We start from the raw sequence: 72089 nt of genomic DNA, 5'->3' as shown, positions 1-72089 counted from the left end.
CGACTGGAAAGCACGCCTGCAGGAGGTCTCAGCCCTCTTGTCCATAGGATTATTTAAAGCCACTACTTCCCCTATTGGAATAGTCGTCTTTTTTAGAAAGCTGAGCCATCTGGATATCCACTTTAAGCAATTCCATCCATTTAGCATCATCCGTAATCTTGAACATTTCTTTAAAATGCCGGGAGATAAAGGCTTGCTTTTATGGGTGTTTCCCATTCCCTGTAAATAAAGTTAACCAGGGCTTGAGGTACAGGGAATTCTTTCTTACCCTTAGCAGTATCTGCCTGCAACAAACTGATTCACTTCCTTAGTTCATCAGGTGGGAACCCAGACTCCACACAAGATGATGAACTAGAAACCTCTGAGTCATCAGTAGACAAACATTCGCCTGAAGATGTCAGAATTAGAAGAAGACCTTCTTTTCCTGCCTCTAAGGACCACCTCAGGCACTGCAGCAGAAACCTTATGACTCTTTAAAAGAATCCAAAGTCTGAGTCAGGTTATCCTGAAACCAGGACAGGAACGATTGCATATCCATTTGGATTTTTCCAAAGACATTGCCGCACACCGATTACACCCTTTAGTCCAAGTGCCATCCAGTAGGGGGGTGGAACAATCCTTTCAAACTAAATGCTTGGCTTTGGATGAGGCATTCCTAGGTGCAGGAATAGGCATGTCTTTATCCATTTGCTGGGGGCTAGACATATCTGAAACATAACAGAAATATAACTAAGACCCTAAACCCTTTAAAAAACCCTAAACCCTCTGAGCCGTGTGGGCAGGGATGTATCTACCGTGAGGCAAGGCATTTGTCTTGGGCGGCTCTTTCCAGTGCAGTGATGCCAGGAGCCGGAATATATATATATATATATATATATCAAAAGGTAGTAAAGGGAGCACACTAGGTCTTGAAAATTGTGCAAAAAGTATTTATTGCATTCAAAAGGAATACAACGCTGTGGTACAGCAAATCAACGTTTCGACCCTGCTGGGTCTTTATCAAGATCACAGTGCAAACATAAAATACTGACAATTTATACATAAACATATGTGGAGCTTACCAATTAGGATGATCGGACAGCCTGTAGACTGAAACCCGGAAGTGAGGAACCACCACGTGATAGTGTGCGTATGACGTGTTGCGTATTGCGTGGATAGCGTAGTTGCTAGGTACTTACGTCAAAAGAGTGAAAATTGTGTTACATGTTACGTAAATGGCGTGGTCACCGAGTACCTATGTCCAAAAGTTAAAAACAAATGCCCGGACAGGGCAAATTGAAAATACAGAGGCTACATCAGCCTGCCAGCTTATATACATGAAGCCTCTATTGCTATATCTGTATTAGGTTTATACATTACAGTATTCAGTACGTCAAAAATTATCGCTGCAACCTTATAGTACAGTGCCCACTTGATAAACAAGTGATATTACCCACTCCCCATTGGATGGAACTACCTATTAGTCTATAAAGAAAAGATCCCACCCAATTTTTTTCTTACCATAAACACCTTAATTAGTAGAACTTGATTCTCATTAGTTATATATATATATATAAATGGAGTCTAATGTGTATTGGCAATACAGCCCCTAACGCAGAGGGCCAGTTTAGATAGTTAGGGAGAGGATCAGATATAAATTTATTTATTAATTAATTAATTTTTTTATATACCAATTTCTTTATTGATCAATTTTTTATGTAGATATATCTTTATCCGTTTATGTATACGATAAGACTAATATCTAGGTAGCCATCTTTTCCCCAGCTCAATACCTGCAGTTTGCCATAGCAACTAAGATTAATCCGTATACCCCCTTAGGGGCAGTTAGTACAAAGTCCATATACCTCATAGGGGTAGATGATACAATAGTACTTACTACTTTATTGTTTACTTTATTGTTTGCTATATGGTCCAGCCCCGCTCCCAACCTCTTGTGTGAGTATATGTACACGGTTGACGCACTGTAAGCTTTTCTATGTATTTTTTTCACTTATTCACGGCACTTTACTTTAATACACACATAGATGCACATAAGGGGATTTTCATGAAAGGGGCTTAAGGGCTTCATGTATATAAGCTGGCAGGCTGATGTAGCCTCTGTATTTTCAATTTGCCCTGTCCGGGCATTTGTTTTTAACTTTTGGACATAGGTACTCGGTGACCACGCCATTTACGTAACATGTAACACAATTTTCACTCTTTTGACGTAAGTACCTAGCAACTACGCTATCCACGCAATACGCAACACGTCATACGCACACTATCACGTGGTGGTTCCTCACTTCCGGGTTTCAGTCTACAGGCTGTCCGATCATCCTAATTGGTAAGCTCCACATATGTTTATGTATAAATTGTCAGTATTTTATGTTTTGCACTGTGATCTTGATAAAGACCCAGCAGGGTCGAAACGTTGATTTGCTGTACCACAGCGTTGTATTCCTTTTGAATGCAATAAATACTTTTTGCACAATTTTCAAGACCTAGTGTGCTCCCTTTACTACCTTTTGATATATATAACGCGGGATTGCACCTAGGCTCAGAATACCTAAACTACAAACACGGAGGAGTGCCTGGCTTTGGTATTTTGTTTATATATATATATATATATATATATATATATACATATATATATATATATATATATATATATATATATATATATATATATAGAGTCCGGCTCCCGGCATCACTCTGCGGCGCGCAAGGGAGATCATAGCTCCCTCCCTGATAGTGTGGCCACCCGCCAGTTTGCCTGCACATCAGCCCACCTTCCTACCTTCCCGGCCAGCAGCTCCACTGGACCCCAGGTAAAATTCCACCCAGCTCTCCCAAAAGTAGGGAGGCTGGGTGGATTTAAATTTAAAAAAAAAAAAAAAAATAATTGAGAGTGTTTGGGGAAAATGAGTGTGCGTGTATGAATGATTGTATGTGTCTGTAAGATTGTTTCAAATCAGTGAGTGTATGTGTATGAGAGTGTGTGCTGGTCCGTGAGTATGTGTTAATTAACAGGAGGAGGTGTGGCTTGGCAGGAAGGGGAGGGTAAATTTAAATTAGGGGGTGCCCGAGATCTGTCATGCCTAGGGCAGCACCATTTCAAAATACACCACTGCGTATGGGGGGGGGCTGGTGAGACAGAATCCTCCGGAAGAGGAGCAAAGCCAGTGAATCATTCATTGACAGCAGTTTCATTAATGCAACTCATCAGCATGAGGTTGGTTACTAGCTTGCGATGGAGGCTTGGCAAACCCCTTCAACCTGAAGTAAGTGGATAGTTATAAACAAAACAGCTGTCCATGAGTGGTTCACTGGCTTTGCTCCTCTTCCCGAGTTGGTCACAATGGCATCTTGAATCCTGCCTTCAATTCCAAATGACATCAGTGATTTGCGACAAATCAAAGATATAACAAGATGCTTGTGTGTCAATAATTGCGATAACAGAAATTTTTACTTACCGTAAATTATTTTTTTCTTAATATGGTGGCAGTCACTTATGGGTTTTGCTCCTCCCTGTGGACAAGACCTTTAACAAGCTACCGCAAAAGACCGCAAAACCTACCCCAGTACGTAACAAGTAAAGAAACCAGACCAAGCAAACATCCAATGCAAAAAATTCTTTAATAAAAAGGGAGGGTAATAATACTGCCACCATATTAAGAAAAAAAGAATTTACGGTAAGTAAAAATCTCTGTTTTTTCTGTCATATGGTGGCAGTCACTTATGGGATATAGCAAGAATCCCTCTGGGCGGGACCTATGCCACGACGGCTTGTAACACCTTACGCCCAAAAGCAGCTTCAGAGGCAGAGAATATGTCTAGCCGGTAGTGCTTGATAAAGGTGTTGAAAGATGACCAGCATGCCGCCTTGCAAATGACTTCTGGAGTTGCAAGTGCTCTTTCTGCCCACGAGGTAGCCATGGCTCGAGTAGAATGGGCCTTGATTGTAGCAGGAGACTGAAGACCTGAGGAAGAATATGCCAAATCGATAGCCTGAATAAGCCAACGAGATAAGGTACCACGGGAAGCTACCTTACCCTTTAGGTGACCCTGAAAATTAACAAACAGGTGATCCGAAACTCTGAACTCCTTTGTTCTGTGTAAATATATACGTAACGCTCTTCTGACGTCCAACTTTTGCCATCTGTGTTCTTGAAGGGATGAGGGCACACTAAAAAAGGAAGGTAAAATAATAGGTTGATTCACAATCTTTGAAGATAAAACTTTAGGAAGAAATGATGGTCTCGGGTAAAGAACCACCTTGTCCTCATGAAAAATTGTGAATTCGTCTGAGGAGGATAGGGCGTGAAGTTCTCCCACTCTTTTGGCTGAGGTGATGGCTACCAAAAACAATACCTTAAGAGATAAAATTTTTAAAGGAACTTCCTCCAAAGGTTCAAACGGGTTAGTACTAAGGGCCTGAAGGACTAGGACCAAGTCCCATGATGGAAACACTGATCGTTTAGGAGGTCTCTTGAGGCTGATGGACCTAAAAAATCTTCTGACGAAAACATTGGCTGCCAAATCGTTAAGAAGAAAAAAAATTCAAAGTTGATATTTGAACCTTGAGAGTTGAGACACCCAGGTCAGCGTCAAAGCCTTCTTGCAAAAACTGGAGAATGTTATCAATTGATGGTTGTAATATCGGGAACCGGTGATCCCTACACCAGTGAAGAAACTTGGACCAAATTCTAAAGTATATCCTAGAAGTTGATCTTCTAGTGGCGCGGAGTAAGACTTATTCTCTCATCTTGCAATCCCTTGTTTCGAAGGATCAGCCTTGCAGCAGCCAAGCCGTCAACCTGAACATCTCTAGTATTTTCAAGGGTAGGTTCCTGTTCACAATGAGATGAACTGAAATGGGAAGCTCCCAATAGTTGATAGTCATCTTTTTTAGGGCCGCAAACCAGACTCTGTTTGGCCAATAAGGGATTATCGCCAATATCCTCGCCTTGTCCGTTCGTATCTTGAGGAGGACCTTTGGGATCAGGGGCAGAGGTGGGAAGATGTAAGCCAGCTGAAAATCCCACCTTATTGATAGAGCGTCTATCCAACTGGGTTGATCCGTTCTGAATAGGGAGGCGAAGTGGTAAACCTTCTTGTTTGATTCTCTTGCCATCAAATCTACTTCTGGTACTCCGAATTTCCCAGTCAAGATTCTGAATACGTCTGGGTTTAGAGACCATTCCTTTTGGTCCCACTTTCCCCTGCTCAAATCGTCGGCTATTACATTGTCGCTGCCTCTTATGTAAACCGCCGCGATGTCTTCCAGATTTCTCTGCGCCCATTCCATAACTTCTGTACAAAGACTGTAAAGCCTTCTCGCTCTGGTTCCTCCCTGTCGATTGATATAAGAGACTACCGTGCGATTGTCTGACTGTATCTTGACCGCTCTTTGAAGTAACCAAGGTCTGAGGTGATGAAGAGCATACAGAACAGCCAACAATTCTTTGAAATTTGTAGATTCCTCTGCTTCCCTGGAAGACCATTTTCCTTGGAACATGGTGGAGCCTAAGTGGGCTCCCCAACCTGAGTTTGAAGCGTCTGTGGTGACTATCAGCCAGACCTTTGGTAGAAAGGATAAACCTTTTAAAAGGCACTCTGAGGTTTTCCACCAATCTAGCTGCGTTTTCACCTGAGGGGACAGCAGGAATCTTTCGTCTAGATCTTCCTCCTTTTTTGACCAGGAAGTCAGGATGTTCCACTGCAAAGGTCTGACCTTTGATCTTGCCCATTTGACTGCCGGGAAGGTGGCCGTAAGAAGCCCTAACACACTCATGGCCTCTCTGAAGGAACAACTTTTCATCCTTTGGAGGTTGGAAATCGATTTTCGGATCTTTTTCCTCTTCCGTTTGGGAAGAAATATTGACATGGAGGCTGAATTGATCTCGAAACCGAGAAACTCTATTACTCTTGTTGGAACGTAAACTGATTTTTTTTAGATTCAAGATCCAACCATGGTCCTGAAGAAACTTTATAGTGACCCGCAGATCCTCGTGCAGTTGACCTTCGGTATGTGCCACTAGAAGCCAGTCGTCTAAATATGGGATAATTGAAATACCCCTTTCCCTTAAATGAGCAGTTAGAGGAGACAGGATTTTTGTAAAGATCCTTGGAGCGGACGACAGACCGAATGGCAGGGCCCTGAACTGGAAATGAACGGTGTGACTTCTTCTTCTTATTGCAAATCTTAGATATTTCCTTGAAGCGGTGGCTATCGGAACATGTAGATACGCATCCTTTAAGTCTATCTTTACCATAACGTCGCCTTTTTGTAATAGGAGGAAAAAATCGATGCGATTGATTCCATACGGAATCTGTGATAGGGGATAAACTGATTTATCTTCTTCAAATCCAGAATGGACCGAAACGAGTGGTCCGGTTTTGGAACCAGAAAGTCTTGAATAGACCCCCCGAAATTCCTGTTTTTGTGGAACTCTTTCTATAACCCCTTTGTGTAGAAGCAGCCTGGTCTGATAATCTAGAGCTCGAGATTTCTTTGTGGACTGGTAAGATTATAGTAGAAACCTTGATCTTGGTTTTTCCAGAAAAACAATCTTGTGTCCCTTTTGGATAATCTTTAGAACCCAAGGATCCTTTGTGGTCTGTTCCCACACCGGAAAAAAATATTGGAGCCGTCCTCACACACCTCTGGCGTCAAAAACGTCTCCCTTTGTCTCTGAAGGTTCTTTTGACCTCATTACTTTGTTCAAATTTCCGGTTTTTATCCTTTCTTTGAAAAAAATGTGGTCTCTCCTGAAAGGATCTCCACCCTTGGATTGATAATTCCTGTACCCTGGTCTCCAGGAGAATTTCTATCTTGAGGAAGTGCCTTCTTGGTTTCTGACATCTGTCGTATGATTTCCTCTAAGGGAGCGCCGAATAATTCAGATTTTTCCAGAGGAAGTTCACAAAGGACTGCCTTAGACGCTGTATCTGCCGACCAAGACCTCAACCATAGGGCACGTCTTGCCACCGAAGACAAACCCATGATCCTGGAGGCCAATTTCATCACTTCTACTGACATATCCAGAAGGAATTCATTCGCCAAATGCATGTTCTGAAACATGTGACTAAGATCATCAACATGGCCAGACGATAAATTTTCCTGTACTAAATTTAGCCAAACTTCATTTGCTCTGGCTACTGCTGCCCCTGCCAGTAAGGCTTTGCATTGGAAACCGGCTGTCTGATAAGCCCACCTACACAAGGTTTCGGCTCTCTTATCCATGGGATTTTTTAATGCTGCAGTTTCCCCTATAGGGATAGTGGTTCTCTTGGCAATCTGTGCCACCTGAACATCAACTTTTGGGAGATCTTCCCACATAACGTCGCTAGCCAGCCTGAAGATATCCTTGAAGTGTCTGGAAATAAAGGCACACTTTTCCGGGTTATTCCATTCCCTAAATATAAAATCAACTAGGCTCTGTTGCACAGAAAAACCTCTCTTAGGATTTTCTGATCCCTGAGGTAGGATTGTCAGATTTACTTCTTTAATAAATTTACGGATTGCCTCTGAGGGAAACCCCACTGGTTCACTCGACGAGGAACCTGAATCCTCTGATTCGACAGAAGAAGAACATTCTCTGAAGATGATCCAGATGAAGAAATTATTTTTCTTTTATTGATCTTTTGTTGAATGGGGGCTTCTACCCTTTTAGATTCCTTAATCGTGTCCAAGGTCTGGGACAAACTCTCCTGGAACCAGGATAGGAAAGATTGCATATCCTTTTGCTCATCTCTTTCCAACGAGTTTGCAGTACACTGACTGCATATTTTCTTCCTAGACCCGTCTGGGAGAGGAGTTGCACATTCGCTGCAAACAATATGTTTGGACTTCACCGTAGCCTTTCTAGGCGTGGGGGTTAGTTTCTCCTTATCCATCTCAGGTGGACTAGACATATCTGTAAAAATAAACGGAGGCTCTTTAGAATATAGATTCTTCTTCAGAAAGTATTTCAAAGTAAGATCTTTTTCTATAAATCTTACCTCAAAATACCTCTGAGCCGTGTGGGGGGGCAGGTGACACGGCGTACCTCTTCTGAGCTGCATCCATGCTGTCAGTGGGTACCAGCACAGCTTTTAAATTCAAATTTCCGCGGGCTTTTTTTTGTGTGTGTATTTCTTTAAGCTTCCGTTTGCGCATGCGTCTTTGCGCACCCGGAAGCTTAGGTGGAACGCAAACACCACCCGGGCGTGCGTTCCACCGCTGTGCGCTTGCTCAGAGCGAGCTCCGCCTCTCGGAAGTATTTTGCCGGAAACCTTCTCGGCATAAATTACACAGACCTCTGCTTACTCCGTAACGCCTGAAAAACCGGAGCATGGGCCACTCAGCTTACCACCCGGGCAGCTCTCGGACCGGATCCCCCAGACAACATCCCGTGTGCCTCACCAGACGACGAAAGTCCTGTCCATCCCTATCGGGACAAGAAAGAAGACTGGGGTAGGTTTTGCGGTCTTAGCATTTATACCTAAAGGGGGGAGGATCCTTTTTAAAATAGCTTGTTAAAGGTCTTGTCCACAGGGAGGAGCAAAACCCATAAGTGACTGCCACCATATGACAGAAAAATTTTGGTTGACCTTCTATTCTTTAGTTTCATCCCCATGGCTCAATGTTGCCCTCTTTCCACTATAGGCACCCAGACCACTTCAGCTAATTGAAGTGATCTGGGTATAATGTCCCTATTGCCTTTAGTGCTGCAAGGGACGAGTAGGAGGAGCCATGATGAGGGACATCGGCGCTGGGGTAAGTAAATAAAGGGTATTTAATCCCTTTACTTCTATAAAGAGAGATCAATGGCTCTATTGTTTAAATAACTTATTTTTTCTCCCCCCATCTGTAACCACTGTTTGAGCTTCTGCTGTGTGTCTCTATGTCCACCCCCAGACCCTCCTGTGTGTGTATATATATATATATGTTCACCCACCCCAAGCCCATCTGGATGTCACTATGTACCTATATATTTAGCGTGACTGAGCAGACTGCAAGTAAAGGATTCTCTGTTTCTTCTGCCCAGTATGATTGGGTAGAGGACACAGAAGATCCTCTACCTGTGGTCCGCTCAGCCATGCTACATGCAGTGACAGGCATGAGGGGAGCGCACCCACCATACCATATGATTCCCCCCTCCCCCATTCATAAAACACACACATTGACGCATTTACACATATACACTCACAGGTAGGGACAGTGCAAGACTTTTTTGCCATCCTAGGCAAAAGGTATATTGTACTGCCCATTGCGGACACCGTCGTACACATACATTTATACCTGCTTCACACCACCGCCTCTGCCCCTTTCCACAGCACTAGATATTGCACCCAATAGCACTACACTTCCATGTCTCCCACACGGATGGATAGCACCTTTCCATGCTGTTTTACCCATCATGGCAGGTGGGCTTCTAGATGTCCATTGCGCTGCCAGGCTGAGCGATGGGTAGTCATTTGGCACTCAGCACTCTAACGCAGAGCTCGAGAGAGAGGTGCTTCCTGTTGATTTAGTGAATGTGGTTCCCCAATGGAGTTGCACGCTACCTGCATACAACCTCCTCAGTGCCAGCCTACCACAAGTCATCAATTAGGAGGTGGGGGAGCGGGGCGAGAAACAACCCTCAGTGCTGCCCAATAACAATACATCACCAAGCACCTTTCAATTAGGAGCAACACTTAGGGCTCTCTGCATTTTTGCCACAACTACATTGCGGCTGGGCACGGTGCACCTGTCCAGGATTGTCCTGCCCTCATCTTTTGTATAAACACAGATTAACAACAAAGAATAAAAATGAATTATTGGTATTAGTCATTGGTTAATGACCTCATACATGTACCATACACATATATTGGGAAATATACACACACACACACGTATGTATGTTTATTTTTATTTAATAAAACATTGCAGTTTTACGGGTTGTTAAACTAATACCATCTAGGTCACTCTTACCTCCCACCTCCTCATAAAATAATGAACTCTCTTGGGGATTATGCCAATGATGTTGATGCTCTGTGGCTTCGTTGGCCATGTGTTAGCATCTGAACAGTAATGTCTACACTTAATTCATTTACTCCTCTAGCAACAAGTGTGACTTGCTCACTACTGTAATAAATCCCAGCAACTACAAAGCAGGTCATTCTATTCTCAGCATGTATGCTGTATCTATGCTAGACTGAGCTTGTAAAAACAAACTCAGGAATAGAATACAAATAATAAATGCATCTGTCTTACCCCAAAATATTTTAAGATTCCGTGAGGAATGCACCCACACCCCAGCTGTGGCCATATTAGCTGTAATCATTTTCAGCTAGGACTATGCTGCCTAATTAGCATTCAAGACGTTTTTCACCTGGATACCAAAGTAATATGTAGAAAAGAAAAAAATAAATTATATCTAATAAAAATAAAATATTAATACAGTATAGGACTAGTATGAATGTAATTTATTACATAAAGTAACACGATTTTCACACTGGTGATATTGAACCATGTGATAATATTTCCAGCAGTGCCCCCATATATATATTTTTTTAAATGACAACAATTTGCTCTCTTAATATCCTAGAAGAATGAATGCAATGTTAAAAAAATAAATAAACTAGGATTCACATAATAGGACACTAATTACTGATGGTCTTCTATATATGAGCTATGTATAGAAGAAGATCTGTCAGAATGCATCCTTTCCAATACATTATTATTATTAAATCAGTCCAGTGAGTTTGTGTGTCATTAGATAAAAGCAGAACATTACAGAAAAGACATTTAAATTTTAAAAGACTGGATTAATTGGCCAGCCCAAAACTAACGATTCCACCTTAGTAATTCACACGCTAGGAGGAAAATAAACTACTTCCAATTAACCTTATAATCGCCAAACGTAAAACAGTTAATTTACCATAGACTCCATTATCACACTGATAACAAGCATTATTAATCCATTGTATGTAGAAAGTCACCTTATTAGAGCAGTGGGCGATAAGGAATTGGCGTACTCCCGTGCACTCTGCATCCTGACTGTTGTGACGATGCCGCTGCCTCATCCGCCCGATAATAACACAGCTGATGCAAATAGAGGAGGAGACAGCCTTCACCTTTCCCCTACTTCCATGGATGCAGTCCCACAGTAATACTCCTCCCCCTGCCCACCATGCAAGTCTGCTCCTCCATCACCGCCTGTGCCTGCCTGCACAATCTGCATGCATCGAATGGCAGGAAAGCGCGCCACATATGTGATCACAGTGTGTTCATTCTTTCTATATTCCAATAAGAACCCTACTGTCACTACGTCATAGCGCAGTAACCAGGGCAACAACTCTGACGCAAATCGCTGGTTACTGATTTAGTAGCAGAGTAGGATCACAATCACATTTGTAATAGACGAACACAAATATGCCGGAGAGTCTATGGTGCAGTGAATTGAGGTGAGTTTAAAATTTATTCTGATACAATTAGGCTAAAATAACATGAAGGATAAATTCTCAGCTAGCATAATCACAACCTGCTTGTTGTGTCTCAAATTCAGTTTAAAAAAATAATAATTTTATACCCATTGTACAGCGCTACGGAATCTGATGGCGCTATAATAATTACAAAGTTATTCAGTAAAGCGGGAATTGAATTCCAAGTGAAAGCAACATTAAAGACCACAATAGACCAACTGGGAAAATTCAGCTTTGTTTTCAGATGAGCTATTTTTGCCTAACATTTGAAATGTTCATTAAAAACAGCTGACTTGGAGAATGACTTGTCCAATTCTGTAATATTGACCTAAAAAATTAATAATCCTGTCAAATCATTTTGTAGAGCTCAGGGCTCTACAGAGGATAAATAATAGAGGTACTTAACAACATTCGCTATTCTTTAAATTTACCAAACACCATGTGGGTCCCAAAAGGATTCCCAAATAATCCCTAAACTATTTCAACTGAGCTATTTATGAAATAAAACAAGTGCTGTTATGTTCCCTCCTAATCCATTAAAGGAACACTATAGGCACCCAAACCACTTCATCTCATTGAAGTGGTCTGGGTGCACTGTCCCAATCCCATTAACCCTGCAATTGTAATTATAGCAGTTACTGATAAACTGCAATAATTACCTTGCAGGGTTATAGCCACCTAGTAGCTGTCTACTTATGGGTCCTTAGCTGACTTTTTTTTTTGCTAGTTGATACTGGATGTCCTCAGGCTCTGCATGAGGACATCTAGCATCCTCTAAAACCTCATATGAAAGCATTGAGCAATGCTTTCCTATGGGGTAGATCTGATTGCCACTGCGGCGCTCACTGTGCATGCAATTAGTCCACCTCTGGCAGAGTCGAAGCCTGACCCAGCCCCGAGGGACATCGGTGCTGGAATCAGTTAACCCCTTAAGGACCGGACTGTTTTTGTGATGTTGTACATTTGCGACCGACCAGGCCTCTTTTTACACTTTTGTGGTGTTTGTGTTTAGCTGTAATTTTCCGCTCTCTCATTTACTGTTCCCATACAAATTATATATTGTTTTTTTTTTTTCAGGACAAAAAGGGCTTTCTTTACATACCATTATTTATATAATCTCATGTAATTTAATTTAAAAAAAATTATGAAACATTTAAAAAATATTTTTTTTTTACTTTTACTTGAAAAATCTTTTCCTGGCTAATCATGGCAGCATCACTTATGGGTAGCTCCGCCCCAATCAGGAACAGGACAGGACAAAATCAATTAATCAGACCAGGCTGGGTATAAAAGGTCCCTCCTCCTTCTATCCCACAGTCTTTTTTCCTGTCCTTTCAGGACACACAGGATATTTTATTTTGGGCCACCTTCCCATGTGTACCATGGGCCTCCAGATGAAGTTCAGCCTCTCTTCATCTGAAGAACTCAGTAAACAGCCTGCACGGGCAGGACTAACTGAGTTTAGTACAGATTAGTATCTGTACTATATGGGAGAAATCAATATTAGAGATTATGATGTGGGGTCGGCTGTTGCCTTAAAAATTTCCCCTTATGGCATCCACCCCCCACCCCTGATCTGAGGTCAGTGTTTTGGAGAAGCCAGGGTAAGTTTTTTTACTTGTATATTGCTTTCTTATATTCTTATGGACTGGGAGAACAAGATCTGTCTTGCTCTAAAATCGGATCATCTATCTGTTTCCTCGGTCAGTTTGTCCTTACCTTCATGCTTCATCCTGGGTATAGACTGACTGGCAGGGACTGTGTCTTCTCCGATCCTGCTCTTCTGTGTTTGGATGGCCGGCGCATGCGCAAAGCGGCCGCCGGACGCCGACGGTACTGCGCATGCGCGGGATAGTTGCGCGCTTAAAGGTATATCGCGCCAAAAAAACGAAAATTCTGAAATCACTCAAAATTGATCCTTGATTCTTCCCTGATCATCTGGTAACAAGGAAAGCTGCCCTTTTTCTCCAGAATCTGGTTTTTAAGGTAAAAATCCTACTTTATTTTTATCTTTAATTTTCTCAGTTTATTTTAAATTGGTTCTGCAATAAGTGTATTATTTTCTAGATGGCTTCTCCCTCTGCCTCAAGATCTCGCTCTAGAAGACATAGGTGAGCCGCATATATTCTTTTATAATAAGGGGGGAAAAGAGTGCCACTACAGGCCTATAATATGTTTCATATTGGCCTCTATTTCAGCCCAGAAAAATCTCAAGAATTATCTCCCAGAAAATATCGAGAAAAATCTAACCGATGTACAAACTGCAACCAAGTGGCTCCTCCAGGGAATAATTTGTGCAGATCTTGCCTGACGGAAGCAGCGAAAGACAGTTCCCCACAGACGGACTTAAAGAAATGGATATCGGAAGCTATTGCTGAAGGATTTAAAGCCTCTAATAAGATGTCTATCTCTAAACGTCCCAGAGTAGAAAACTATGTGGAATCTGAAGAAGAGTCTGATATGATGGAATACTATTCCGAGGAAGAGGAGGATGAATAGGACTCAAAATCGCTGGATTCAAGGTCTGTAGATAAATTGGTTTGTCTTATCAGAGACACGTTGAGAATCCCTGAAGAGAGCAAGGAGAAGAAGGAGTCCGACAGATACTTTGAAGATCTGAAGCCTAACAGACCCTCTTTTCCAGTGCATTCGGCCATCAAGGAAGTCATTGCTGAAGAATGGAATAGACCTGAAAGGAAGGTAACTCTAAAGAACAAAATTCCTAGACTATACCCGTATGCTCCTGAGGATTGCAAACCTTGGATGTCGGTTCCGAAAATTGATGCAGCGGTCATTCACATGGCAAAAAGAACGACTCTTCCTATAGACTCAATGGCATATTTAAGGGAGCCAATGGAAAAGCGATTAGACGCCGACCTGATTAAGGCATACCTGGCAGAAAAGCTCAGAGAATTGGGATCAGAAGATTCATTCTCTCCCGAGGATTTCGAAAGAACTACACTGGTGGACAAGAGAAGAACACCTTCTTCATGGGTTTCCCCTGGAAGAGCCGGTCTGGATGACCATAACTACAGATGCCAGCCTCCTGGGATGGGGAGCACACTTGAACGACTCTTGGATTCAAGGAGCTTGGTCATGGAAGGAGTCAAAACTTCACTCAAACTTGAGAGAAATGAGAGCTGTTCTCAAGGCATTAATAGGGTTCCGTCCTCTTATAAGGCATGCCTGGGTAAGGATACATACAGACAACAGAGCTGTGGCATCCTACATAAATCATCAGGGAGGCACTCGAAGCTATTCTCTACTGACGGAATTATCCCCGATAATGAGGTTTGCCCAACTACGTTTACAAGGCCTAAAAGCGGTATATCTTCCAGGACCAGAGAATCTTTTGGCGGATTACCTCAGCAGAACAAGGATTCTCCAAGGAGAATGGAAACTGCACCCGGATTTGTTTCACTTAATCACCCTGAGGTGGGGTGTACCCCAGATCGACCTGATGGCTTCATACCGGAATACTCGGGTGAGGAGGTATTACTCCCTTCATGCAGATCACCGAGCTGTAGGACAGGATGCCCTGTCCCTTCCATGGGAATTCGATCTGGGGTACGCGTTCCCTCCCCTACCTATGATTTACCGGCTACTGAGGAAAGTATGGAAGGAAGGCCTCAAGGTCATTGCCATTATCCCTATCTGGCCTCGCAGACCTTGGTTTCCCCTTCTAAACAAGATGAGCCTGGAACCTCCTTGGCCTCTCCCTCTCAGCCCAAACATCCTGACTCAGGGACCGGCAGTTCATCCCAACCCCAGCCAGCTGAAATTGGGGGCATGGCTCTTGAAAAGGAGAGACTTCTAGCTCAAGGGATCTCAGAAGCTGTGGCGTCTACGCTCCTTAAATCCAGAAAGGTATCAACCTCTTCCTGCTACCATAGGATATTGGAAGTATTCCGTTCCTGGTCTCAAGTTAATAGTGTGGATTTTCTTCAACCGTCTAACATCGATATTCTACACTTTCTTCATACAGGTCTGGATAAGGGACTGAGTCTTAGCACTCTTAAAGTCCAAGCTTCGGCTTTATCTGCGCTCTGCTACAAGTCCTGGGCATCTGATCCTCTAATTGCCAGATTCTTTAAAGCTACCATCCGCATAAGGCCTCCAAATAGGAACTACACTCCTCCGTGGAATTTACCTATGGTACTGGAGGCGTTGTCTGAAAACCCCTTTGCTCCATTAGATGAGCTGGGTCTGGTCTTATTAACATATAAGACATTGTTTCTGGTGGCTGTCACTACGGCAAAGCGCATGTCTGAAATTCATGCTTTTTCCTGCAATGATAATCACTTTCAAGTGTTCCACGACAGGGTGATCTTGAGACCTAGACAAGAGTTTCTACCTAAGGTCGTCTCGAATTTCCACATCTTACAGGAAATTGTTATTCCTTCCTTTTATCCTTCTCCTTCTACGCCAGAGGAAGTGAAACTTCATGAATTGGATGTCAGGCAGTGCCTGCTTAAGTACATAGAAGCTTCTAGTCAGTTTCGGAGGTCTCAACAGCTATTTGTTCTTCCGATTGGATCCAGGAGAGGGGAGGCAGCCTCTACTTCCACCTTGAGACGTTGGATTTCCAATACCATAGTCAAGGCTTACCAGTTAAAAGACCTGGTTCCTCCTAGTAGGATCAAATCACACTCTACGAGGGCCTTAGCAACGTCATGGGCTAACTGGGCAGAGGTTCCATCTGAAGACATCTGTAAGGCAGCTACGTGGTCTTCTCCTCTCACTTTCATCAAACACTATAAACTGGATTTGGCTTCTTCCTCTACGGCCTTTGGTAGAGGTGTTCTGTCCTCTGTTGAATCTATCTAGATTAAACTTATTTCAGCATCATCTGGTTGGATGTGTTTGTTTTGTTTTTCTCCCACCCTATGGTGAAGCTTGGGTATTACCCATAAGTGATGCTGCCATGATTAGCCAGGAATACGGAAAATTTTATCATACTTACCGTAATTTTCTTTTCCTGGCTATTATTCATGGCAGCATCAGCGAACCCCCCCTTGTTTTTGTTATTTGCTTTAGGACTAGACTGTGGGATAGAAGGAGGAGGGACCTTTTATACCCAGCCTGGTCTGATTAATTGATTTTGTCCTGTCCTGTTCCTGATTGGGGCGGAGCTACCCATAAGTGATGCTGCCATGAATAATAGCCAGGAAAAGAAAATTACGGTAAGTATGATAAAATTTTCCGTATTACTCATCTACAAAAGCTAATGAAAAAAACTGCTAAGTAGATTAAACATTTTGTCCCGAGTTTAAAAATACCCAGTATTTACATGCTTTTGTGCTTTTTTTTTTTTTTGCAAGTTATAGGCCTATAAATACAAGTAGGATATTGCGATTTTAAAACATATATTTTTAAAATTTATCAATAGTGACATTGTAACACTATCTTTCATAAATCTCTGAATAACACCCCAGATGTACATATTTTTTTTTAAAGTAGACAACCCAGGGTATTCAATATAGGGTATGTCCAGTCTTTTTTAGTAGCCACTTAGTCACAAACACTGGCCAAAGTTAGCATATTTGTTTGTGTGTGAAAAAAGTAAAAAACAAAATTAAACGCTAATTTTGGCCAGTGTTGCCAGACTGGACATACCCCATTTGCAATACCTTGGGTTGTCTTCTTTTGCAAATGGTATGCCATCATGGGGGTAATTCTCATTCCTGGGCTACCATACGCTCTCAAAGGCAAAGTAACCAACCTGGCAATTTTCATAAAAATATTTGACCCTGTAACTTGCAAAAACGCTATACTGGGGGTTACTGTTATACTCGGGAGACTTTGCTGAACACAAATATTAGTGTTTCAAAACAGGAAAACATATCACAACAATTATATCATCAGTAAAAGTGCTGTTTGTGTTAAAAATGCAAAAAAAGTCACGTTCACTGACAATATTATCGCTGTGATATGTTTTACTGTTTTGAATCACTAATATTTGTGTTCAGCGAAGTCTCCCGAGTAAAACAGTACCCCCATGTACAGGTTTTAGGGTGTCATAGAAAGTTACAGGGTAATATACAGTGCTAGCAAATTACATTTTCTGGACTTTTGGCCTGGGTTGTCAGGCAGGTCCCTCAAATTGCAATCAATAAAATTACTTAATTATGTAAAAATATTACATAAATACACACGTAGAATTTAAATATATATGCATATTTATATATTTGAAGTCTATGTGTATATTTATATAATTATTTATGCAATTTTGGATATGGACATATGTATATTTCGTATTATTTTTATTTATATACATAGATATATTTCATTCTAAGTGTATTTTGATATAAATATATATATATATATATATATATATATATTAATATCAAAATACAATTAGAATAAAATTTCATATAGATATATAATTTTTTATTATTATTTTTACATTTTTAAAAATTTAATTTACTTATTTGTATTTTATAATATATATATATATATATATATATACAATATATATAGTTATTATATAAATATATTATATAGATACGTGTGTAATTTAATTATAAGTGTGTTTTTATATTAATATATGCATATATTAATATAAAAATACACTTAGTATGACATTATATAAATGATAGACATATATTATATAGATATAATATATGTCTATATATCATATATATATATATATATATATATACACACACACATATATAATTCTATTCTTTTATTAACATTAACATTAATTTTTTTTTTTTTTATTTTACACTAGCAGGGGGACTGCCTGTCAGCACAGGCAGTCCCCCTGCAGGCAGACACATGGACACCTATTGTTAAAATTAGAGGGACCTGGCACCCATGATTCGCCAGATTGGTTACGTTGCCTTTGAGACCATATGGTAGCCCAGGAATAAGAATTACCCCCATGATGGCATACCATTTGCAAAAGTAGACAACCCAAGGTATTGCAAATGGGGTGTGACGAAGTGCCCTTCGCCTCTTGTGCCTGGAGAGGACTAATTGCAAGCCTCCTGCCCTGTGACTATGGACCCTGGAAGATTTTTCCCTTTGGAAACGTTGTTTGGGCATATTGGATTTTATTGTACTCTGTCTGCCCCTTTAAATTATATTAGAGCAGTGTGCAGCTTTAAATTTTGTGAAGAAGACCGCTGTTTTGTTTCCCCTCTCCCTCCCCCCTTCTAGAGCACCAGTTGAACCCTTAATAGCCTGTTACATTCAAACTCTGTCTGGCCTTATAACTGTCATATATTCAAACACTGACTGAACTTAACTGTCATTTTGTTTTCCTCTGAGGGGAAGTTGTTTTGCTGCATGTTTTCTGCTGTTGCTTTTGTGTGCTCATTAAACAGACCTGCTTGACCCTTTCTTGAAGCCTTGGCTCATGCTTGGGGGATGGGATAAGTCTGCAGTGCTGATGGTGTCGGTTGTAGTGCTTGGAGTCCTCGGCAAGCACTAGGAGCATGGATTGGCGGAGGTACTCGGTCGGAGTGCCAGCGGGTCCGTCACATTTGGTGGCAGCGGTGTGATGGCGTCCTAGTGCGAGGAGAAGCAGCTCAGAAACACCGGTAACGTGTTGATCATAGTGAGGGCAACGCTAGCATTCGTGCAGCGCCCCTGGAAGCAGAGGTGTCCATTGACTTGGAGCAAGCAAGTATGGCATACTCTGACTATTGCGAAGATTTTCTGGCAGCGAGTGGCCTGGTATGGCCCTGATGTGTCCATGTATACCTTCCAGGCAATCTGGAACCAGGTAACTGTCGAAAGAGAAGCAAAGAGGGACCAAGAATTCCTGCTGGCTAAAGCGAGGAAAAGAAGCCTCCAACAAAAGGAGGTTAGCCTCTCTCCCCAGAGGTACCCGGAGTAGGGGACCTCATAGACTGGTCCTGTGAGGAACCCCAACAGGCAGGTGGAGATGGGACCGAGGTCTCTCTACCGGCCCTACAGGGATGCTGGGCAGCCGGCCCCGATCCCCAGTTGCAGCCAGAGCTACAGAGAGAGGAGGCAGGTGGTCCTTATTCCCAAGTCCTGGGGGATCTCAGACTGGTCCTGGGAGGAACCCCAACTGGCAGGTGGAGATGGGACCGAGGTCTCCCCACCGGCCCTTCAGGGATGCTTCAGGGGAGAGGAGGCAAACGGTCTGTCTCCCCAGCGGCAGCAGTAGTACCAGGAGGAGGAGGTAGTCAACCCCTCCCCTCCACAGCCAACCCCTAACCCCGGTACTGGGTTTAGTGGAAAAGATGTTAGCCTCCACTGACCCCCTTCCAGCAGAAGACCTGGCATCCCTTGCCCTCTTGGTCAGAGCCTGAATACCCACCGGCCAACCCAGCAGAAGCGCTGGCATCCAGACAGAGCGCTGCTGGCCTCTGCCCACTAGTTCCCCTCAGCAACCTGGGACATACAGGCCAGAGCCGGACACCAGAAATCACCAGGTGCAGTAATGGTGTATTGTGGGTGGGCTACTCTGTTAACTGTTTGTTGTGGGTGGGCTACTCGACTAACTCGGGTACTGACCGACAGAAGGTCAGGTACCTGGTAAGTCCCCCCCCCGAATGGGAAGATGTGTGACAAAGTGCCCTTCGCCACTTGTGCCTGGAGAGGACTAATTGCAAGCCTCCTGCCCTGTGGCTATGGCCCCTGGAAGATTTTGCCCTTTGGAAACGTTGTTTGGGCATATTGGATTTTATTGTACTCTGTCTGCCCCTTTAAATTATATTGGAGCAGTGTGCAGCTTTAAATTGTGAAGAAGACCGCTGTTTTGTTTCCCCTCTCCCTCCCCCCTCCTAGAGCACCAGTTGAACCCTTAACCCCTTAAGACCGCAGCCAAATGTACAAGTTGTGATCCAAAAAAAACATAAACAAAACCTGGCATTTGCGCTATATGTCTGTCCAACCGTAATTCATCTCTTTCATATTAAATGCACCCCCCCTTATTATATATCATTTTATTCAGGGGAAACAGGGCTTTCGTTTAACATCAAATATTTAGGTATGGAACATAATTTAATATGAAAAAAATATTTTAAAAAATGGGAGAAAATAAGAATTTTTTTAATTGTTTTAGTTCTGCGTGACATTTTAACTGTGAATGTCAACATACTGTTTGCTTTTACTGCAATACAATACACATATTTGTATTCAGCGATGTCTCACGTATAAAACAGTACCCCCTATGTACAGGTTTTATGGTGTTTTGGGAAGTTACAGGGTCAAATATAGCATGTTACATATTTCAGTTTTTTCACATTGAAATTCGCCAGATTGGTTACGTTGCCTTTGAGACCGTATGGTAGCCCAGGAATAAGAATTACCCCCATGATGGCATACCATTTGCAAAAGTAGACAACCCAAGGTATTTCAAATGGAGTATGTCCAGTCTTTTTTAGTAACCTCTTGGTCACAAACACTGGCCAAAGTTGGCGTTCATATTTTAAAATGCAAAAAACTAATTTGAACGCATATTTTGGCCAGTGTTTGTGACTAAGTGGCTACTAAAAAAAACTGAACATACCCCATTTGCAATACCCTGGGTTGTCTACTATTGCAAATGGTATGCCATCATGGGGATAATTTTCATTCCTGGGCTACCATACGGTTTCAAAGGCAACATAACCAATCCGGCAAATTTTAATGTGAAAAAACTGAAACACAAGCCTTATATCTGACTCTGTAACTTTTGAAAACACCATAAAATCTGTGGTACTGTTATACTCAGGAGACTTCGCTGAACACAAATATTAGTGTTCCAAAACAGTAAAACGTATCACAACAATAATATCGTCCGTGTAAGTGCCATTTGTGTGTGAAAAATGCAAAAAATTCACTTTTACTGACGATATCGTCGTTGTAATACATTTTATTGTTTTGAAACACTAATATTTGTGTTCAGCGAAGTCTTACGAGTAACAGTACCCCCCATGTACAGGTTTTATGGTGTCTTGGAAAGTTACAGGGTTAAATATAGTGCTAGCAAATTAAATTCCCTGAACTTTCGGCCTGGGTTGTCAGGCAGGTCCTGCAAATTGTAATTAATAAAATGACCTAATTATGTAAAATTATTACATAAATATATACGTAGAATTATAATATATATATATATATATATACGTGTGTGTGTGTGTGTGTATATATATATATATATATATATATATATATATATATATATATAATTTTTCCTTTTTTAAATTTATATATAGGTATATATATATAGTGATATATACTTATGTATATCGATATATATATATTATTTCGTTATACATGTATTTTGATATCAATATATATATATTAATTTTAAAATAGAGTTAGAACGAAATTACACATGTGTGTGTATATATATTTTTTATTTTTATTATTTTTTTACGTATTTACATATTTATTTTTTATTTTATATATAATCAAAATTATATATTTAATCAATATCATTGTACGTGTATTTTTATATTAGTATATATTTATTATTATGTATATATTAATATTAAAATACACTTAGTGTATGTGTGTATATGTATATACATACTTATATATATATATATATATATATACTATAATAAATATATATGATCTAAGTATAGATTATTTATTTTTACACTGTTTTAATGGTTTTTATTTTATTTTCAGGCAGCAGGGGGAGTACCTGTCATTACAGGCACTCCCCCTGCTGGCAATGCCTTGGACGGCTATGCCGTCCATGTGATCGCAAGGTCCTCGCAAGGACCTCGCGATCACAAGGCACAGGGGGACCGAAGAGGACGGAGGGGGACTCCCTGGGCTCCCAGATAAGTCCCCATACCGCGATCGCCGGCGTGGGATCGCCGGCGACCCGGTAAGTACATAAGATTGCAGGGCGTTCTATGCAGTCCTGCAGCGTTTAGAGCCATCAAAATAGGGACGGCATAGAACGCACTGCGGTGTTAAGGGGTTAAATCTTGTGTAAAGGCCTGCATAAGCTCGTGTATTAGTCTTGGGTAACTACATATGGCCCCAACTGACAAAGAGGAGCCCTAGGAATTGATTAATACCTGGATAACCCTGTTGGGAACAAGGATTTAATTCTGCTCACAACAGAATATTAGGACATTCTATTCTGTCTTACTGGCTTTAACCCCTTAGTGACCAGACCATTTTAAAATTATCTTACCGTTAAGGACCAGGGCTCTTTTTACATTTATGCTGTGTTTGTGTTTAGCTGTAATTTTCCTCTTACTCATTTATTGTACCCACACATATTATATACAGTTTTTTCTCACCACTAAATGGTCTTTCTAAAGATACCATTATTTTCATCATATCATATAATTTACTATAAAAAAAATAAAAAATGATGACTAAAAAAAAACAAAACACTTTTTCGAACTTTTATCCCCCAAATTTGTTACACATCTACAATTGCCAAAAACACCTGTGCTAAATAGTTTCAAAATGTTGTCCTTAGTTTAGAAATACCCAGTGTTAACATGTTCTTATCTTCTTTTTGCAAGTTATAGGGCAATAAGTACAAGTAGCTATTCCCAAACCATTTTTTTTTCAAAATTAACGTAAGTTACATTGTAACACTGATATCTGTCAGGAATCCCTGAATAACTCTTCACATGTGTATGTTTTTTTAAAAGAAGACAACGTAAGGTAGCTTGGGGTATTTTGACTCTTTTCATGCAACCATTGTACCACCAATGTATGCCAAATTTAAAAAAAAAAAAATTATTGGTGATTTTTTTGACACACATAGCAATTTAAGAATTCATGTACTGAGAACTTTAAGGGTTACTGCCAAAGAACAACCCAATATGTGTTCAGCAACATCTCCTGAGTACATTGATACCCCATATGTATATGGGTGTGTCGGGTTCTCTGGGGGCTAAAATACCTTATTTGGAGGGTGCGCATTCCAGTTTTCCAACTTGAAATTTTCACAGCTGGTCATCATGCACCTATGTCCTATTTGGGATTTTTGAAGCCAGCCAATGTAATTTACCCCCATCAAACCATATATTTTTGAAAAGTAGACACCCTAGGGTATTTTAAATGGTATTTAACACTTTTCATGCACTAATTCTACCACCAGTATTCAAAATGGGGTATGTCCAGTATTTTGTAGAAGCCACTTAGCACAAACGCTTGCCAAAGTTAGCATTCATATTTGTTTTTTGCATTTTACACAAAAACTGCACTTTTACTGGTGATTTCATTGTCGTGATACGTTTTTCTGTTGTAAACACTCATATTTGTGTTCAGCGAAGTCTCCAGAGTATAACAATACCCCCAATGTACAGGTTTTATGGTGTTTTGGAAAGGTACAGGGTCAATATAGGACTTGCCCAATTCAGTTTGACAGATTGGTTTGCTGGGTCTGTGTTGCCTTTTGAGACCATATGGTAGCCAAGGAATGTGAAATGACCCCATCATGGCATACCATTTTCAAATGTAGACAACCCAGGGTATTCCAAATGGGGTATTTCCAGTCTTTTGTAGTAGCCACAAACGCTGGCCAAAGTTAGCGTTTTTATTAGTTTTTTTTATAAATGTTTTTATTTTTACATTAAAAGCACTATGGGGGCCATGTGACCGCTCTTTTAGAACTATACATTCTGAGTATTTACAAAAGATCTGATCTGTGTTTGAATTTTCTTTGAAATTCCAATGCAGCCAGATACATAGGAACTACTTTATTTTTTTTTTTCAATTAAAATTTTATTGAAATATCATTTTCTTTAAAGGACCACTCTAGGCACCCAGACCACTTCAGCTTAATGAAGTGGTCTGGGTGCCAGGTCCAGCTAGCTTTTACCCTTTTTTTAATAAACATAGCAGTTTCAGAGAAACTGCTATGTTTATACTGAGGGTTAAGCCAGCCTCCAGAGCCTCTAGTGGCTGTCTCATTGACAGCCGCTAGTGGTGCTTGCGTGCTTCTCACTGTGAAAATCACAGTGAGAGCACGCAAGCGTCCATAGGAAAGCATTATGAATGCTTTCCTATGCGACCGGCTGAATGCGAGCGCGGCTCCTGCCGCGCATGCGCATTCAGCCGATGACGTCGCGAGGAAGAAGAGGAGGAGGAGGAAAGCTCCCCGCCCGGCGCTGGAGAAAGAGGTAAGTTTAACCCCTTCCTCCCCCCAGAGCCCGGCGGGAGTGGGTCCCTGAGGGTGGGGGCACCCTCAGGGCACTCTAGTGCCAGGAAAACGAGTATGTTTTCCTGGCACTAGAGTGGTCCTTTAAACATCTTTGTCAGAGTATGAGTAAGGTAAGTAAACATTTGTCATGCAACAACACATTTGACATTGTATGACTTATAGATATGTCATAGGAAAAATTTGGGAAGAAAATGGCTTAGAGCATAGTATGTCCCACAGGATAGTGTTCTGAGGGTCACAGTCTCTTGTGGGCACTCGGTCTGTTAGATATCCTGCGGATCTTTTTCACGTCCCATTCCTTGTCAGAATGCCAGTGCTCCTTTGTGTTCTCATGTGCTGTCGGCTGTATCTCCATGGGTTCTGTTGCTTCCTGGTGTTTAGCTAGCAGCCCAAGGGTTTGGAGAAGTGTCTGTGGGTCTTCAGTGGAGGAAAGGGTAAGAGTGACTTTCCCCTGGGGTACCACCAATGAGCCCCCTGCATCCCAGCGGTATTTGATAGCATTATCTCGTAGTCGTTTGGCTACCTGTGTCAGTTTTTTCTTCTCTACAAGGACTTGGAAGGGTAGGTCGCTGTAGATCTCAACTGAGTGTTCCTCAAGCCTCACTGTGCCCATCTCTCTGGAGCATTTCATTATCACGCTGCGTGTGGTTATGTCTCTGGTCACTGCGATTACATCCCTAGGTGCTGTTTCTGGGGCTGTCGCTGATTTACGTATTCGGAAGGTTGCTTTTATGTGGGGGGTTTCTGGGTTATCTGTAATGCCCATGGAGGCTATCAGCCTCTTCACAGTTGGGAGTAGAGACTCGTCTCCTACCTCCTCAGGCACTCCTCTAAGACGTATGTTCCGCCGGCGGTGCCTGGATTCCAAGCTGAGCACCGTTTTCTGCAGCTGTTGGACCTGATTTGTGAGTCCTTCTAGCTGGCTTTTGGTATGGCTATTTTGCAGGTCTCTGGAGACTTCCCTCTCCTCCACCTCCTGTACTCTCCTGCGGATGTTGCCAATTTCGTTCTGGGTCTGCTGTATGTCAGCCTTCCAGATCCGCTGCATGGCCGCAAGGAGTCTTTTTATATCTCCCTTTGTTGAGGGAGAAGAGTCATCTTCTGATTCTGAGGCTGACGTTGCTCCGCCCGGGTCCAGCGAGGCAGGGGATTCTCTCTTTGCCTCGGAGTCTTCCGAGATCTCCGGGCTGTATCGAGGTTCGGGCGCCATCTTAGATTGCGACGCCGGCGCAGGTCTCTCAAAGGACAGCCTGATATCGGGCTGCTTAGACTCCTCCGGCTTCTGGTTTTTCTTATTTTTTCTTCCCATGGTATTCTCTGTGTGGGGGTTCGTGGGTAAATGCTCCTAGGTTTAATTTTTCCGGTTCGTTTTTGCCTATTTTGCTGCGGCCTTTGTGGAGCTCCACTGAGATGCGTCCTGTTTGTTTCTTGGTCAGCCATGCCCCCCCCCCCAAACTACTTTATTTTATGGTCAAGTTTGAATTTGACAAAATAGTGGAGCTTCTGCTGTTCAGTTTTGTTAATTACCAAGGCTGTTTTCGATAGTTCAACTAAGAAATTTGGGCTGCAGACACTGTTGCCCGACTTGCTTTCTCTCTGCTCTGCAGTATGAGGAAAGTTTTAGCCAGGTGGCTGTTGATTGGCTGAGGGTGTCAGATGATCAAGCGAAAAAAATGAAATGGTTACAATAAATGGCATTGCATGGGATATAGCCATATATGGATGAAGAAGAGTTCTCGTTCATTTTTTATTTCACATGATCCAGTGGTCACATTTGTTCCCGTGCTATGTTCTTTTTTTATTTTTTTTTTTTGCAAATAGGGGGCAACGTTAAGTTTTCAAATGCGATAAATTGTTTTGCCTTTACTAGCCATCAAAGTTGCCAGAAGTGGTATGTTAAAGGGACACTATAGTCACCAAAACAACTATAAGTTAATAAAGCAGTTTTGGTGTATAGATCATGTCCCTGCAGTCTCACTGCTCACTTCTCTGCCATTTAGTTAAATCACTTTGTTTATGAACCCTAGTCACACCTCCCTGCATGTGACTTGCACAGCCTTCCTAAACACTTCCTGTAAAGAGTCATCTAAAGTTTATCCTTCCTTTATTGCAAGTTCTGTTTACTTTAGATTTTCTTATCCCATGCTATGTAAATAGCTTGCTAGACGCTGCAAGAGCCTCCTGTATGTGATTAAAGTTGAATTTACAGAGAAAGAGATACAATTAATTATTTAAAGGGATACTCCAGGCAACCAGACCACTTCTGCCCAGTCTGGATTCATGCAGACTGTGTCAATCATAGCCACGGGAGGTGTGACAAGGGATGCATAAACAGAAACAAAGTAACTTAACTCCTAAATGGCAGTGAATTGAGCAGTGAAACCTGAGAAGCATGATCTATACACTAAAACTGATTCATTAAGCTAAAGTTGCTTAGGTGACTATAGTGTTCCTTTAAATCATTTGGAACGGAAGTAGTAGCAAGTTGTGTTTTATCCAATGTTAAAGAAGGAATTGGTTTAAGGTGCAATAATTGTGAACAATAATAAATATAATGTTGGAATCAATACTGCCATCTAGTGAGAAATAATGAGAAAAGCAATCCTTCCCGAACTAATGTTAACGGAACTATTTGATTAAAAAATATCTACAGCTGGCCTCCTGCCCACCCACTATGGTTCAGGTCTGAGACACCATTCGGAAGTTACCCTGCCCAGCCGCCATTAGCAGCTTTCCCTGGGTGCCCCTTGTTCGGCACTCTCCCTTCATTCGAATAGAACAAAACGCTAGCTCCCTGGCGGACGTTTGCATGAACAAAACTCACGAATTGTCCTCAGCGGTACTTAGCTGTGACTGCTATGGAACTAATTTCGGCATGAGGACTTCGTTCACCTCAATGGTACTTAGCCGCAATTGTTATGGAACTGTTTTCAGCATGAGATGACCATACGGTTCCTGGACAACTTGGGTTTTGAATCACTTTGCAACCTGCTATGAGAGTGCTTTTTAATGGGAAGTTGCCTGAGACAAAGGGGAACAAGCGCTACCTGAGACCCAGGCGGAGAACCCCATATTGCTGCCGCAAGAGCTCCTGAAAGTTGACCAGCAAAGGCACCAAATGCCCTGGAACTATTTGGGGCATAGGACCACGTGTGTGGCCGGTCAGATCTTTAACAAGGTGTTGTTTCCCCCACACTGCATCGATCTGAGCGATATTTGGGGGCGCTCAGATCAGGGCTTTTTGGGGATGTATGTTATGTGGGGTTATTGTATATTTTTATGATGTTTTGGGGTATTTTTTTGTTTTTCTTTCAATTTGACAATTTAAATTTTGTCAGAAAATGCAGTTAAGTTTTAAAGGTAAGTCCTTAGTGGTACAGTCATTCAAGAAGCAAAACGCGTTTCGCCTCTCCAGGAGGCTTCCTCAGTTGCTGTCTATGTTGTGAGTTGGGCTTCTTTTAAACCGTTCTTGATTGCTGCCCTCAATTTTCGTCTAATTGCCGGTTTCCTGTCTGATGTGTTCCATCGTTGGAACGCATAGTGCGATTCACTTCCTGTCTTGTTCCATTGTGGAACACATTCCTGCGTTCCACTGTTGTTAATCTCTGTGTCCTCTTACATTGGGAACGTTATAGGCGTTTCACTATCTGCAGTTAGTTCTGTGGTATCTGGTACCAAGACATTAGCAGCAGATCCTTTAAGTACTGCAAATTGCAAAGTGGAGCCTCCATTCGATTTGTTGTTGCAGCACATACTACAGATGCTCAATTGGACTAAAATACAGGGAATTTAAAGGCCAAAGAAACAACTTGAACTCTTTGTGATGTTCCTAAAACCATTCCGAAACAATGTTTGCAGTCTAGCAGGGAGCATTATTGTGCTGAAAGAGGCCACTGTCATCAGGGAACACTATTGCCATGAAAGGGTGTATGTGGTCTCTAGGTAGGTGGTACATGGCCAGCATTATGTTTTTCAGCAATCTGAGCTACAGTAGCTCTTCTGTGTGATCGGACCAGTGAAATGCATGATTAAGGCTCTTAGGAGCCGAAACATCACACTTATTTTGGTGAGGTGGTGAACACACAAATAAATTCACCTTTTATATCCTGAAGTGCTGCCTGTGTTTCTCTTCTTGGGTGACTATAGTGTCCCTTTAACAGAGTTATATACTAGTATTAAAATACAAAGTTAAAAAAAAAAAAAAGCGAACTGGAAAACAATCTCTACATAAGCTAAGCTTTAATTCAACTAATCTTACCTTAAATTTTAAATTCACTTTGAATTCTCACTTTAGTGAATAGCCCTGATAGTTCCCCTGTGCTTTACCTATTATCTTGCTTGATGATTCATGTAGTGTTATGGAAAGGACATCTTGAACTTTGTGGTACATGTGTTATGTAGTCACTGCATAACTTTGCCCTGTGGCTAGGCCTCCCATAATGCCACCCCCCTGGCATCATACATCTCCCTAAAGTGTGGCTGTAATATAAAATTTCAAAGAGGACATAGCTCTTCTATGTGCGTTTCCTGTCACACTTTATGCTTTCATTTGTTCGATATGTGAACTATTATGAATGACAACGTGTATGGCCTCTTGCCAGGTGTCGCTATAACATGCACGTCTCACAAATCAAACCAATAGAGAACTTCTGTTTTACTCCAGTATTTCAAGCCGGATGTTTTATTCATCGTTTCTTTTTCATGACGCACGTCAGGGCCATCTTAAGAACTCAATATGCATAGCATCCCAAATATTCACAAGTTATGATATTTAGTACACTAATGGTTATATTGATACTCCTACAGGTAGATTTTCTGTATGTTTACTATGTTTTGTTATTATTTAGTCAGATACTATTTTACAGATCTAAATTACTATGATGCTGTGTACTACAGTTAAAATACAAATAGTGAGAAAGAAATAACCCCTTATTTTCAGAGAGACTGATGATGCAATGTCGCAGGAACATGGAATATTGCAGATAAATGCAAGCCAGTTTTCTGATGAAGCAGCTTTTTCTTCACACGATGCAGCATTAAATACAGGCTGGAAGAACGCTCTTTGTTCTAAAACTCTCTTTACTGCGGTATAGAATGATGCACAAGTCCATAGGCTTTCAGCCACTTGATACAGTGCTATCCGCAAACTACATCAGTGGGAAATAATTATTGTCTGCCAGACTTGCTGACAGTTTTGTTTCCTTTGGTTAAAATACTAATCATCATCACATTATTTGGAGAATAGGAAATAAAATACCACAGAAAACAATGACACGCTTTCTTCCTCCCCCTCCATCCCTCTCCTCCAGTTTTGAGGAGCTGGAGTTACAATACAAAACCAAAAATTTAAACCCAGGATTTGAAGCTCACTGAGAAAGTTTTCCCCAAACAAATAATTTCTGAAAATCATTTAGTGGTTTAAACTAAACTAATGCAGGAGAGCTAGTTATTTTCAATAAAATGTAAAAAAAAAAAAAGTACCCCACATGTATTTGTGGTCAGCAGTGATTTATGGGATACTAACTCGGCATCAGTTTCATTCACGAGAGATTTCTGAAAACCTAATTTAATGTGATTGCACTGCCGTGGTAATTTTAAAAATCACTGCCTTCCCCACAAGTTTCAGGGAGACCCTCAGGGTATGAATAGATCCTGGGGAGTTCTCCCTGCTTGCCCCCTACAACAAGATCGGTGCTGGGCTCTGCCATCTGCCCTGATCTCTGTGAGAAGCTACAGTATGAGAGGCATCAATCACACAGTACAGACAGAGCCCCCTGTACTGTCTGAGCTAGGAAATCCCTATGTTGATATCAGTATTAACATCAGCAGAGGGAATCCCTTAAGAGGTTGGATTAAGGGGTGGGATTACAAGTAACATCATAGGTTAGATTATAGGTATTAGGGTTTGGATTATGAATAGGATTAGAGGTTGGATTGTGAGTTTGATCAGGGGTAGTAAAAGGGGTTGGTTGTATTGGGGTTTAATTAGGGGCAGGATTAGGGGGGAAAAGTATACATGTGGGGTAATATTGTACTCGAGAGCAGTAGCAGGATACACATTTACAGGTGGTCTGTCAATTTCCCCAAAATAAAATATGTGCAAAAAAAAACAAACTAATTTGACCTAGGTTTGTGATAAAATGGTTAAATGGAAGGGGGCGGAGCCAAGCAGCCGAGCTGAATGGCCGCATGTTGTCTGAGCTCTGAACGCGAAACCCAAACAAAAGCTGCACAAGACCCTAAAATTCAGCTACCCACAACAGGGGAACCCCCCACGAGACAGTGGGTCGCAAATCAAAAAAGATGAGGCCTTCGATATCGGAGACATGCTGCGGCAGGCCAGCGGAGGGTCGAGACCAAAGATGGCCGACCTCCCTGCAACGTACGCTGACCTCTCAGATGACATGTCCCCTGATGAGGACAGCGAGATCCCGTTTGCGAGCCCAAGAGTGGCTCAACAGCACACCGACCGAGACAACGCTCCAGTGACGGCGGCAGTGCTGAAAGCACTCCTGGCGGATCTCCAGAAGACCATCCAAATGGACGTCGCACTGATCCGCACGGATTTGCAAGGCCTTATGGGCAGACTGGCGGTAGTGGAAGCCGCGTCCGATACCCAGGCCCAACAGATTGCCACACTTCAAGAGGCTGTTCGGGGGCTCCAGAGACACAGCAATCAAGCTGAACGCCGCTTCTCCGCAATGGAAGATTGGAGGCGGAAAAATAATATTAAAATCAGGGGCATCTCGGACGGAGTGCCGACAGCGGAACTACCGCACCTCCTAAGGCGCCTACTGGGCACTATACTCTCCCCAAGACAGGGCAAGCTGGTGGGAATAGAGGGGTTCTTTCGGGTACCCAAATCCCCACGAGCACTGGACGACGTACCGAGGGACATGGTCATCCAACTAATGAGCGGGAAAGATAAAGCGGCGGTCAGAGACCACGCACCATATAAATTTGAAGACATGTCACTTACCTTCTTCCCAGACCTATCAGGGAGTACGCTAGCTTGGAGAAGATCGCTCCGACCCTTCACATCACTCCTCCGACAGAAGCAGATACCATACCAGTGGCGGCAATCCCGTACCCTAATGATCCAACACGGAGGAAACAAGCTCCAGATCAGAGATCTCGAAGAAGCAAAGGCCACACTGCCCACCCTCAACCTTCCACCCGATGCCCTGTCACCGACCGGAGCAGAAGCAGCGGGCCGCATTCCACACCAATGGAACCCGGGCGCAGTGATTCCGTTCTCCCCCCGACGGCCGAATAAGGGAGGAAGTGCAGCAGCCACCACCTGAGGACATTGATTAGATGGACAGTCCGCTATTACCACGTCCTTAGGCACAGCCTAGGGCACCAGAATTTAAAGTTTATAATGTTTAATGTTTTACTAACTTTTCAGCTCCCTGCTATACACACTTAAGCCCCATGTTCAAACCTAGCCCCACTAACATACACACAGAAGAGAGCTCGTACACCAACAGCCTACCTGTAGCTCGACAGCTCCCCTTGAGCCACTTATACCACCCCCCACACACACCTCCTAGGATCTAAGTATGTATAACACTGATTTGACATGTACCGGAGGCAGTCAGCAATGATCCTATAACATTCTCCGGCGCACACACTAGCGGGGACACACTCTAGAACGCAGCTCACCACCACTGTAACCCAGTTAAATCTAGGCCACAACACGCCAGAGATGCATAAGAGTGTCCGGAGATGGATGAGCAATCATATATCCACCATCACACATAGTCGGTGACACGCTATACTCCTTAACGACAACACTTAAAAATGAAAACTGTGCCATGTAAATGCATGCCATGCTACGGTTGTTCCTTGACTGCATTACTATAGTTGGGTATAGCTATCGTGGCATACCGAACCTGTTTGTTAATATGTGCACAACATAAATAAAGAATTAAAAAAAAAAAAATGGTTAAATGGAAAGTGTCAAAATAATCTTCATTTTATATATATATATATATACACACACACACACACACTTTTGTGTAGTGATTTTGGCTTATGTGACTACTTTTTAGAGTTCTAATCTTAGCATGCCAATTTTGCTAAGCTTTAGCTATAAACCGGTCATTCCATTGTACAGCGCTACAGAATTTGCTATATAACATAATATAATAATAATTCACTCCTTGTTGTAGTGTGTGTGTTAAGGGGGATTGTGGCTGTAGTGTATGCATTCGGAAAGAGGGCATTTTTGTTTTTTAAGCTAAGCAGATTGGTAATAGTGTGAGAGTTTGAGAAGCCCTAGATCTGGTTTGTACATACTGGAAAGATCAACATATTAGTTGGTTCTTTCCATGTAAGTGTGCTGATCTGGCATCTGGAATAGGTAAAGCTTAAGGGGGGTAAGAAAGTAGAGAGGCAGGTTCATTTTAACTGTGGCCAAAAAAATGTCCATATATTCCTAATTGCTAGTGGGTTATTCCAAGCAGAGTATCCACTACAGTCTGCTCATCGTCTGAGACCGCTGGTGACTAATGACACCCCGGCAGCAAATGGGTTAAACGCAGTATGAGTAGCATTTCAAAGACTCCAGGCACCATGACCACTTCAACTTACTGAAATGGTCATAGTGCTTTGTGAAACACTAACTCTAAAATGGATAGTCATATTTAAAAAAACAAAAAACAGAAAACAATTTTAAAAAAGGCTAATGTGCTTCTGAAGTACATTTATTGGACAACATTTCTCGAGTAGTCCACCCATTTAAGGGTTGAGCTGGCATTAAATCCAGTTAATATTTGAGAAAAATAGGCAATCGTTTTCAGCCGATAGAATGGAGTCAAGGAACATGCTGCTGTCCTCTCTCGCCTTGACTACTGTAATCCGCTTTTCAGTGGTCTTACGTGTTCCCAACTTGCCCCGTTACAGTCTATAATGAATGCGGCAGCGAGGCTCATCTTCCTGTCCGCCCGCACCTCCCATGCCTCCACCGTTTGTCAGTCTCTCCATTGTGTAAGATATAGGGCTCAATTTAAGATCCTGGTATTTGCTTACAAATGTTTACACAATGCTGCTCCCACCTACCAATCGTCACCAATTCACAAATATGTCCCGTCTCAGCCCCTACGCTCTGCCGGAGGCCTAAGTCTAATTTCTGTACTTACTCCTACCTCTTATGCTCACCTTAAAGACTTCTCTATGCTTCCACCATTCAATGGAACGCCCTTCCCTGCTCGGTTAGACTCTCACCCAGTCTCCCCTCCTTAAAGCATATCAAGCTAACAGTTTTTTTTTTCTCCCCACGCCCTGATTCCTTTCTTGCAACTGTCATCAAAACACTCAGCCCTCAATGAATACTATTCCACCCTACCCTAACCTTTTGTGTCACTATACTCCTCTTCCTCTAGCATGTAAGCTCATTGAGCAGGTCCCTCAATCCCTCTGTCCCTGTGCGTCAGACTGGTCTTACAAATATGTGTCGGTTAGTCCACCCATTGTACAGCACTACGGAACTTGTTGGCGCTTTATAAATAATTATAATAATGTAGTGGAGAGGTCAATAAGAAGGATAAATATAGTAGTGGCCTATGTGACAACCGTGGTATAGGCTCTATGCACAGAAACAATAAGATTAAAAATAAAATAAAAATTAAAACAGTCAGCACAAGCGGGTGGTGGTGTGGGATACCATATATGAAGAGGCAGGAAAAGTGTCTCCGTGTCCTTGAAAGTCCAGCACTACAAGGCATAGTCAGCAGCAGTACTATCCTGTTAGTGCTGGAGTGGATAGTAAGAGGGAAGTAACTATGCTTACAAATTGCATGTCCTGTGGGAGGCAAAAGACAAGCATCGGTGTTTAAAGTAACTGCACCAGGGGAAGTAAATATCAAGTCCAGTGGAGCTTCCAGCTTAGGCTTTTTGTTTCTTCTTCAACAAGAGAAATTGTTGGGAGGTCAGGATCTGTAGGGTCAATTATTGTTGTGAGTATTCACCTCTTGGGCACATTTATCCATATTACTCTTGAGCTCATTTGGGCAAGTGTGGCAACAGGCAAATTCTTGACTGATGGAAGCAAGTGGTTTCAAAATTTATCAGGCCTCAGGCCGAATTCCGGCCTGGATATAGGAATAGCAGTGTGCAACGAATCGAACACGCCTGCAATGGGCACCCCTGTGCCGGGGAGGCGGACTAAGGACCACAGACGCAAGATACATCTAGTTCGCTGCAGCTGGGTGTCGTAAGGACCCTTGCCTCCAGAGCAGGAGGGCCAGAGTTAACAAAGACAGCAGGTAACTTAGGCTAGGCAGGGGAGTTTCATGGGCATTGCTACAGGAGGAGGATGTCCACAGGCCCGAGTGTCTTAGCATTAGTTAAAGGGATATGTTATTTTAAAAAATTCTGTTGACTAGGGTTGTACGGTGGATAGGACAGGAAGGAGGTTACGGTGCAGTGTTTGGGTAACCAAGTGTTTGTAATACAGTCAAGCTGTACAATAGCCTTAAGTGTGGTACCTCCAAAGCTATATATGCGTTGTGACTGTATTCTTGTCCGTTATGTATGAATTTTTCCTGTCAACCAAAAATAAAGAATTAAAAAAAAAAAAAAAATCAGGCATGTAGTTCTTTAACCCCTTAAGGACACGTGACATGTGTGAAATGTCATGATTCCCTTTTATTCCAGAAGTTTGGTCCTTAACCCCTTAAGGACACATGACATGTGATGATTCCCTTTTATTCCAGAAGTTTGGTCCTTAAGGGGTTAAGGGGTTAAATACATAGAAAAATATTACTGGTCATGTATTAGCTGATTCTTTCATGTTGGAGTCCAAATTCAAGGGTGGTGGACCTTAGCATAACAGCTCCAAGATTATTCCCTAAAGTGAGAATGTAAAGTTAATTTCAAATTGAAGGGCAAGTAGCATAGCGGACTTAAAGAATGTTGTCAGGCAACCATTTCCGCCTTGAGTTTAAAATTCTAACTTTAGTGAATGACCCTGTTTGTGTGTAGCCATCTTCCTCTACATCTAAACTCAAGACACTGAAGGTGGATTAAGATACGAGACAGACTTTTTTCCTGCTATATTCTCAAGAAAGGACGGTTCATGTGATAAACGGGAGGAGCACATTTTTCAGTTAAATCTGCTGTAGTGTTTTAAAGCTGCAATGTCCCCTACTTCAGTTGGATAAAGTTGTAAGTCTTAGTACTCAATTAAAACAAGTGTGGTCCTCTCACATAATACCAGTACTGCTTTCCTAAGCATTTTAGGTACATTCTGGCTTGTATTCTGTCTATGATCATGATGGTGCAAAAAAAAAACAAAACACACAATCAAAAATTATCGTCGTCTCCTATTCAGATATTACAACTGAGGATTTACAAGTGTGATATAGATATATAGATAAAATTTTCATTCATTCACAGTGTTGGTTATATCACTAATACCACTTAACCCCTTAAGGACACATGACGTGTGTGACATGTCATGATTCCCTTTTATTCCAGAAGTTTGGTCCTTAAGGGGTTAATCACTGTTTTTTAATACACCTAGAATACTCCTGGATTGAGTTCTGAGGATCACCTTAACCCCTTAAGGACACATGACATGTGTGACATGTCATGATTCCCTTTTATTCCAGAAGTTTGGTCCTTAAGGGGTTGAAAAGGTTTTTTTTCATATCCACAAAGGGTGTTTTAAAAAATTTGCACACCAGCACCCATTTGCTACCGTATTTAAATCTCATTACCAAGATTGTGTTGGTTGCTGCAATTATTATTGAATATGGTTTAGCTTAGGATAATTTTTGCACCATCTTATTTATAGACGTGTATGTATACACACACATATATATATATACACACACACACACACACACACACACACACCATATAACAAACTCGTGCACTCCAACAAAATATGGTAATGGTACTTGAAAATATAAATAGAAAAAAATATGCCTGCACTCATAGGCTCTCTCAAGTAAATCTTCTCTTTTTATTCCAACAAGATGTAACCTGTTGGAATAAAAAGAGAAGATTTACTTGAGAAAGCCTATGAGTGCCGATATATATACACACACACACACACACACACACACACATACATACAGCTTAGGACACTTTATATATATTTTACTTCTATCTACTTTACGTGTGCATACATACACACTATTTACATTATGGATAGGCTTTAATTCACGGTCTGTGTGCCAATGTGGTAAAATGGCTAAATCAGTGTTTTACCCCCTTCATCCTGAAAGCAGTAAAGTTAGTTTGTTTGTTTTTTTACAAGAGAGGAAAAGAAAAGCATTGTGATCGAACCACAATCAAATGGTAGCAGATAATTCTTGTGGGTGTAATGTTTGTTTAAACAGCGAATAGGTGAATTCAGACCAAGTTTATAAAAAATAAAAATAAAAAAAAAAGCAATTTAGAGACTAACAAGTCAAATTTCATATTTTATATTGGTCTGCAGTTCTGGTGGGCATGATTGCGTTTAACAAGTTCAGTTTTGTAATAGTTGTAGCCAGGAAGCAAGTTTGGAAAGTGAGGAAATGTTTACTGACATAAAAGCTGCAAACACATGTTTAACTTTCAATTCAACTACAATCACATTCTTAGTAAGAATTTAAACACAACACGTACATCTGACTGAGGATGGTCATAGATATACAATGCTAATGAAGAGCTCTAAGAAAGAAAGAAAAAAAAAATATCAAATGGGATTTAAACACAAACCTTAATACGTCAAGTTGATGTTCATACATCTTAAAATATAACCAAACAAAAAAAAAAAATCCTAAGATTGTCATTACAACAGTGGAAAGCATTTAAGGGACTAAACAAGTACATTTTCTAAACTTCTGGTACCTGAGAATTTGGTTGTGAAAAAATAAAAAAAGGGCTTTACATTTTAGTTGCATATTTCAAGAACACTTTAGATTTTTTTTTTTTTTTTATCTGTCTGTATCTTGAGCGCAACAATTGGTCAATATACAGTACAAAGACAGAAAACTAGAGAAAATGGGAGAAAAAATAAAATTAAAACACTCAACAGGGTTAAATGGTGTGCTGTATGCCTCTAAAATACTCTTACACCAAAGCAGGCCATTACTTTTTAATCCACGTTTGGGTGCAATAATTTTTCAAGGAAAAAAAATAAATCACCAATCTTTCAACACAAGGCCGACATTTTCAGCTATCATCACGTCCATAATCAATAGTTTGTAATTCTCGAGCTATGCTCTGTGCAAGCTCCATGGTACCAGCAGCTACTACTCGGCATGACATCAAGTCCAGAGGTCCACCTGGAATCAAAATGCAAAGTTCTCAGATTACAAATTTGTTTAGTTGTGCAAAATGTTATATTTCAGTTTGAGGGTTCTAGAAACACTGCAAGTATTCATTTCTTGTCACTTTCATACACCTGTACATTTTTAAGATCAAGGTGTGCATAGAAATACCTTGAAGATTTACAGCTTTGCACCCTTGCACTGAAATTTACACTCTTCCTTAAAGGACCACTATAGTCACCCAGACAACTTGAGCTCAATTAAGTGGTCTGGGTGCCGGGTCCCTCAGGTTTTAACCCTGCAGCTGTAAACATAGCAGTTTCAGAGAAATCTCAAGGAACTTTGAGATATAAACAGAAGAGGTTTCTGTGAAAAGATGTACAATTGAGACAGTCACATATGTATACATGGATTATAGCTAGTGGTGAGGGTAAAAAAAAAATGTAATTAAAAACAAAACAATTTTATTTTTGTTTTCCTTTGCGATACTGTTCTTTTCTGATCGATACAAAGAGTCACTGCGAGAATAAAAATTACACTTGTGCCCAACAGTCACAAAGTACCAATAAAGTCCCAAAAATGAAGAGTATCGGCTTATTACTGGAAACATTACATTTATACATTTACCTGGAAGTGCTCATGAATTTAAATCCTTTAAGTCCTAACATCCCACGAGAAAGATCAAATTAACATTTAACAGATTTCCATTTACAGCTGCTACAGCACTAAGTTTATTTTAAAAGTTAGGTGGTCATGCAATTAATATTGTATAGTCTTCATTAAAGAAGAAACCACATGTCTATAGTTAGCCATCACTTTGAAAAACATGTGCTGATCACTCAAATTCCTTTCCAGACTGCAGATACCAAATCATGAAAATTATAATCCACAAACGCACGCTGAGCCTTTAAAACTCCCATACCTGTTGTATCGATCACATAACCCCCAGCTTCTCGAATTATTACAGTTGCCGCTGCCAAATCCCAGCAGTGAAGTCCATATTGGTAGTAAGCATCGGCAGCACCTGCTGCTATATGACATAAAGCCAATGTGGCACTTCCGATCACACGTACCCTGTTGGGCAATAAGAGAAAGCTCATGAGCAAATACTCTTTAATGGGAGCATATAAATAGGGACAGAACATATTACCATGTGCACTGCTTACCCATGTGCATGGAATTTAAGAAAGGTCTCAATGTTGCCCAAGAACAATTTTAATGTTGCAGGATCACGTTTAGGGCCAATTTCTGTCAAAATTAGAGCATTCCTGATGCCTGCAAAATATAACAGGAAAACTGCGAAATTAGTTTTTATCCCTGAATATGAGAGAGAAACAAAAAACAGTAGCTATATACTATAAATGTATAGAGAATAAAACCGGTGGTCTGCAGGGACTTCTGAGCAACTGCGTTCAAGGTACCACCCTGCACCAGAATCTATACAATAAGCTTATGTTTTGTCATGCTTGGAGTATCACTTTAAGACATATCAGTCAAACATGTATCCTCATGTGAGACAGATCCATTTAACCCCTTAAGGACCGGCCTGTTTTTGCGATGTTTGTACGTTAAGGACCAGAGCAGTTTTAACACTTTTGTGGTGTTTGTGTTTAGCTGTAATTTTCCGCTCTCTCATTTACGGTTCCCATACAAGTTATATATTGTTTTTTTCACGACAAGAAGAGCTTTCTTTACATACCATTATTTGTATTATGTCATATATTGTATTTAAAAAAAATAATAAAATATGGTGAAAAATTAAAAAAAAAACACATGTTTTTGGAATTTTAATTGAAAAATCTTTTACTTATCTACAAAAGCTAATGAAAAAAAACTGCTAAATAGATTCAAAATTTTGTCCCGAGTTTAAAAACACCCAGTGTTTACATGCTTTATTGCTTTTTTTTGCAAGTTATAGGCCTATAAATACAAGTAGGAAATTGCTGTTTCAATATATATATATATATATTAAATGTATCAATAGTGACATTGTAACACCGTTATCTGTCATAAATCCCCGAAACACACCTAACATGTACATATTTTTTTAAAGTAGACACCCCGGGGTATTCAAAATGGGGTATGTCCAGTCTTTTTTAGTAGCCTCCTAGTCACAAACACTGGCCAAAGTTAGCATTTATATTTGTTTGTGTGTTAAAAATGCAAAAACCGCTAACTTTGGCCGGTGTTTGTGACTAAGTGGCTACTAAAAAAGGCTGAACATACCCCATTTGCAATACCTTGGGTTGTCTTCTTTTGCAAATGGTATGCCATCATGGGGCTAATTCTCATTCCTTGGCTACCATACGCTCTCAAAGGCAACCTAACCAATCTGACAAATTTCAATAAAAAAAATAAAAAAAAAAGTAAAATCAAGCCTTATATTTGACCCTGTAACTTTCACAAACACTATAAATCAGAACAGTAAAATATATCACAGCAATAATATCCTCAGTGAAAGAGCTGTTTGTGTGTGAAAAATGCAGAAAAAGTTACTTTCACTGACAATATCATCGCTGTGATATGTTTTACTGTTTTGAAACACTAATATTTGTGTTCAGCGAAGTCTCCCGAGTAAAACAGTACCCCCATGTACAGGATTTATGGTGTCATAGAAAGTTACAGGGTTAAACACAGTGCTAGCAAATTAAATTATCTGGACTTTTGGCCTGGGTTGGCAGGCAGGTCCCTCAAATTGCAATCATTAAAATTACTTAATTAGGTAAAAATATTACATAAATACGCACATAGAATTTTAATATATATACATATTTATATATTTGACGTCTACGTGTATATTTATGAAATTATTTATGTAATTATGTATGTGGACATATGTATATTTCGTATTATTTTTATTTATTTATACATAGATCTTTATATCATTACATTCTAAGTGTATTTTGATATAAATATATCTCAATATCAAAATACTGTTAGAATAAAATTGCATATATATATATATATATATATATATATATATATATATATATATATATATAATTTTTTTTAATTATTAAAAACTATTTTTATTTTTTGTTATTTATTTTTATTAACATATTATTTGTATTTTATAATATATATATATATATATATATATATATAGTTATTATATATATTTGTGTGTAATTTAAATATAAGTGTATTTTTATATTAATATACGTATATATAAATATAAAAATACACTTAGTATGACATTATATATATATAGATATAATACATGTATATATATACATATACATATACACATATATACATATACATATATATATATACACATTATATATATATATATATATATATACACACATACACATTTTTTTTACACTGATTGATTTTATTTCACTTTGTTTTATGATTTTTCACTTGCAGGGAGACTGCCTGTCAGCACAGACAGTCCCCCTGCAGGCAGACACATGGACCCCTATTGCGGTCATGTGATCGAGTGATCACATGGCCGTGGGGTCCTGATCTGCCGAGGGGGGACTGCCCAGGCAGACAGGCAGTCCCCCTGGACCGGGAGGAGAGCTGATCGCCGCCGTGGGACCGACGGCGATCAGGTAAGTAGTCCCAGACCGTTATGACGGTTCAGGACCGTCAGCGGTCCAAACGCACGTTTTACCGCTGACGGTCCTGAACCGTCAGCGGTCCTGAAGGGGTTAAGCAAATTCTGTTGCCAGCTAGTAAATTCTGACATATCCAAAAATTGTGACATATCCAAAAATCACCCAGATCAGTTCAGGAAGTTCCTGGAAGTCTTATTTTGACCGACTGCACGTATGGTTTCATGCCCAGAACAGTTCCAGAGAATCAGGCTGTGCGGCCAGTCTAATTCGGGGATTCGAAGAACAGTTTGAAATACCGAACGTAGCCGTTCGTGGATAAAGTCATTATATGTCCCTTGTTCGTGAGTTTCTTTTTACTAAGAGCCATTCGACTCCCGTTCAAATAGCCGAACATGGAAGGTAAAGTTTAGTGGTGTTCATGCCGTCGAGTGTCCGATTTGAGTTCCATGCACTCGAGGACCAAACACCGCTGGATGCGGTTGACTAAACAAGATGGCTTCCACCACGTGTACAAATGCCACTTCAAATGGCTTTGGGACTTCGAAGTGCCTCTTCGAAAGTTTGAATTGTTCCTGTTGTAAGTCCAAGAAGCACAACCATAGTCTTTAACCCAAAGTTCATTACAGGGGCCATAATCGCAGGGTAGGAGGCTGGCAAACAGACCCCTCCAAAAACCAGTGGCGAGGTTACTTTCGCCACAGTAACTAATTAGGCAATTTCTGCATCTTAAAATCCATACATTCAGCATGGCTTTCTAAAATTTTAAACCAACTGTTCCCAACACTCTTCAATGAGGGAAGTCACTTTATACAAGTACCATTCTGAAGGATAATTTTTTGGCTTATAAATTGTGAGTGGCCATTTGGAAAATTTATATTAAAATCGCTAGAAGTGAAATTATTGCACGTTTATCAAGTTCACTTTGGAAGTTGTAAAAGTCACTATTTTATACACTTCAATGAGGGCAATATCTCACACCTACACGTTTACCTTAATCGGTGGTTAAGTCACATATAATTGCAGTCTTACTAGAAATGTATAACAGTGCAAGATATAGAATAGTCTTAAAATTATTTCCATCTGCCAATTAATTAAAACTAGTAATTTTCACTGACACCAACACAAAAATAAGCAATGCATTCAACAAGGGACACCCTGTAGTCAACAGAACAACTACAGCTTAATGTAGTTTTTCTCGTGATCATAGCATATACCTGCAGGTTTGTTTTTTTTTGCCTCTTTCAGAAAGAGGGGAAAAAAAAAGAAGGAGGGGGAGGATGGAAGGCGAGGTGGTAGGGCACTTGCCCCAGCCAGACCAATACGGTTGTTGAAAAATGTCTCAGTTCTTATATTTAGTGTAGTACGGAAGAGGTTTATCTTGTGAAGGGGAGGTCAGGTCCACCTATAGTAGTGAAATCAGTGTGTGTGTGTGTGTGTGTGTTCACTTTGATAGATTTGTCTGTTGTGATTTAAGGTAAGTTGGAGGACTAATTAATGCAGGCAGTCCTGGTAAGAGTGTTGGGAAATGAAAAATCGAATGGAAGCAAAATCGAACTAGTAGTTGAATGGGATGGTGGATATGCATGTCAGCCAGTGTCAGCCGGGGGTTCCAGGTGATGGCAACACAACTTAAAGCAAAATTAAAAAAAATGTTAGCCATGCCTCTCCTTACCACAAGGCATGTTTCGGTAAACAGTGTAGCTAAGCAAATGCGTGGCCACAGTCTTTGTAGAATATTTCAAAACCACACTAAGGAGAAGGTGGACAGATAAGAGGACAGTAGTTGGCTGTCTGGTGTCTCAATGGTTGAGTGAAGTGAAGGATGTACTTAGAGGAAATTGTTTTGTAAAAAAGTGGTATAATAAAAGGTGTAAATAAAATTAAAAAAAAATAAATAAAATATTAACAGCGAGAGAAAAAAAAAAAAAACACACCCCACTATAAATGATAAATGAGGACAGAAATTATTCTATGCACTTAAGTTGGGTTGGTGCCTGGAGTGTCCTTTTGACTATTGTTTGAAGAATGAAGTCTACTATGCCAACTATAGTCATTTATAATGTTAACTATGTGCTAATCCAATTAAGTGGTTGTCACATCATTAGCTCTGTAATGGCTATAATTTTCAATTTGAGGATCTGAGGGTAGAAATATCATTATAAACAGACAAAAAAAAACAAAAAACCACACCCCCCAACATTTTAGAAATACTCACCCGTTTCTTTTGTCACTTGCAATCTCTCTTGGTTGCAGAATGCCCCATGGCCCCTTCTCCCAGTGTACATTTTCTCTTCCGTGCAGTGGTAAATTACACCGAACTCAAGCTGCGGAGAGGGAACATTTATTGTTTATAGGAAAGGCACTATAATAAGTACAGTTATAAATATTGAAAGATACAGATTACATTTATATGACATTTGATACAGAAACCAACTGCATTATATGAAAAATGTAAAACTTTACTCTAACGCAGGTATAAACATCCCATTAAAATCCTGCCACAGCATCATATGAGATGTAATTTACAGCATGTGTAACAATAGACGTATTCTTTCCATGTTCTAAAGAGCAGATTAAATTGTATCATGTGTCAAATCGAAAGTGAGCACATGAACCTTAAAGGACCACTATAGTGCCAGGAAAACATACTAGTTTTCCTGGCACTATAGTGCCCTGAGGGTGCCCCCACCCTCAGGGTCCCCCTCCCGCCCGGCTCTGGAAAGGGGAAAAGGGGTAAAACTTACCTTTTTCCAGCGCTGGGCGGGGAGCTCTCTGCCTCCGATCCTCCTCCGTTCCGCCCCGTCGGCTGAATGCGCACGCGCGGCAAGAGCTGCGCGCGCATTCAGCCGTTCGCATAGGAAAGCATTTATAATGCTTTCCTATGGACGCTTGAGTGCTCTCACTGAATTTCACAGTGAGAATCACGCAAGCGCCTCTAGCGGCTGTCAGTGAGACAGCCACTAGAGGCTTTGGGGGAAGGCTTAACCAATTTATAAACATAGCAGTTTCTCTGAAACTGCTATGTTTATAAAAAAAAAAAAATGGGTTAACCCTAGCTGGACCTGGCACCCAGACCACTTCATTAAGCTGAAGTGGTCTGGGTGCCTAGAGTGGTCCTTTAAATGTAATCATTGCATCCTCAGTACACTCAGTGTACTTTGTTTAACAACAGCTATAAATTGAAATAATATGTGAGATTACAAACACGGATTAAACACTTGTGCACAGTTTGCATTTATAGGATTGCAATGCCCTACAAAGTACAAAGTCCCCCTGCCAAAAATAAAAAAAAATTATATTTATATAATATATATTACATTAAAAAAATATATCTACATTAAAAAATATATCTGACATCCAGCCCTGGGCAATGTTCCCGGTACTCACCTTTATCCTCCAGTCCCACCACAAACCTCTGATAAAGAAGCCTGTGACTGGACTGGACTGTTTCGGTTTCACGTGCAGGTGCACAATCTGAGCCAGGGAGGGAAGTGGGAGCAAGGGTAGGATTCTAATCCACACAAACATCCCCACAAACAAATAGCAGCAACTGTTGGAGAGCTCTTCTCCTTGCAGGGGCTCTGCCTTCAATGGGAAGATTATCAAGTCTATCGCCAGCCGTCCGTGTGCGCCGACAGAAGTAAAATCTGCACAGAACTGACATTAAGCAGCCTGGAACAGATTTCTGAGCGGTCCAACTCATGTGTGCTATGGGTGCAGCTAGCACAATTCAAATTATCTCTAAATGTGTAGTGTTTCAAGGAGAAACACTGAACATCCAGTCTCCTACCACCATCACTACGTCAAATCACTGAAGTAGTCGTGGTGGTTTGAGTAACCCTTTAAAGTGTGGACTTGACTCTAGCAGAATCTACATATATTCCTCTGACGCACTGACTGAATTTAAAAGGGTTACTTCAACCATCATAAACACTACAGCCCACTGTAATGGTTCTGATCCCAGCAATACCCCTGGCCTGGCAATGGGGCTAACCATTTAGTAACAGTTTGCTCCCTTACCTGGTTCCCATAGTAACTCCCTAAAATATAATACATTTGGCAAATCTTAAAACACAAAACACCTCTCGCTCTTCCACCTATGAGATGCCAATAGGAATCTCAAGTTAGCAACTTACAGAACACATTTTATACCTCTTGATTGACAGCAAATCCAATGCTGACTGCCACCGTTGGAAACCTGCAAGAATAAAACATCTAAATTTGATCCCACCTCACATTTTGTCACACATTCCATATGCAGCAGCTATATTTAAACTGTACTATTTCCACATATATATTTATATAGATTTTTAAATAGAAATGTATACAAATCTACCACATCCCTATTGTTATTAAATTTTTTAAATTTTTTAATATTGTTATTAAATTTTTTAAAAAAACAGTTTTTAGTGTAGCAGTTGACAGGGATATTCCATTTATTTCCATGGGGCTGCCACCCTTGAGGAATTGTTCCTCAAAATAATAATAATTTAAAAAAAAAAAAAAATTCCTATCAAAGTTAGTGTTTATTAATGTGTTTTCTCATTTTTACATTGCACACAGAACACACAAAACGAGTTTGCAGCAAAATAATACATAGTTAACCCATTGGCGACTGTGGCATTTCAGACAGACATTCTGTGCGTTCATGATATAATAATAATAAAAAAATAACAAAACTAATTTTTTTTTTTTTTTTTTTTTTTTTTTTACACAGTTTGCCCTGTTTTTGTCCCACTGTACATTTCCGCTTTCCAATTAAAACAGGTCTTTCTTCTGATACCTTAAAGGGTGTGTATGTACATGATCATATTACATATGAATATATTTAAAAAATAATAAAAAAAAAAGCATTACAAATTTCGGAGTGTGTCCTCCACTACTGCAAACACCAGATTACTTTTCTATTATACAGAGTACAGCAATTTCATTCACACAGACCTTTGCCAGATTGAGACGTTTATAGGGTCAAATTACACATGTGCCGTTTTGAGATTTCCAGTTTCATATATTTACTCAAATGCACCTACCTCCAATGATCGTATACCTCTTGTAAAAAGGCAACATGGTCTATTTAATACGGGGCTTTTTTCTATGTTTTTGCTTTGTCTTTTCATATTTTTCTGAGGAATATAGCAGTTATTTTTATTTATTTATTTTACATTTTTAACACTGAATTAGAATGGGAACTCTACAAACCTTCTGTGTCCGCATCTCACCCAATACAACCCGGTATGTAATACTACATTGTCTGACGGTGCATGACAAAATACAAATGAAGTCAGCCCTGAAAGTTTAAACACCACTGGCCTTCGACAGCTCTGGGAAAGTTATTTGGACCAGTGACAACCTCTGAGAAAAGCTGGCATACCATACAGATGGGGGAACACTGGCTCCCTACTTGTCCACCGTAACGGGACTGCCTACAATCTCACATCTATGACTGGAGCATCCGCCTTTTTGAGTGCAAAATGATTACCTCCCTCGCAAGCTCCTTCTACAGCTGGAAATTGTCTGGAAAACTGGAAACCTGATAACAGCACCCCTCTTGGCCCAATGATAAGTCCACAGGCTCTAAAGACCTGAAACCACTCCGGGTCCGCAACTTCCAAATATGTTGCCCGCAACATAGCTCTCACTAACAAATTTACAGCTTCCTTTTTATGCATTTTATATTTTAGGTTTTGTTTATCACTTTCGCCAAATTTACAATAAGAGACCCTACTCCCTAAATGGCAAATGGGCCATAGTTATTAATTGTCCTGCAGGGTATAACGGAGCTTTGACTTCCTTAAACAAAAGGTCAACACTCCTATTGGCACCAACAGACAAGTGGCATCTATCCTAACCAACCCTTCCCGCCACCCACATGGTTAGGGGTGACAACTAAGATGCTCGGCTGCTAGGGGCAGAGCTCGATAGCTGAACTGTTCGGACGCCATTTCCATCAGCTCCTCAGCAAAAATCTTAATTGTGCAGATATCTGCCGATCAAAACGCCATCCAGCACCTCACGCTACCTGACTGGACCCAGTGAGGCACACTGCATCGATAGAAGTCTTTCTTTCTGCCCAAATATCCACCCCAACTGTGGTGAAGGTCTGGGGCCTATCGCCACCGACTCCCTGAAGGTTGGAGTAACTATCAGGTGGTACTGCATTCTCACACCAGACCGCTTTCAATCCTACACCAATTACTTCCCAGCCTGTATGCCGGCTATGGGCTGGCACTCGCAGAAACCGCACGCTGCAGCTGATACCAGGGACATTGGGACAATGCTCCAACAACCTGCACATCCCAGGCCCATACCCGCGGAAGATTTGCATGGCGAAGGCAGTGAACCAGTAGCAGGACATAGCGAAGTGGAGTCTCTCCACAACCCTCCAACAACAGGCCATATACCTACAGAGTCCCCAGACGACCAAAAGGGATTTGAGGGTATTACTAGTCGACATCCACAAGTTGCTGGAGGCTGACTCTGCACTTATGAAAAAGGTGGTGCAGGCGGTCACAGAACGGGTGAGCACCACTGAAAAAGACAGTGGACGTACAAATGCATCTGGCTACCATCGACAACTCTATACAGCAAATCCAACATACTCAATCACTGGCTACAAAGCCAACGGCAATAGAAGGCCAATGGTGAGCAAACAAAGAGTCAGGGATCTCTGCGGAAGAACTGCCGCACTAAGTCAGGCAGCTACTGGCTACTATTCTGCCCCACACTATGGCAAAGAAAGTGGTCATCGACCGAGTATACCGCCTGCCTGGCCATACCCACCTCAAGCCCAATATGACACGGGATGTAATCTTTGATGCACTACTCTGCAAGACAAGATTCAAATCATGACCCCCTCCCGCTGCCCCCTTGGTTAGTGGCCCTAACACCTTATGCATACCTACCTGACCTAGCCAAAGCACATCCTAAGCTTCTTTTAGCTACCACTCGTTATGCATTATATTACTATGCCGGATGTCAGCATGTTCTAAACGTTTATCGTTTTCAATGATCCCTAATGCGATCGTCTTTACCTCACCTACCACGTTTAACTTAGCACAGAGAGAATAACCATGTTCTGCCAACAAGGGACCATCGTTAACTAGACAACATTGTCTATGACTTGTATCTGCATTGTTGTTTGTCTGTCCCAGTAAATGTTTGATGCTTTTTATTAAAAAAAAAAAAAAACCCACACACATTACGTTAACCATTGTATTTAAGTCTCTGTACCACACTTGCTTATCTCGACTGATAATGTATTAAACATGCACCAACAAATTAAAGATTTATAAAAAATAAATAAAATGATGCTCAATTAATATTCCTGTGTTTCTAAGGGACAATCACACACAGCAACCCAACCTGAACCGGCACATTACACACAGCACTCAGCCGACCCACAAATATAGGTAATCTCATTTGCACACATGTTCTAGCTTGCTTTTTCACGCATGCTCTCACACACTCTTATTCCTTCCTGGCTCACCTCAGCGAGCACATTTTACATCCCACACCTGGAGTATCCCAAGGGCACAACATGCACCTAAGTTTGATAATTTTATGCTTACCCTGGGTAAGATGGAAAAATGGTTTAAAGATTTGGAACAAATAACAAAAAAATTAAATAAAGCTTATGAGTGAAATTGGTTATAGATCTGTCTGCTTAAAATTAGGAGATCCATAAAATTATAATGAAAAGAAGAAGTACAGCTGGTGTAATGGATCTCCTATACTCAGACTGTGTATTTCAACTGTAGTTCTCCCAAACGCCAAGTGAAGCATTTATTGAAGTCGAGCTACCCAAACATCAGCCTAGATTTAATGAAGGGTACAAGAAGACTGACTTTATTATGGCTAGGTGGCCCACTCATATACACAGCAAGGATACAGTAAAACATGCCCAGAACACGCCCATGAATTTCTGAGTCAGAATGACCAACCATAAAACATAAAAATGCCCCAAAACATCAGAAATATATAATAACACAACACAAATTACATCCTTAATAGCCCTGATCTGAGCGCTGGAGTTCTCCAAATAGCACTCAGATCCATGCAGTGTAGGGGAAATGCCACTGTGTCAAAGTTCTGACCGGCTGCACACACAGTCCTATGCCCAAAACAGTTCCAGGGAGTTTGGCGCATTGGCCGATCAACTTTCGGGAGCTCCTGTGGCCGCAATACGGGGTGCCCCGCCTGGGTCTCGGGTAGCGTTTGTTCCCCTTAGTCACAGCCACCTTCCCAAAAAGCGCTCTCCTGGCGGATTTCAAAGCCGTTCAAAACCCCAGACCAAGTTGTCCGGGAGTCGCATGGTCACCTCATGCTGAACAGTTCAAAAACATTTGTGGCCAAGTCACGCTGAGGTGACCGGGAAACCACAAAGCCCTCGTGCCGAATTTAGTTCCACAACAATTGCGGCTAAGTACCGCTGAGGACAATTTGTGGGTTTCTTCATGCGAATGGCCGCCATGGAGCTAATGTTCAGTTCCATTCGAATGAAGGGAAAGTGCCAAACCAGGGGCACCCAAGGAAAGCTGCTAATGGCAGATTTACCTCCCGAACAGGGTCTTTGTTTGTGGCCTATAGTCTTTGGGCTGGAGGCTAGCTAGCAGGCTCCTCCAGGAGTTCGTGACAAATGTCCAGGGTAAGGAGCGTTTGTCACAGCTTGTATAAAATATATAGTAGATTCATGTAAAATGGGGCTCTATAAAGATCAATGTATTACTACTGCTTCAGATCATGTCCATAAACTCTTATCTATGTTACAGGTGCTCATCAGTGATGGGTACCTTGCCCGAGTAAAAATTTGCAATTTTCCCCCTTTTTAGATATTAGTTTTCCCCTTTTTAGTATTCTCATATAGTTTTTAATTTTGGTACATTGTAACCTTTTTTTTATTTTTTTTATTTTTTATTTCATTCTTTATTTTTGTTGTGCAGGTGGGTACAAGATATCAACAGACGCCACAACAGCGTATTGCAGGATTAACACACGTTAGGTAGTGGCATGAGAATTCACACATTTTTTATAATAATTTTAACCGGCTTAAGTAGACAATTATATTGTTAGAGTAAAAGTAAAGGAAAGAAAACAAGTGAGGACACTTAATGCATAACAGTTTTAGATTAGACATTACGTGACTTATAAGGCTGCACTTTTTTTTTTTTTTTTAATAACTAGATAATGCTTATGATCAACTAAGACTATATTAATAGGAGAGGTGGTTGCTATCTAGTCAGGTCTGACTGCTATTCTAGACATGAGCTGAGTAATTAAACGATATGACTGGCTAACCTGGAAACATCACAATAATCTATCTGGTCATACAATTTAAACTAGGATGTTTTGCCTTGGGTTTGTTTAGTCTAGGGCTTATGGTTTGGTATGTCCCAGGAGGCCACATGGAGGGGTAGAGCTGGGAGTGAAATGTGGTAGAATGGGCAAGGGGCTTTAAGCATGCTTATAAGTGCTCTTAGTCCCTGGATCAGTCCATGCCACTCATCCTCCCTCTCTTGTGGTGGAGACTTGCGGTCCTGAGTCGAGGTCAGTGCTTCTCCGTCTTTTAGCTGTCGCTGCTGTCTGTGTGCAGGCGCTTAGTGCTGGAGGGGGTTGGTAAGGCTTCTCTCTGTCGCTCGTCGCGGGACCCCCTTTACTGCTTGTTGCCGTTTGTGGATTGCCACTGACCTCTTCTGCATCCACTGCTCCGCCGCTGTGGAGAGCCGCCCGTTGCTCTGGTGTGTCTGACAGCTTGTTGGTATGAGGTAATGTGGTGTGTGTTGCCGCCATCTTGGGTGTGTGGAGCGTTGCAATATTCTCCCGCTCCTGCCTCCTCACGGGCCCGCTTGTGTGGTAACAGGCTGGTGTGGGTGCCATGGTGGACCGTGGTAACCCCCATCGGTCCAAGGGGGGGGGGGGGGGGGGGGGAAGAGGTCTGCGTCTGCAGGACTTCGAGGCTGGATGACCGGCCGCGTCCTCCGCCCCGCATCAACTGCTAGGCCGCAAGTCGGACCTGCCTCAGGTAGTGCGTCCGGAGGCTCCATGCTTTCCCAATCTGGTCCAGCCGTGGGTTCAGTGGAGTGGGCAAGTGTTTTGCCCATGTGGCTTGGTTTAATTGCTGTCCGGATGGCTTGGAGTTTGCCTCTTTGCAGGAGCACCGGTTTCATGCGACTTCTCCGCATGGCGGTCAAGCTCCGCCCCCAACTTTTTTATTTTATTTTTTATTCTTTATTTTTGTTGTGGAAAAATTTTCACATGTTTTGGTGATAACATACATTCATCAAGTGCAAAAAAAAAAAAAATTGAATAGTTGATGATACACAATTGATAGGTCCCTTGTGGGTGAACCTATAGGCTTCGGTTTAGATCCCCTTACATTTCCTGCTCTTTAGTCGCATGCACCATCTCTACCCAGCTTCTCACCTGAGGTCTCCCTTAATCTACGTGTTCATATGTGCGCAGCGTCCAAACCCCTGCCATGCTTCACTCCCCACTCGCCTCCATTCCCCTATGTATCCCCCTTGAGTTCGGGCCTCATGACTGTTGCCCTGTGCACCCTCTGTTTGTAATCGGCGGGTTCTGACCTCTGGCATTCCCCAGGTGGTCGTGTTGCAAGAGAAAGGGGTCTCCAGAAGCCTGTGGTGGCTTTAGTGCCAAAGCTTGGGTCTGGTCTCTTTTTGACAATTACCAGCATCAGATATAGTCTGTCCCAGGTCTAAAGTTAAAAATAAACAACTTGATATAACACATTAGCAGCTTGTATGGAGTAAAAGTTGCCTCTATAAGTGGCAGCTACAAGAGTAAACCGTAAGCACAGCTGTAAAAATATCAACTGCAGGATCAAAAAGAAGAATAAACATTAAAAGAAACTGACTTGTGCCATAAAAATGGGCTTAAGTCTCGTTAAAGCCTCTGCTTAGTCCTGCCAGGCATCTTAGCTGTGATCTCCCCTCAGGGCTACCTGACCTACGGACGGGGTACTGTTGTGATGGTCTCTGCTCCGCTGCTGCCGTTCCAGAGTTTCCTCCCCTCTCGGCGGTGTGTTTCTCTGTGTTTAGAGCCCGGCTCGCTCAGAGTGTAGCGTGCATCAGCTGTGGGAACTGGAGCTTCTGTAGAAAGTCCGCGGGGTCTTACGTTGCAGACATCGACAGTACTGCATCTCCACATGGTACCACCAGGGTACCTGACGCGCCCACCATTACTTGACTCCGTGGTCTCGGAGTAATTTAGTCACCGGCATGAATCTGCATCTCTCCAGCAGGACAGTGAACGGTAGGTCATCGTAGATTCTCATTTGACAATTATCCACCGTGGTGAAGAGTGTGCTCCGTGAGCGAGTCAGACTCGCTGCTTTCACCACTATGCCCCGAGTGACCACAATAGTGTTCCTGGGAGTGTCCACAGGGGCTGTTGCGGCTTTTTGAATCAGGAATGCGCAGTCTATGGTAGCCCTCCTTCTCCCCTCACCTCCATCACGGTCTCAGGTCCCACCCTGCGTATGCGTATGAAACTTTTTTTTAACAATTGCAGATGAAAAGTAAGATTTACTGGCAGTATTGCTGCTTTTGTACAATGAAATCTCTGAAATATTATTATAGTCCTATTTCTAAAAACAAAACAAACAAATGTTAATCAGTAACGTTTGTGTTTTTGTTTTTTTATAAATAGAGAGAAATGCTAGAATATATATTTTATTTTTATTTTACCCCACATGTAATCCTGTTACTATAGAAAATTTACAAAATACCTGTGTACAAAGTTGCAGGTTCCATCAATTGGATCAATGATCCAGGTTGGCTCATCTGTCAGGGCACACTTTAAACCAGCAGAGGTAGATTCTTCCCCAATAAATCTGGAATTTGCAAAATTAAAGAATAAAACTATTAGTCTTGCAGGTTGAAAATGTTAAAATTCAATAAAATACACATATATTGCAAAACATCAGTGTCCGTTCAGTTTGCCTTTGTGGACCATACAGAATGATAAACTGACTGAAAACAGATTTATGGCATGGTCTTTGATCACCATATGAATACTCCTTTGGCTTTAAATTAAATCGGATTATACATCAGCTACCCATAAGATCATGTATTAAATAAATAAATAAATAAATAAATAAATAAAAATTCAAAAATGGCTGCTTGATAAAACAATGCATACATACCATGGTGGTTTTTGTAATCACTGCATTTTTAAGTTATTCCCACAATGCCAAAATATTTTTAGAGTGTTTGAATAAAACATTAAAAATACACAGCATTATTACAGGACTTCTTTTCACATTATTAAATTTGAATCAGTGTATAGCACTAGGTATATCCGGTTTCCTTACTGGTGTATTAAATCATATACAACGATTATGTTTAGTAATAGATTAAAACAAAGCTGCTTTTAAAAACAGTAAGCACATCTAAAGTAAAAAGTCCCTTTTTGATAAGAGGCAAATAACAGAATTCAAATAAATATTTGAATCAACACAGACTTTGTATTTAGCAGTGAACCATTAAGAGGGTGTGGACTGCACTGGGCTACACCGAGGGACTAATGTAGTTGTTCTGGTGTCTAAAGCCTGTCCCTGCAGGCTTTGTAATGTAAACACTGCCTTCTAAGGGAAAAGGCAGTGTTTACAATGCTGCCTGGGGACACCGCTAGTGAGTCACTCAGACGACCGCTAGAGGTGCTTCCTGTGTCCGTGCTGCACAGTGTGCAGTACTGATGTTCAGCATCCCCGCTGAAAGATGCATCGATTCAATGTATCTCTAGGAGGAGATGCTAGTTGGCGCAGTGTGTTTTGCCGCGCATGAGCAATAGTTTCCCAATGCTTTCCTATGGGAAAACATTGGATTAATGATCTCAGCAATGGAGGCTGAGTAGAGCTGAGCCGGCTGCAGCAAGACTAACCAATAAAGGTAGCTCAGCTGCTAGGACATGTCCAACAAGTTAATCAGTCTTTCAGCTTGACAAGGTCATTACGGATACTGTTATTTTGGGGTTTTACATGTAGACCACAGAATTTTTAAAATAATGTTTAAATAGAATGCAGACCCACACGATGGGTGTTCAGACGTGGTTTACAGCACTCTTGTAGAATTGTACCTGTGTGAAGGGTATTTCTCTCTCAAGGCTGAAATAATCAATTCTTCTACATATTGGTCAGTCTCGGTCACAAGATCCACCACAGATGTTTTGGTAGACACTCTTTTCTCTTCCAGTAGAGCTTTCCTGATCACCTACAAAGCAAAATATATATATATATATACACATTTTTTTTTCGTAAAAAAAATAAAAAACAAAACAGTCTCGCTGCATCGAACTAAACATCACAGTTTAAGCACTTAAAGTGACAATGACACACGTGCATATGCTCAAACCAAGTGCTAGGGAAACTATTGGCAGACGGGAAAGGCATTCCATATCTACACGTCTTATTTAACATAATACACTACTACACATGGCCCAAACTCGCTCCTAGGTTTTATTTTTACCAAAAATACATTAAGCTGCAATTTCTTTGTTTAAAGGTAGACAGTGAGAACTAGCTGTTAAAATATAACATACAAGCAAAACAGATGTAATATTCTAACCACAGGAAATACTTCAACTGTTATGAGGCAAGTATTCAGGAAGCACATATTACTTCATGAGAAAGATGAGAAGCGTTTGAGCAACAGCCATGTTATTGTATGTTATTACAAGTAAAATGTGAATTGACCAATTTTTATTACCAGTGTTTGATTTGGTGGCAAATTTCAATGGTTTTAGTCCTAATCTTTTCACTAAAAAGCCATTTTAGTTTAAGTCATATTTCCATCATCTGAATTGTTTTAGTCGACACATCCAACATCTAATGGGTTTAGTTAAAGCCTCTGGTCTCTTCTGTCCCTCTGTGCCTCTTTGTATCCTCCCACCCCCTCTAGAAGTCCATCTCTTTTTCCCCCTTCCACAGCCCCTTTGTGCAGTGTTAATTTTGATGGCAAATTTAACATTTAGTTTTAGTCATAGTATTTTGACTAAAATGCCATTTTAGTTTTAGTTGTATTTTAGTCATCTGAATTTTTTAAATTGTTTTTTATTTGTTAGTCGACAAAATTAACACGGTTTACTGTATCTCAGAAAATTAGCAAAGTTCATATACTTTATGTGATGTAATCACACGTTGCCATTCTTATATGTGTAACCCATGTTTTAGAGGCTTCATTTAAATAGAGCTTTACTTACATGCCAGCTAGCTATATTGGTTCTAAATGGAACAAAGATACAATTGTTATATCATAAGTTAAATGGCAAGAAGTGGTTTCACTGCTTGACCCAGGAATGGGAGATAAATGGTATTATTTAATACAATATCTTCTATTCCTGGGTCAAGCAGTGAAACCACTTCTTGCTAATTAACTTATTTTCTTCTAGCCTCGGGTGGGGGCTTTTAATAACTCACCGGCTGTAGTAGGAGATTTGGTACATGTATTGATTTTAGTACTGTATTCATTGCCCATAATCTGTTCTATTCTCTACTTTGCACTTTATTGCCATATCCTGTATAGCCTGTCTCATCTCCCTACCCAGTGTCTCCCAGGACGGTACTATACCATTGTACCACCAAGGTTTTCACTAATTTCATTCTAGTTGTTATATCATCAACCTCCTGGAGACAGCCAGTGCCTGATCAGACACAACTTGGTCACTGGGCGCTGTGTACTCCAGGATTGATTCATCATGGCTCCTTCTCCTGTCATCTATTGTTCCACTTGTTCTTTAACCCCTTAAGGACACATGGCATGTGTGACATGTCATGATTCCCTTTTATTACAGAAGTTTAGTCCTTAAGTGGTTATAAGGATGTAATTGTTATTCTACATGCAGACATTATTTTTAAAAACATTTTTTGGTTAGTGTGATATAAAGTTTAAAAGCGATTTAAAGTTTCAAGATTGTGCGGTACTAAACACTACCCCATGAATTTAACTTTAAGTCCAACCCCTGAGTCTATTCAGCACCTTAAACCAATAGATCAATGTATCTGGGACACCATAACCACTTTAAAGAGGTCCGAATCCCCCGATGCAGTGACAGCCCTAAGACAGGACAATATGAAGGTTTGTAGTTCAGGGCATCTGAGATCTAACAGCTTAATGGAAAGCCAGTGGTCACGTCAGAAATTGTTAGATTGTAAAATTATGTTTAAGTTTGCCAGAAGGGTCTACACCCAGGGCTTTTTTTACTTCAAAAGCAACCTGTTTTTCCCAATCACACACTTAGTTGTTACCATGGTAATATTCTCCTTTTTAAATATTGCAACAATTGAAGGGTGATCTGCAGTGTGTGATTTCTAACACTGGCTTATACACTGTCTCTGCCCCTCTTTTCACTCCACTTTGATCTGAGCAACGAGACTGATCACGGTTTGTTACGGTTTAAAAAACAAAAACGAGGGAGGGCGGGGCCGGGCGGCCATGCCAGCAGGCTGCTAGTCACCACGGCTCCGGGGAAACTCGACAAATAAAGGGTTGAAAACCCATCAAAATCAGCATGGAACCCCCTGGAGACGCGGGATACCTGACCCTGGAGTGTCCCGGTGCAGCTGGAGCACCGGATATCGGGTGGACCGGGTCCTGGTGAGATGCTCCGGGGCGGGGGAGACTGAGGCCTACCCGGGGACAGGGCGGGGTGGACGGCCGCCGCCTCACTTTCCGTCTCCGGCAAATACTGAGACCCTTGACAACTCTGGGGCCCCCGGCCTCGTTTACCCCCCCCCCCTTTGGGCCGGCGGGGGTTATCCCAGCCCCCACCAGGCAGACATCACCTCGGCAGGGCTTCTGGGCGCTAACCGCCGACAACCACCACGCGGCCCTCACAAAATGGCCGACAGCGAGGCACCTATTCGGCACACCGCTGAAGGAAGCTCCCACACCACTCAGCCAGGGCTATAACCACCCATGGCATTTAACAGCAGCCAAGACAGGGCGACAGCGGAGACCTGCCATACTGCTGAACAATCACCCCACAAACAGTCTCAAACACCAGCAGAGGATCCAGCGCTTACCTGCACTGAGGGTGCCCCACTGGAGCTCTCGAGACCCCAAGCGACCAGTTCTTCGCAGCGTCAGCTACATATGGAGACTGCGACCCATAAAGCAACATACCCGCATTCAAGCACCAGCTGAGCACACAGCCTGCAGTCACATTAACCCACAGAGGGACCCACAGCTGCAAGGAACGCAGAGAGGCGCTATGTGGAACACCTGGGTGCCGAAGAAAAGGACACTGCTCGACATCATCCTCAACTCAGAAACGACAAGTACCCCAGCTCCAGGTGACAGACGGCAACTACGGCAAAGCTGCAGGACCTGCTGCTAACAACCCCACTCACCCCCACAAACCCTGGCTGTGAACACCTCCAAATAGACACATCTAATACAGATAATTAGCGCAGTAAATCACCTAATATGCCATAACCTGCCTGGTGGTAAATGTTTAACTTGCAAATGTTTCACTTACCTATGTAATCCTTCTTAGATAAGCTGTTGAAACCAGTGAAACTATTGCTACTCTTAATAATGTTACCCAAGCATAATCCATATAAACTACCTGACGTTGCTCACTTTTTAGTAACTTTATCACATGCATGTTTAGCGTAGAATATGTATTAAGACTACTAATGTTATGAAGCTTGTAAGCGTTTAAATCGATCAGCTTGTTTTAAACTGTAACGAACACTCGACATGTACTAGCCTAAAACCTAAACGTTGTTCATTTGTTGTGCTTTTCGAATTCTCTAAGCAAAGTTCATCACTACGGTCGATCTCCTTACTTTAAAAAAAAAAAAAATTGTGTGCAAGATCTCATGTCTACCCCTGTGTTCGAATTGTACCTAACATGCTAGAGGATTGCCTTTGGGGTACCTCATAAGCAATTGTTATCACTGTGCACACTACAAAAATAAAGAATTAAAAAAAACCAAAAAACGAAAGGGTATTGAATAAAAGTAAATAGGGGGGAGAGGCCTGACTGCCGACCAAGTCAGTCGCATGTTGCTAGAGCTCCTCAGGTGAAACCAAATCTTTGGCCTAAAATTGGCCTTTCGTTGCTCACCTTTTTGGCTACCTCTTGTCTCTACTCTGGGGCACACTCTGCCGACTATTTGGCTTAATCCTGCTTGAAACCGGCAGACACAGCTGGTGACAGACGTACCTGCGGCCTGTAGCTACACTGGAGGAAGGGGAGGCAGACAATTCCCGACCTTGACCCGTGCCTGCTGGCTTTGAGACCAGTTTCCCCCCACTATGGACTAGTGGGGGTCATCCTAGTCCACACTGGAGTCTAGCTACATCCTTTCTGCAATGCAACTTACAGGTTAACTGCAGCACTAACCCTAGCATCTAAAATGGCCTTCCTGTCAGAGCCTATACTCTTGAAGGCCTCCCAGAGGGGTCCCAGAATAAGTACTGGAAGCTGAGCTGCAGGGGGTCATGGGGTGCCTATTATCGACTATATTGCCGCCCAGACAAGTCAAGGCAATTACTCCTGAAGACCTCTTCAGGGTCCCCAAGCCAGCGAGAGCACCAGCCACGGCCACGAGAGATGTCAGTCACCTTCCGCAATGGCAAAGACAAAGCAGGTGCCCTACGAGGAAAAACTCCTCTCCACTTCAAGGCCATGGAGCTGACCTTCTTTGCCGACTTGTCCAGTGGCACCCTAGCTTGGCGCAGGTCACTCCAACCACTCATCTCCCTGCTCCAATGACACTAGGTCGATTACCGCTGGCGGTTCTCCCGAACGCTAACAGTGCAACAGGGGACGGACTCACATAACATCCAGGATGCTCCAGCCCTGCTGCGGACTTACTGTCCCCAGGGGGGCCGCTCAACACTACCTCTCCAATCCACACCTGGGACCCAGCAAGGATCACACCGTTCTTCCCCCAGGGTTCCACACCTGACTCTTACGCAGCGGTCACCACTTAGTGCTACACGCCTTGCATAATCCCGGGGGACCTGGACCTTCACCTTCACCTGGCAGTAAGGAGGGAGCAGTACAAGGTCAACGATACCAGCAGTTGTGTCCCTTTATAGCTGGACTGTGGCTGGACTGACACCAACTCTAGCGAAGATCACGACGGGCCTACACACTTGGCACCAGGGACCCTGCAGGAAAGGCATAGGATGAAGACAGGCCTGCACTTTAGTTTTCCTGGCACTTTAGTTTTCCTTTAATTGTATATTTTCTGTTCTCTGTATTTATCATTATAAGCATCTGGGGACCTAATGTCTTAGTAAAATCTATTGATGTTACTATTTAATTCTCTCTCCCTCTCTGTGTCTAGTTTCTCTTCAGTGAGATGGCTCCGTTGGTTAATGTGCAAACTAAAGTTGCACACATGGTTGCTGGGTTTAATGCTTTGCAAGGTAAACTCTGTCATTAGTTTGGATATAAGAAACATTTACTAGTCATTTGTCAGTTCATTAAATCTGATATGGTGTACAAAAACACTGGAAGAAGAAATCTGTGTATACCAAAAAAAAAAAAAAAAAAAAGTATTAAAAAAAATTTAATAAATACAAAGCAAACACAGGATAGGTTATTCAATATTATTTGTAGTCTAGCAGCGAAAATGCAAATATTAGACTAAATTAGTCAAAGGGTAATTCTCAAAGTCTGCTATGATTTCACATCAGCTACTTGTGCTTTAAATTCAGAATTCGGCGGCCATCTTGGATGTGGCAATTCACGGTGGAACCCCAATTTTGTTCTAACGGAACCCTAGGGACATCAATTGGGAAGGGCTGGTATAATATAATACAGTGCGTAGTAAAAAAAGAAATAAAGAATACAAAAAATTCTTCAGGGGTGAAAAGACCGTTCTTTTTATAGTTGCTTTGAGGTGTGTGTGTGTGTGTGTGCTTACATATGAAAACAAAATCGAAAAACAGGAAGGATCTAATAGTGCACTATGTTTCAACAAATGGAACACACACGCGTGATCGACAACTCACATGAAATAGAGCTTAAAACCAGCTCCTGTGTACACAGCATGTAGCAGTATGAATCCCCTCTACAAAAGCGTCTTGGTGTGACTTACAGCAGCAAAGTGAAGGCCATTTTTTAGATGTACTCACGGACAACCATAAGAAGCTCAAAATTCTTCCACCTAAAGAAAGAACAGTATACCTAAGACTTTACCTTATCCTATTTTCCCCTCTTTTATTATAAATTAGTTATTTGACTAGGACGGTATTATATTACTTATACTATTGAACTGTTCTCTGTTCTATCCAGGCAATTATAGTCATTACGTTGTCATTGAGCACAACCTGTTTTTTTTTCTTTGCTGTGCATTTCCTTGAGGGACTCTCCTAGCTCTGGGTTTGCTGCCATTGTAATTTTGATTTCTTTGTTCGGTTACTTAGCCCTTATCCATACTTTGTTTAGTTGTGTACAAATAAAAGTATAACCACTAAATGGGGCCTGCATCTCAAAATACACCATTTGGAATACTCTGTTATCTACTTTAGAAAATGGTATGCCATTATAATGGAAATTATTATTATTACCCAGACTGCCATACTCTCAAAAAGGTGACATATGCCCAGAAGATTACTTTGTCAAATTTTCAAGTATGAAGACTGAAATAGGCAAGCCCTATATTTGCAGCTGTAACTTTCCAAAACCCGTACATGGGGGTAAGGTTGTACTCATGAGACATCACTGAACACAAATGTGTTATATTGCTGTAAAAGTTATAATGATATCAGTAAAAGTGCAGGTTTTGTGTGAAAGATGCAAAAAACAATATGAACACCAACTGTGGCCAGGGTTTGGGTCTACTAAAAAAGACTGAACATACCCCAGTTGGAGTACCCACAATTGTACACTTTGGAAAATGGTATGCCATGATGTGGGTAATACAGTCTCAAAAGGCAACATAGGCCCAGCAAACCAATCTGGCAAATTTAATTGTGTAAAAACGGATATAGGAAAGTCCTAAATTTGATCCTGTAACATTTCAAAACACCATAAAACTTGTTCATGGGAGGCATTGTTGTACTATCGGGACATTACAACATACAAATAAAAGCCAACAGTATTAGGATTTTCACCGTTAAAATGCCATACAGAACTTAGAGAATTACATTTCTTAATAATAATTTTAAATTAGATTTCCTATATAAAGTGCTTTAGTGGAGTGTCAACCTGACTGTTAAACATGAAGAAAAAGTAGTCCCTACATTTTTTAAATGTATTTAATGAAAACTAGAGGCCTCAGGAGGTTCAGACGCAGGGAGCTATAGAAACAGATTTGCCCCGACACAGCATATCAAGCTTTGCAAACCCCCCAACCTCCCCTCCTTATTTATTTATTTTTATTTTTATTTTTTACACACACACACACACACACACACACTACTTCTTTCTCTCTATTTTCTCTTTCCTCTCTTACTATCTCCCTTTATCTCAAGGGAAATAATATTAAAAACCATGACTACTACTTTGCAAACCTTTAGCGTAATGGTAATATATGGACGTTTACGGTCTTTGTACCTTGTAAATATCTTAGTCTATAAAAATACCTGAGAATATGTGGAATGTATTGTGATGTACCATTACTGTTGTGCTTTTTCACATGTCATGCAAAAATAAAGAATTTTAAAAAAGAAACAGATGCGATGAAGTTTACTTTTTGGTGAGAGACACTTTTAGCTGCATTCGGAATTTTGTGATTGGACAGCCAGAGAAAGTCTGCGCCGGAGAAAATAAATAAATAAAAATGTTAAAAGGATGCATGGAGCAGATCTGCAACTCTAGCAAGCTTTTATTAGATGTACTTCCAATGGAAGAAACAAATACAGCAATAAATGCATTTTTCATTAGTGAAATAATACCACCTTTAGTGGTTTACAGTCTAATAATCCTTTAAAGATTATACACACACACACACACACACACACACACTATAAAGTACTCTACCAGCGATCTACCCCTTTCAGGTTACTGAAATGTGTAATTCTTTTTCACCGCTTTTGCAAATTCTGTGTTTGCAGGCAATAGAATATATTGAAATATATAAAAGAAAATAAAAAAAACCAAACACAAACTACAAGACAGTCATAGAAAAGGCTGTGCGTATCTGCAAGGAGAGTCTATGACAAGTCTCTGAATGCAATAATATCCAGCTAAAAATAGCATGTAAAGCTTATGCAGATATGAGAATCAGTTTAAAAAGTAGGCGTCTGCTTTTCTAAACCATATCACAGATATAGGCATGTGCCATATAAAATTATGTAACTTCAAGAAGGTTACATTTCAGAATAAACTTCACAAAAACCCACTACAAGAAACAGTGTTGTTTAACATAAAATCAACAATCCAGAAATTCAGATTGCCTTATGTAGGCGTTTGGTCCAAAGGAATGCCTTTTCAGATTTTTTTTTTCTTAAAGAGACCTGTTTATTTGCATATTAGATCAAGTATTTGTTTGCATATAATACAATTCTGATATTAGAAGAAGGAGACACCTGAATAAGGATCTATGACCTCAATTTAATATTATGTGGATACACTTTTCAGAAGATTTATCTACAAAAATTCCCTTATACTTTAATGGTGACTTCTGGAGATAAATCATTAGCAAAGTTTAACCCCCCCTCTTCCCCCCCACAAATACAAAATTATTAAATCAAGGCCTAGATTTGAATAAATAAATACATGAGAAGTCATCCCGGACAAGAAGTTCACTGAACGAGTGCAACCGGAAGGAAGAGTAGGGAATTTTGGGGAGGAGAGAACGGGAGATAAATGTCCCATTAGGAGTAGTTTTAGATAAAGTCATCCGTATTGCACGCATCAGACAGCAGCTGTATAATACATGAGCCAATGAGCCATCACTTCAGCCCTGGCATTACTAGACATGCACAAAGCGCTTGAAGAGGACAGGATCACAGCAGCTCCACTGGACCCAAAGGTAAAGGATCCAACTCAGCTATCACAAAGGTATGGAAGTTTGGTGAATGTTAATTCTCTGAAAAGTCAGTGTTTACTATGAAAAGGTTCCAGTAACAAGCTGCAGTGGTTCTGGTGACTATAGTGTCCCTTTAAGAATTGTATTTTTGTCGTTGAAAATAAAGCTTTGCAAGTTTAAAAATAAAAAAATAAAATTTGTAATCTGGCCCCCCAATTTCTATTTTTTTTTTTATTATTTAGGTGGCTCCTAGATTCCAAGCAAATTTAACAAACCCTGGAATTCTGGATGTTTCTCTGTCAATCACATAACTGGCTGCTGACATCACATGTTCTTTGCAGCATTGTTATATTTAGTCACCAATGGTCATTGAGGGTATGAAGATTGAAACACCTACAGATATCAAAGTGTAAATCCCATAAATAGCAAAGACAAAAAAAAATATTAATCTATTTGTATTATGGTTTTAAACTCATTTTTGGGGAATAAAATTATACCTAGAACGTATAAACTTGGAACACAATATAACAAAATAATTTTAAAAAAATATGGCTTTTCAGTGATTCCATCTGTTTGACATTTATGCAATGCAGCTGGAGATGGTCCAGAAATACTGAAACCGCATCTCCATGAAGTATTTACAATTCCCTGCAGTGTGACCTTCAGCTCTTAGAGGACACACCGCACTGACTGGCATATAAAGCATAGCATTTTAAAGTCTGCAATGTAACTGTGTGTTTGCTGTTTACTGTAAATACTGAAGAAAGATATCATTTGACATTTATAATATGAAAGGGAAAACTTAAAAAGAATGCAAAAAACTTGAAAAACAGTAACAGAACCACCAATGATCATTACTGTATGTTACACTGTCCGTCTGTCCCCCTTCACTCAGTGATGGTGAACATATAGAGGAAAGTTAAGAATGAAGGACAGGTTTCTTCCTGGGAGGTTTATCGCAGAACCATTGCATTATGGTGTTTGCCACAGATAGAGGAACTTTAAAAGTGGAGAATATTTTTCTGTCTATCTAACACACTACCTATATATTGCATTTAGCATGGTGATTAGGGAAGGATGTAGCGTCTTCCCGTTCAATTTCTCTTACAAGCAAATCCTATTGACGCAAAGAGAGCTTTCTAAACAAGCCTCTCCAAAATCTGAATTAATTCTCTACAAACAACCACAATCAAACACGGACTGCAAATCATAATCTCTCTCGTGTCAGCCTGAGGATCCCAATTCTAGTCAGATAGATATGCAGTTCAGACAGTCACACCTGCCATTTTAAATTCTATCAATGTTAGAAACTTGAGGCTCTGACTTTACCGATAAGTATGGAATACAAATTACCCGATTTAGCTGCTTTCTGCCACACAAAAGGCTTTTGGAGCAAAATAAACAGCCATAATGTGTTGTTGGTTTTTAAAGAAAAACAAAGCATGCTCTTACAAAAAAAAAAAAAATAAATGGGTATTGTTGTGGCAAACACAAAAGTCATTTTGGAGCACAACTATTATTTTATATACATTATCTATCAGTGTAAAAATATGTTACAAAGTTATGTAGGTTGAGAAAAAGACTAAAGTTTATCAAATTTAACCTTGAAACACATTTTATGCCATCGATTCAAAAGAAAGCAAAAAAAATTATAAAATTAAAAAAATTGTAGCCATTTCCATACAATTCTGTAGAGGTGCAGAGTTCCAATAACAAAATACAAAAAAGATTGTTGTTGGGAACGGATATTAGACACCAAATACACGGATTGCATTTTTTGTATGCTGTGTGCATCATTTTGGGAATTTCCAGCAGCCATTTTGCTGGGATAAGACTACATATACATAACTTGGAAAAACTGAGGAGTCACTCATTTTTATTTATTACCATTTAAAGGGTCACTACAGGCACACAGACCACTTCATCTAATTGATGCATTGACCTTGTCCCTTTATCCCTTCAATGTTTATATTGCAGGGTTAAGACTGTCTCTGGTAGCTGTCTCCCTCATGTTTAACTCCATGAAACAATGTTGGAAGACCTCTCGCATTGCATGAAGACATCCAGCATCTTGCAAATCTTCATGGGAAAGCATTGATTCAATGCTTTCCTATGAAGAAGGCCTAATGCACATGTGGCACACTTCGCGCATACGCTTTAACTTTACCCTGTTGCAGAGGACAATAGAGGAGAAGACTGAGCCAGCGCCAAGGGACCTCAGTAATGGAAAAGGGTAAGTGTTTAAAGGGGCGGGCAATTAATTTAAGACAATCACTAAAGCGTCAAGAATACACTTTTGTATTCCTAACACTACAGTGCTCTTTTAACCCCTTAAGGACCAAACTTCTGGAATAAAAGGGAATCATGACATGTCACACATGTCATGTGTCCTTAAGGGGTTAAAAGTATATTTCAGAATAAACACAATTACTTACATCTCACTTGGACTATAGAGAGACATTTTATAGCTGGCCACCTGTTCAGGAAGCTTACAGATAGGACTACTGTAAGAACTTGTCTAATTCCACACAACACATTTAAAACAATTATTAGAACTGTATGCAGTTAAGGTTTTGTTTCAGCATGAAGATTGACTGAGTGATGTGGAATTTGGCAACTTGTCAAATGAAAGGATTAGCTGCTAGCATGAAAGACAAGGGATCAAGACGTTGCACTTTGCAAAGAAAAATTATCAGACACATTGGATAACATGTATAGAAGTATTGCAGTGAGAAAAGTAGGGCAGTTATGCCACAATTCAGGTCTGGATATGTATAAAATGGCTACTGCCAAGAAATGTATTACAGCTAGATCTAAATAAAATAGCCTACTTATAATTCTACTAATAATAATAGAATTTTGTTATAGACTACATACAAAAATGCTTTATTGCCGTTATATTATCTGACATCCTCTATTTGGAGGCCTTACTACTTGTACATATTACAAAATGTAACGGTCAGTATTTCTTCTAATAAACTACATTTGTTCTGGTTATAAATGTAGTAAAATTACACACACACAAAAAAAAACCCTATCTACAATCAGGAACAATGCTGGAGAAATGTTTAAAACGCTGCTGAATTTCCAAGTCCAATCAAAACCTTAATAAATAAAGATACCAATTGTAGAATACACAGGTATAAATTTCACAAAGTAATAATAAAAACATAAAAAATGTTTATGTTCAGTTTAATAATTAATTATATATATAGTGGCCATCTGTACAATGCCACCAGTGAGAGCTGCACATACTTAGTGGGTCACACAGGGTCATGATCTGATTGAGGTCAGTGCACGGACAGGTCACCCAGCCAGACTGCATGACGTATGATATACTCATACTGGCAGCATGGACAGATGGATGGCTGGCTGGATGGACAGATGGATGGATGGATGGATGGCTGATCACTCACCTGGCCGGCTCTGAGAGCGAGCTGTACCGCAGTGTCCATGCACTCCCTCCATGGATCCTCCTCTCCCAGCTCTGCGGTCTCCCTCTCCTTGCCTATCGGCTTGTGTCGCTCCGAGTCCCCGCAATGAGCAGTGGCCGCTACCGGCGGTGTCTGCCCACCTGTCTGCCTGTCCCGCTCCCCGGCCGGGGCATGCTGCCGCCTCCCGGCTCCCTCGCACGGCTTCATGTGTCCGGGCTGTGACGGACTGTGAGAGCGCAGCTAGCGGCCACCGCTGCCAAACACGGGATTAGACGGCCTCGGCGGGCTGCCCTGGAGAGACATGCAGCGAGACGGTGTGTGGATGGATATAGCTGCTGGAGACCCTCCTCCAAAATACTGCAACTCTTCCGCGTATTCTGTCCAGCACCATCTGCCTCCCTGTCATTAGCCCAGCTCTCCTCCCCCTGGGCCAGCCCCTGGCACACCCACAGGCCTATAGCAGGACCCAGGGGGCCCAAGATGGTCAGCTGGGGGCAGGATGGGCACACATTGCTGCAGATCATTTTTAAAAACACTGTGATAGTGTGTGGTAGTGGATTTAACATCCATTTTACATGCATTGAGAAGATACCAATGAATGTGCTTTGCTGCATCCCCCCAGCCTGGCAGCATCTTCCAGCACCTTATCTCATGGCCACCCTCTATCACACAAAGGGGACAGCCTGCAATGAAATCTGCATTTTATTCATTTATAAAATATTTTACCGGGAAGGATACAATGAGATTTCTTGTTTTCAAGTATGTCCTGGGTCCACAAAACATTGCATTGATACAATAGGATACAATATTACAAAAAAATACAACATATACAAACTGTATGTGTATATATATTGTAACGGAATGCAGTATATTACTCCACGATATCCGTTGGTATCCTCAGGAAATCCACAGTCAGAATAGAAAGCACGGCAATATTCCCCATCCTCCCAATAACCGGACGAAACACAGTTTGGGAGTCAACTAACTCAGTTTATTCGCAAGCTGGCATATTTAAGCAGTTCCCCATGCAAGGGGTTTCCTTACAGATAATCCAGGGGATTTCTCCCAACATGCATTGTTACTTTCCCAACAGGCATTGCTGCACGAGAAGGATACTCCCACTAAAATGGACGATTAAGTGGATTATCCCCTCGTGCAGCAAAACTGACAATTCACTTTAAAATACATATTTTACACAATATTCGGTACTTTGAGATGACTGAACGTTCGGTAGATAGCTGGGGTCGAAGCGCACACTTCGTGGGAATACCGCTCTGATCCCAGCTGAATTGACCGAACGCCGCACAGAATACATTCAAACATTGAGGTCGGTTTAAAAGTACCGAACAAGTATGGGGAACATAATGTACCGAACGCGGAACTCCCGAACGCTCTGGAAGTCCAGCGGTGTTCGGATCATTGAGTAGCCGTTTTCAGTTCCAGGCTCTCGACGACCGAACACCGCTGCAGAGACAAAGGATCCAAGATGGCCGACCGCCGCATGGTCGGTAGCCGAACGGCGGCCACCTAGGAGAGCCCTTAATTACCGATTGCAACATTGTTGCAATCGGTTAATTGGTGCCACACGACTTGTGAATGTGTGGTCTACCTGGGGAGCCCGCATTCGTATGGCGAACGGCCGGGATAGCCGTGTTTCGTCAAACGAATGCTTGGTATGCTGGCAGCGTACGGCTGCCAGCATGCGAACGGCCATAATACAGCACATATACAGTAAAAGACACACATTATGCGTTCAGCCTATGGACAACCTAAAATAACTATAGTCCAGAAGTGGCTAGGTTTGCCACATATATATATATACACACACACATACATACATAAACACACACACACACACATATACATTTATAAATGTAACACATAATAGGTGATAAATTACAGGTGCATTCTTTATTGAGGTATATCGCCATAGATCTCTTAAAGGATTTTAGATTGAATGAAGATTTTACTTTGTCCGCGAGGTTATTCCATAATTGCGGTGCTCTGTAGGAAAAAGAGGGCCACTTTATTTTTGTACTGCGGTATGCTAAATATTGTGCTGGTATTGGCAGGGCCGGTGCAAGGATTTTTGCCGTCCTAGGCAAAAGAAAAATTTGCCGCCCCCCCATGTGACATCACAATGCCCCACCCATATGATCTGCCATATGAACTAACGCCAGTGCTGCACACTGTGTTTACATAAAAAAACCTGCAGGGACAGGCTATAGACACCGGAAGCACTTCATTAAGCTGCAGTGGTTCTGGGGACTATTGTGCCCCTTTAATGTGAGGTTAATTAGAGATTAGTGTCACTAATAATATACTATATTGCCTACTTACAACCAGATGAAGATGGTGATGGGCACTGGCTTCAGTTTGGCTCCACTGGTCTGGTGTAGAACCGGATCTCTGGAGGCTGTTTGTAACTGCGGTCACAAAATTCAATGTTCTGGGAGAACAGGAAGCAGCTCCATTTTTTGAGGCCCCTTACACAGCTCAAGGTCTGGGCCCCAGGGCCTGACGGTGAGTATGCCCAAAAGGCCCACCCATAAGTCCACCTATATGTTCCACCCATTAAATTCGCTCACAGTGTGAGAGAGTGTAGTGTGTAGGGGATGTGTTATGTGTTATTGTAGAGGATCTAATGTGTGTGCTTATGGAATGTAGTGTATAGGCATACCAGTTTGTGTAGGTGATTCAGTGTGTTTGTGTGTAGTGGAAGCAGTGTGTGTTTGTGGTTGTGTGTAAGGGATCCATTGTGTGAATCTGTGTTTGTATGCATAAGGGATGCAAGGTGTGTGTCTGTAAGTGTGTGCATTGAGTGTGTGTAAGAAATGCATTGTGTTTCTGTGTGTATGTAAGAGAAGCAGTGTGTGTGTGTGTGTGTGTTTGCATGTGTGTGTAAGGGATGCATTGTGTGTTTCTGTGTATGTATAGGGATGCATTGTGTGTGTGTGCGCGTAGTGTGAAAGAGCTCTCCCTTCTGTCCCTTAGAGCTCTCCCCTTAGTGGTCTCTCCTCTCCCCCCACCCTCCCCTAGGGGTCTCTTCTGACACCCACCCACCCTCCCTGTGTTCTCCTCACCTCCCCTTCTCCTAACCCCCTCTCCTGTGTTCTTCTCACCTGTCCCTGTGTCTTCTCACCTCCCCCCGTGTTCTCCTCACCTCCCCTTCTCCTCCCCTCTCCCTGTGTTCTTCTCACTCCCCCTCCCTGTGTTCTTCTCACTCCCCCCTCCCTGTGTTCTTCTCACTCCCTTTGTTCTCACTCCCCCCTCCCTGTGTTCTTCTCACTCCCCCCTCCCTGTGTTCTTCTCACCTACCCCTCTCCTCACCCCCTTCTGTGTTCTCCTTACTCCCCCTGTGTTCTTCTTACTCCCCCCTCTTCTTCTTACTCTCCCCTCCCCCTTTCTTCTTACTCACCCCTCCCCCTTTCTTCTTACTCCCCACCCTTTCTTCTTACTCCCCCTTTCTTCTTACTCCCCTCCCCTCTTTCTTCTTACTCCCCCCCACCTCTCTTCTTCTTACTCCCCCCACCCCTCTTCTTCTTACTCTCCCCTACCCCCTTTCTTCTTACTCTCCCCTCCCCCCTTTCTTCTTACTCCCCGCCCTTTCTTCTTACTCCCCACCCTTTCTTCTTACTCCCCCCTTTCTTCTTACTCCCCCTCCCCTCTTTCTTCTTACTCCCATAACACCCCTCTTCTTCTTACTCCCACCACCCCTCTTCTTCTTACTCCCCCTACCCTCTTCTTACTCCCCCCTTTCTTCTTACTCTCCCACCCCTCTTCTTCTTACTCCCCCCACCCCTCTTCTTACTCCCCCCTCCACTTATCTTCTTCTCACTCCCCCCTTTCTTCTTACTCCCCCCTCCCCTCTTCTTCTTACTCCCCCCCACTCATCTTCTTCTTAATCCCCCCACCCATCTTCTTCTAACTCCCCCCACCCCTCTTCTAACTCCCCATCCACTTGTTTTCTTCTTACTCCCCACCTTCCCTCTACTTCTTACCCCCTCCTCCAGTTCTTCTTACCCCCCCTCCCCCAGTTCTCCTCCTAACCTCACCTCCCCTGTAGCGTGGCTGAGCTCCTCTCCGGTCCGCGGTACAGGAGTTTCAGTTTCCTGTACCCGGCCAGACTGACAGGAAGTGCACACTCCGAGAGGAGCTCGGCCACACTACAGGGAAGGGGAGGTGAGGCAGTGCGGCAGCCGTCTGTGCGCTCTCTATAGAGCGCTCAGGCGGCTGCATTATTTAAAGGGCCGTCGATGGGGGCGCAGGGCGCCCACTCCTATATGGCGCCCTAGGTGGCTGCCTAGATCGCCTTATATGAAGCGCCGGCCCTGGGTATTGGATTGGAGGTTATAGGAGGTAGGAACAGCTAGGGAGAGCATTCTACTCAAGTAGGGTGGGAGCTTCCCAGAAAAGTTCCAATGTACAAGGCTCGAAAGATGAATAGTGCGTCAGGATTTCAGTGATAGCCAGTTTAGCTCTTTTAATTTATTTGTTTGAATTGTTGATATTTTCTACTCTGTGTTAGCTGTGTATGTCATATCCAGGGATTTGGTATGGCAGAGTTGAATAATTTGAGTCAAGAACCTTTGGTACACCTTCCAATGCTCTGTATAAGGTTATTCCATAAGTGCGGAAAAAGCTGCAGGCAGAAAGAGCGCAGAACTATGAAAAGCTATGGACAGTTGCAAAATACTGAGCATGGTCATGGCCAGATTAAGAGCCCAGTTAGCCTGGTGCTGACAATTATGAGTGGCCTAAGTACAGAATCTTATCGACCAAAAACACTAAAACAGTCATACCCCTCAAACGATATGTATCTGGTGGAGATGTTGTCGGAGGGAAACTCAGGATGCAGCTATAAAAAAAATTCAGATTCTCTTAAAATATGCTAATCTCTCTCTAATTCATGCTTTCATCTTTCAAGTAAATCCATACCCCCGAACAGCAGTGTCCAGTGAAGCAGGATGTCAATGGGCTGTAAAAGGGTGGTCCACTGTCACAGATCGTGTAACCAGAACTCCTGAAAGGGACAAACATGCCCAAAAAGGAGGCGTCTCTGCCCAAAGAATTTAAATGAATGCATGCTGGCCAACAGCATCCTGAGCTCTGCATAAATGCGTCTAATGATGCACTCGCATGGAGCGAGCGCATCATTAGACGCATTTATGCCAAGCTCAGGATGCTGTTGGCACAAGTGTCCCCTAGCACTCACATGTCCACTTGGCTCCTTACCATCTTAGTAGCAGGCAGAAGCTCCTGGTATATAGTCTGAGACAGAGAAAAGGTGGATGTAGTGAGTGTAGAAGAAAGGGAATGTGACAGATCCTCTGT

At 41.5% G+C, this 72089-nt stretch overlaps 2 protein-coding genes across 2 annotated transcripts in view; both read right to left on the bottom strand.

Annotated features, from left to right (window-relative positions):
• CIDEA (cell death inducing DFFA like effector a) overlaps positions 1-11188 on the bottom strand; it is a 67528-nt gene extending 56340 nt beyond the window's left edge. The window contains exon 1 of the mRNA XM_063451596.1: positions 10951-11188. Coding sequence (XP_063307666.1) covers positions 10951-11003 — 53 coding nt within the window. The 5' untranslated portion in view covers positions 11004-11188. The remainder of the gene's footprint in view (positions 1-10950) is intronic.
• A 26330-nt stretch (positions 11189-37518) lies between these two features.
• On the bottom strand, positions 37519-67175 carry IMPA2 (inositol monophosphatase 2). The gene is made up of 8 exons (XM_063450469.1): positions 66738-67175; positions 54465-54598; positions 53116-53220; positions 45525-45570; positions 43588-43696; positions 38973-39081; positions 38729-38880; positions 37519-37821 (listed from the first exon to the last, which is right to left on the bottom strand). The coding sequence occupies exons 1-8, from the start codon at positions 66960-66962 to the stop codon at positions 37709-37711; spliced, it is 993 nt and encodes a 330-aa protein (XP_063306539.1). The 5' UTR covers positions 66963-67175; the 3' UTR covers positions 37519-37708.
• Between the last annotated feature and the right edge of the window lie 4914 nt (positions 67176-72089).

This window comes from Pelobates fuscus, chromosome 4 (assembly GCF_036172605.1).
Source record: "Pelobates fuscus isolate aPelFus1 chromosome 4, aPelFus1.pri, whole genome shotgun sequence".
In the NCBI taxonomy this organism is placed as follows: Eukaryota; Metazoa; Chordata; class Amphibia; order Anura; family Pelobatidae; genus Pelobates; species Pelobates fuscus.
This window is presented reverse-complemented; position numbering and strand designations above follow the sequence as displayed.

Excerpts from the sequence above, each read along its gene's own strand:
- IMPA2 (XM_063450469.1), bottom strand. The coding sequence starts at position 66,962 with ATGAAGCCGTGCGAGGGAGCCGGGAGGCGGCAGCATGCCCCGGCCGGG. Across the intron at positions 45,571-53,115 it reads ACCTGCAACTTTGTACACAG|GTTTCCAACGGTGGCAGTCA; the intron begins GTATTTTGTAAA and ends TTATTCTTGCAG. Across the intron at positions 38,881-38,972 it reads CTTAAATTCCATGCACATGG|GGTACGTGTGATCGGAAGTG; the intron begins GTAAGCAGTGCA and ends ATTGCCCAACAG.